The sequence below is a fragment of the Sciurus vulgaris genome (assembly GCF_902686455.1).
Source record: "Sciurus vulgaris genome assembly, chromosome: 9".
NCBI lineage: Eukaryota > Metazoa > Chordata > Mammalia > Rodentia > Sciuridae > Sciurus > Sciurus vulgaris.
In genome coordinates this window covers 85,532,679-85,593,626 of record NC_136469.1, presented here as the reverse complement: position 1 = coordinate 85,593,626, position 60,948 = coordinate 85,532,679, and the positions used below count along the sequence as shown (strand labels likewise).

At 36.4% G+C, this 60,948-nt stretch overlaps 1 protein-coding gene and 1 long non-coding RNA gene across 3 annotated transcripts; one reads left to right on the top strand and one right to left on the bottom strand.

Annotated features, from left to right (window-relative positions):
* Positions 1-827: 827 nt before the first annotated feature.
* LOC306669855 lies at positions 828-25,763 on the bottom strand. 2 transcript variants are annotated; one of them, XR_013766226.1, is made up of 3 exons: positions 25,634-25,763; positions 2,306-2,521; positions 828-1,347 (listed from the first exon to the last, which is right to left on the bottom strand). It is a non-coding gene; the product is annotated as an uncharacterized lncRNA (long non-coding RNA). The 2 variants fall into 2 exon arrangements; XR_013766227.1 differs by having other exon boundaries at positions 828-1,336.
* EREG (epiregulin) lies at positions 25,636-44,010 on the top strand. The gene is made up of 5 exons (XM_079153990.1): positions 25,636-25,868; positions 37,805-37,891; positions 39,467-39,590; positions 40,173-40,322; positions 41,502-44,010. The coding sequence occupies exons 1-5, from the start codon at positions 25,820-25,822 to the stop codon at positions 41,581-41,583; spliced, it is 492 nt and encodes a 163-aa protein (XP_079010116.1). The 5' UTR covers positions 25,636-25,819; the 3' UTR covers positions 41,584-44,010.
* The last annotated feature ends 16,938 nt before the right edge of the window (positions 44,011-60,948 follow it).

The following is a 60,948-nucleotide window of genomic DNA, read 5'->3' as shown; positions in this document are numbered from 1 at the left end:
ACGCTAAACCCTCAAGCCTTCCCCCACCGATTCCGTACTATAAAGGCCCCGGCAGCTGGAGCCCAGCGGCGATTGCCCCAAACCCCAATAAAGCCTTGTTCAGCCGCTTTTGGTCTGACCCCTTTCTGGTCACCCGCATCTATCCTTACACCAATCTTTGTAAATTTTTCGATCTCTGCTCAGCTCCGCCCTCCCTCATCCCGTACTTTCCCTGCTTTGAATCACCTAAAGGGCAAGAGCAACTCCAGGGCCGGGCTTACCACCCGCTCTCACAGATGCAGCTCCTCAGTTCCCCACTGCCTTTCTGTCTAATGCCTTTGGATAAATGCTTTGTTTAGTTTTGCTTTTCTAGTTATTCTCAGTGGAAAGTTTACTACAAAACACATCTTCCCACACTTTATCATTACAGTAAAATTTAGCTTTCTACAAAAGTTATTTTAAATTTGCTTGCCTATTTTGCTTGCTTTTCTCTGAGTCTACCCGCACGACCCTATTGTGTTTTTAGCAGTGACTGTCTTCTTTATCTCTAAAAGGTGTTCATTTCTAAGAATTTGGACCTGTCTTCCGTGTTTTTCTTGACCTCTGACAACCTTTGCCCTAGTTTTCTGCTGTCCCATCACAGGTTCTGAGGTCTTCTGTGTTATCTTTGAGAACTCTGTCTTGCAAGCTGTGGCAGTGTGTTAACTCATGATTTTTACGGGCTCAGTGTAAATATTTTTGAAACCTGCTATTCTTTCTGTTTTCTCTCCTTTTTTGTAGTCATAACTTAAAAGATTGTTTTAACTAACAATATACTCAATTGGACAATAACAGAAATACAATAATGTAAACATGGCTTTAATAGCCTTGTATGTAATATGCAGTATGGGGAACAAGAGAGCTCGAAGGTCAAGGGTAAGGCTTTGATTCCTGAGTCCTGATACCCGTGGAAGCCAAGACTAGGGTTGGGGTTTTGCAAAAAGAAAAAGCTTTATTGTGCAGTGACCCAGCAAGGAGGTCGGGAAGTGGAAACAAAACAAAAGAAACAAACAAAACCCCTCAAATCTTCCACCCCATCCTTTGAAAGCAGGGGAATTTAGAGAAAGAGAGGAGAGAGAAATTGCTTGATGATTGGATGGTGAGAAGGGAAAGTTTCGGGTCCTTTTCAAAGTGAGGTCGGTCATCAAGCCTCTTCACAGGTCTCAAGTTTCTTCTTAGGAGTGTTCTGCTCAGGGATTTTGAATGTGTGATGTCAAACACATTCAGTTCGTCAGTGACTAGACGAGCTGCTTCTGCGCATGTCCATTCTTGAAAAGCCGGTTTCAAACCATCCTGGAGTGGATTCTGGAGGCTTTTCCTGAAAGACAACTTAAGCACTTTGTTATTTAAGGAATTTATCTTTGGTGTGTTCAAGCCCTTGAGGATTTCACTCGAGGTTTCAAACTGTAGTTCCTTGTGCTTTAGTTTTCTTCTTTCCTTTCAAATCATTATAAATAAAAAGGAATAATACTCGTGCCTTCCTCATAGGGGTTTGTAAGGAGGAAACCTATATTAGTTTGCTAGAGCTGCTATAAGAAAACACCACAGATTGGGTGATTTAACCAAGTTTTGAAGGCTAGGTGTGGGATATCAGGTGTTGCTGAGTTGGTTTCTTCTGGGGCCTCTCTTTGACTTGGAGTCACCTTCTCTAAGTGCTCTTTGCTTGGTAGATTCTAAGGTTGCTGATATCTCTACATATGTCCGACTTTCTTCTTCCTATGACACCAGATTCCGCTCAGGCCCACCCCAACAGCCTCGTTTTAACTTGTTCTCTTTAAAGAACTTATCTCCAAATACAGTCAAGCTCTAAGGCACTGAGGGTCAGGAAGTGAATACATGAATTTTGGAGGAGAGGACACAATTCACCCCATAACACAAATCATTGTGTATTCTGTTAGAAATGATATTTTATTTTTGTTTTGATTCTGCAAAATTATCCTCACTCGAACCTCACTGGTACCAGTGGAATCAACACAATTAAGTTTTACCAGTAGGGACAGTAAAAGAATGAAAAAAGTAGTGACTACACAGTAGTCTCCCTTTATCCAAGACCCCCAGTGTATGCCTGACACTATGGAATGTAACCCCTATATGTGCTACATTTTTTCTATAGTTCTATAGTTTTTTCTATAGTTCATACTTATGATAAAGTTTAATGTGTAAATGAGGAATAAGAGATCAACAATAATAACTAATGATAAAATAGAACAATTACAACAATATACTGTAATGAAATTATGTGAATATGATTTCTCCCTCTCAAAATATCTTTTTGTACTTTACTCACCCTTCTTGCGATGATGTGAAATGATGCAATGCCTTTGTGATGAGATAAAGTGAGATGAATGATGGAGGCAATGTGATGGAGTATTAGATAAGGACGTAAAGGTTACTTAAACACAGGCACTACCATACTGCGTCAGAAGATCTGTTAACCCAGATGGCCAAGTGACTAATGGTGGTAGTGTACACAGCATGGACCACTGGAAAAAGTTATGATTCACTTCCTGAGAAGGATAGAACGAGATGGTGAGAGATTTCATTGTGCCATTCAGAATGGCACGCAAATTAAAATATACAAATTGCTTATTTCTGGAAATTTCCATTTACTATTTTTGGACTACATTAACCATGGATAACAGAAGCTGTAGAAAGTGAAACCATAGGTTATGAAGGACTGCAATACAGACAATTGTTTGCAAAATGTGTAATATTGTAATGCTGTCAATAAAATCACGATGTGACTAAAATTTATGTGATGAAATTTAATTTGTAAGTGATAATTTGAAGCAAATTCTCATTCATAAGTTTATGCATGTAAAGACCACAGAATTTACAGATTACTGAATCTTTCAGATTGTCTATATTGTTATTATTGTTATATGTGCTTTCAAGAATCTTCTAAGTGGGCCATGCATGGTGGCCCAAGACTATAATTCAGCAACTCCTCAAGATGAGGTAGGAGGATTGCAAGTTCAAGGTCAATCTGGAAGATTAGCAAAACCTTGTTTAAAAATTAAAAAGGGCTGTAAACTGTAGCTTTGTGGCAAAGTGGCCCTGGGTTCAACCTCCAGTACTGGGGGTAAAAATAAATAAAGGAAAAAAAGTCTTCTACTTGGGTCTTTAATCTTGTTTAATAATTTGGCTGTGTCATTAAACAAAATAAGAATTAAAAGATGCAGCTGTTCCAAGAATGTAATGTTTATGCTTTCTGAAAAAATTCTAAGGAAAAACTTTAACTCAGGCTGATGAAGTTTATCTTATACAAGAATTTATAATATACAGTCAACATCAATTCAGGAAACAAACTGAAGACAGATGTCATGCTTAATAAGCAAACATTGGAATCAATGAATTATTTATTTTCCTCCCTCATGCTTGTAAATGTAGCATGATATAAATAGTTTAAAGTAAAATTCATTCCCTCATGGCATTTTACACCTTTAAATACACTCCTGTTTTCTGTATTACTTAGCCCCCCAAAGAAATGTACACATTTAAAAAATACCACACACACTGACCTTCCCTCTGTTTTTTTGAGATCCACCCCTTGCCCCTTTGCCCTTACTTTGTTCTAGTTTTCAGCTATGAGAATCAGTGGAGCAGAGGAAGGAAGGAGATTGAGGGGGAGGAGGAGAAGGAGGAGAGATGGGAAAAGGGAGGAAATGCGGAATTAATTTGACAAAATTATAAGTATACCACAGTGGATTCTACCTTAATGTGTATCTATAAAGCACCAAATAAATAAATAAATAAATAAATAGAAAAATGACTAATAGAGTAGAGGAAAGGGAATAGAGGGAAGGAGGAGGGGAAGAAAAGACAAAGCTCTGGGGGCTGAAATGGAGCAAATGAAATTGCTTGCATGTATGAGTATGCCAAAATGAACCCCACTATTATGTACAACTCTATGTGTTAATAAAAGCATATGAAAATTCTATGACCTATTACTCAACCCTGTTTTGTAAAAGACAAAGATAGTGTCTTCTCTAAATTTTGACGAGTTGATGTTTATGATTAAATGTACTACTAATCTAGCAACTGTACTACCGGAAAACATTATTTAAACCGTCATGACATTGCAACATTCCCCACAAGTGAGGAAATTTATATCTGGTACACTTTTATTTATTTGTAATAAAAAAAAGGGCCCTTGCTGACATTTAGTCATATTCTATTTATCTGTAATCTTCGTCATGAACAAGGACTGTTTCTTAGTTGGTAAGTGAATAAGTGTGCGTGTGCACACATGTGGGGGTGGGTGTGCGCACACTTGGGGGAGAACTGATATATCATTTCTTGAGCACCTTCTGTGTTCAGGCATTCTGTTCAAGACTGACTATGTGGGATTATGTCAATGTCAGAGGTATCCCATGGTGCGCGTTCTGTTAGCAGCATTCTACAGATAAAACCATGATTGAAACTATAAAATAGATCTAAGTTATTAATTATGGGAGCTGGAATTCAAGAACGATGTTTACAAATAGAATCATCATTAGCAGAGTCAAGACCCCATGAAATTAAAGTGTCTTTAGACAAACTTATACTGAAAGCAGTGTGTGTGTGTGTGTGTGTGTGTGTGTGTGTGTGTGTGCGCCCGCGCGCCCGCGTACATTTTCATCCATGGTTTCTAGCTCACTACACCTCCCCAAGGCAGGCCATAGAAACTAGAATTTCTTGTCCCCAAGGCGGGTCAGAGAAACTCTAATCTTCCCACACCTTTCTGTTTTGGAGATGACCATAAAGAAATTCTCTGACCTCTCCTTGCCAAGAGTAGATCATAAGATTCTTCCTATTTCAGAGGGAACCTGCCCCATGCCCTGGAGAGAGATATGTCCCATGCAGACAGACAAATGAATCCGAAGGACAGGACTTCCTGTGTTTCCTCACTAGTCTATTAGCGTTAGGTATGCAAAGGAGTCTCCCTAAAAACCCCGAGAGGGCAGGGTTTGGAGAGCTTTCAGATTCCTGAACACACATGGAAGTTCCCAGAGGGTGGCAGACTCAGGGAGGGCATTAAAGTTCCACACCCTTCCTCTCATACCTTAAGCTATGCATCTCTGTGTCCTTTGAAATATTCTTCATAATAAATTGGTAAATGTAAGTAAGCATTTCTCTGAGGTCTCTGAGCTCTTCAAGCAAATTAATTAAACCTGAGGTGGAGGTGTGGGATTACTGATTTATACCCAGTGGATCAAAATGCCCCTGAAAACTTGGGACTTGCTACTGGCATCTGAAATGGAGGAGCAGTCTTGGGGCCTGACCCCTCAGCCTGTGGGATCTGATCTGACACTATCTCTAGGTAGATAAGATCAGAACACATTGAATTAGCAGAGCTGGCATCTACTACAAAATTAATTGTTTGCTTCCTGGTGGGGAGAAATTCCCACACTTTCGAGGTCACAGTAATCTTCTGTGATGATTGTGGAAGGAGAGCAGAGGAAATCGCTTTGTTTTCCCCAATACAGTAGTCTACCCTTTTCCCTGCAAAATCTTCAAGGATGAGACTACCAGTCCTTTGTCATCGATTTCAGTCTTTATCTTTAATTGCTAGTGCACCTATAGAGGAGGCCTTCTGCCTTTTAGGAGCATCCTGTTTGCTCCTGTCTCAGCCGAAAGAGTCTGTTCACCAGTACTCATAACTGAGAGATTTTTCTCTCTACTCAACACACCCCATTCCTGTGGCTATTCTTGGTTACCTGCTCCACCCAGTGATCCCAGTACAGACACTAATTTGAAGTCTGTTCTTAAGTTTCACCATGAGTTCCTAGAGCAATCCTGCCACTAAATCAGAAGTTCAAGTAAACCCTTGGGGTCTGTTTGATAGCAACATGGATCAGACTCATTGCCAACATTAATCTGACACTTCCATGCTTTCATTTCAAATGGGAATAACTTCGAGTTGGACTAGAATTCTCACGTTTTTCAGGCTATCTTACATACCTGCATGACTGAATTCAACAAAGAGATGAAAAGGAACAATGGGGTAAGTTTCAATGCCACCAGATTTCCAAAAAGAAATCCAATGAGCATTTTTTTTTTACCAGTATATATATGGTTAAAACAAATATAGTAAATGTATTTTTACTAGTACATTGCTATGACCACATCTATGACATAATTAATGTTCACAATTCAATGCATAAGGAATAATAATAATAATAATAATTATGTAGGTTCTTTGCACAGCCAATGCTGTCTTTGTTTTCAATTACAAACGTTAGATCCATAGACACTTATTCTCTGGATGTTTTCTTTCTCATATGTGAATATTCTACCAGCCAGTTATATTCTGAGATACCTGTTTGTTGAGTATGGAAGAGGCTCCATGCAGAAAATAAGTTCACAGAAGATGAATAACTAAAGACTTCTGATTTTCAATGACAAATCTGCTTTACCTCATAATGATTTTTAATGAACTTTTTATGAATTGGAGATTATATAATTTGAACTCATTTAGCAAATGGTACTGACGCAGGAGTACAGGGTAAGTTTAGGCTGGTGACTGTTGAAGGAAAGGACTGCATGCTCCATGCTTAAGATAACTGGAGTGGGATCATCCCAAGGATATCTATTGTTGAAGACATAAAACGAGAAAGCATCAGACTCATGCTAGCAGAACCACCACAGCTGTCTAAAAGTAACCCGAGACCATCAAATAAATATAATTACATGTTAAAAGACATGCCCAGGTGGGGTGAGGTGATCTAACAAAATTTTAAGTACATTTTAGACCATGTGCAAAGTGGCACAGGTGCAATGAGAGATTGCAACATAGCTTAGGGAAATTTTAATTTCTAGCCCCCCAAATATAAGTAAGCTGTTCTCCCTTGACTTCCTTACCTGTGGGTAGCGGCCTTAATTTCTTTTCTACTCTTCCTCTAGGGTTACCACCTTCCTGTGTGAATCAATGAAATGCATCTTACTAACTCTTCTTTTGGTAGCTGTCTTTGCCTCAAAGGACCGACCGAGCTGGTGACACTGTTAATAATGAGCTTCATCAAACACAAGGGAGAATGTCATAGGCGACTATTATCTTTCTACTTAAAAGTGATTTCAGCTCCAATATGTAAAGAGCTAAAATGGAGCAAATTAAATTCCATGATGAATATATCAAAACGAACCCTACTACTATGTATAACTATAATATACTAAAAGCATAAAAGTTCTTCATCCTATTACTCAACTCTCTTTTGTAAAATACAAATATCCTGTCCACTCTAAGTTTTGAAAATCACCCCTGTAAAATTTGAAGATTTAATCATGAGATTATAGAACACTTTCCTTTTCACACACCATATCACCACAACAATGTGTTATCACTCCCCTCCTTACAATAAGAAAAACGGAACAAGCTAAAAAAATCTTTTCTTGGGCCTGTCAGAGAACTTAGGCCACAGAGCAAACCAACACCCCAAATCTAGACAAACAGGTAAATTCAGAAAGTCACTGCTAAAATATGTGTTCATGGAGCAGCAGCTTCTGGAGTCACAAACTGGTAGAAACACAGGGTTAATTTTAGTGAATTGTTAGAGACTTTTAAGTGTGGAGAAATAAGAGAATGAGGGACTCCTGGGGGCTGGGGTCTTAGAGCCCCCACACTTTAACTGGCTTTACCTCTAGAAAACCACAAGTTCTCATGCTGAGTAACTGCGAAAAGGGGTAGGGGAAGCATGAACCTTTGAATCATGCACAGAACTTACACCACAGCAAAGGCCTAGTCTCCACAGGAAAGACTTCACCAGAGCCTCATTCCACCTGAAGGAAGGGCATTTACACCACTCCAACCTAGGCTAGACCTCTTGACTTACCTGAGGGAGAAAAACAAAAAACCTCTTATGAAATTTATAGCCTAGGAACTGAAACTCTGAAAGATTTAATTATGAGAGTATAGAACACTCGCCTTTCCTTATATTGTATCACCACATCAATGCAACTCCAGTATAACAGTAGATGATAGCTAAAAGTGCTATAAGATGTACAAACTTTCTCTGAGGAGGAGAACTTACAGGAGTCCAAAGTAATGAGAGACCAAAAAGAAAACAAAAAAGGAAGAAAAAAAGAAAAAAGACTATAGAGGAATTTTAAGCCACTGACACTTAAAATTACTGAAAACATTAGATACGGTCCAATTAATCATCAGATTTATATGAAACTTTATACTAAGGGCCTATTTACATCAGTTTCTGTTACCTGATAACATCATGCTCGGCTTTTAATAAAAATCTTAAAATGCTTAAAGGCAAGGAAAAACACCATATGAACACATAAAATAAGCATCAGACATCAGTTATGATAAGGAATTTAATATAATTGGGATTAAAATGTTAAGGATTCTAATAGAAATAGTAGACAACATGCTAGAATAGTTAATATGGAAATTCTAAGAACTTAAAAGGAAATACTACAAATTATAATATTGTAACAGATGTGAAGAATGTTTTTGATGGGATCAGCAGAAGACTGGACACAGCTGAGGAATGAATAAATGGATTTGAAAACAAATCAATAGAAACAATTCAAAACAGAAATGCAATGAGAAAAAACAAATACAAATCAGCCAACCAACCCAGAACAGAACATTCAAAAATATGAAAAAATTTCAAAAGGTCTAATATATATACACTTAACTGGATTAATAATTAATAATGGTTGAAAATTTTCTGAAACTAGATCTGGATCTGATACCAGATCCAGGAATCTCAGATAACACCAAGCAAGATAAATAACAAAACAAACAGTTTAGGCATATCATATTTAAAAAAATAAAAGACAAAGAAAAGTTCTTAAAAGAAGCCAGAGAAGTATATATTCCTGTAGGTGAATTAAGAAATATAGTGAATTTCTTACCACATACCATTTAAGCAATATCAAAGTAGAATAAGATAAAGTCACATGTGAAAGAAAGACAACCAATCACCTAGAATCCTATATCTGATGATACTATCTCTCAAAAGTTAAGAAGTAATTTCTCAGACAAAAACTGAGTGAAATCAATGTCAGCAGATTTTCACTGTGAGAAGTATTAAAGCTAGTTTTTTCAGTGAGAAGGATACAGGTCAGAAACTAGGATTTATATAAAGAAAGAAAGAATGTTGAAGAAGGGATAAATGGTGAGACTGTTACTAGAGTCCTCAGAAGTTAGAGATTCAACTCTATGGTCTTTTTTTTGTTTTTGTTTTTGAACCCAGGGCACTTAACCACTGAGTCATATCCCCAGCTCTTTTTTGTATTTCCTTTAGAGACAGGGTCTCACTAAGTTGCTGAGGGTCTCGCTAAATTGCTGAGACTAGCCTTGAAATCATGATCCTCCTGCCTCAGCCTCCCAAGCTGCTGGGCTTACAATCATGTGCCACTGTGATCAGCTTGACTCTGTGTTCTTAAAAGATCAAGTCTGGCCACCTGCCACCTTCAGAATGGGATTAGCAAAGAGAGAGAAGTAGCAGTGAAGTAGAAAGGGAGTTCATTTCCAGCAGATCTAGAAAACTGTCTTCTCAGATTTGATAAGAGCTTCAGGATTATATAAGGGAAAGACTGAAGCAGAAGCGGAGAGATATGCATAATCATAGCACTCTTGGTCAAGCTGCCATCTGGTTTGTGGAATCCTGCTGGGGTCCTGCTGGTGCCAGGGTTTGGGGTTCTCACTCTCAGCATGAGATAATGACTTTCAGGAAGCTGGGAGGGAGAAAAAACTTAGAGACAAAAGTTAAAGGGACAAAATGGAGTCAGTCAGGACAATGATTGACTCCTCTTTTAAGTCTTCAATTTTAAAGGAGCATAAATAAAATATTTTATTTTTCTTGTTAATTAATCTAAAATACAACTTTTTAAAAAATTAATAACAGAAACAATGTATTGAATGATTATAAAATGAGGATAAATGAATATTGACAGATATATTCCTATGAGCCCAGTTACTCAGAAGGCTGAGGCAGGAGGATCATAAATTCAAGGCCAGCCTAGGCAATCAAGTGAGGCTTATCTCAAAATATAATATAAAAAGGGCTGGGGATGTAGCTCAGAGGTATAGCACCCCTGAGCATAATGGTTCAATCCCTGGTACCAGATACACACACACACACACACACACACACACGCACACACACAAATGCGCGCGCACACACACACACACACACACACACACACACAACCAAAAAAAGAAAAGACAGAAAAACCACATGACACCAGTGCCATAGGAATAAGAGGGAGAAATTGGAAATATTCTGATGTAAGGTATTTGCCCTACAAGTGAGCATTAAGCTATTTGAAGATTGACTTAGATTAGTTAAAAATGTATCTTACAAACTCGAGAGCAATTACTAATTTTTAAAACTATCATAATTGATACACAAAGGAGATGAAATTAAATCATATAAAAAGCTCAATTAAAACCAGAGAAGGCAGAAAAAGAGATGACAAGAAAGGGAAACAAGGAGAAATAAGATAGATAGACAACAGTTATAATCAAAATATCATGGCAGAAGGGTGTGGAGGATGAAAGCTTCTCACCTCATGGTAGCCAGGAAGTGGAGAGAGAGGAAAGGGCTGGGGAAAAGAATTAGCCTTCAAAGGCACACCCCCAGTGACCTACTTCCTTTAACTAAACCCCACCTCCTACAGTTTCCACCACCTCCCAATAGTGCCATCAAATTATTAATCCCTCAGTGGATTAATCCACCAATGAGGTCAGAGCTCTTATGTTCCAATTGTTTCCACAAAGCTCCACCTCTGAGCATTGCTGCACTGGAGATTAAACCTTCAACACAATGCTTGGGGGGACACTCCAGATCCAAACCATAACCCGTGATAAATGTTAATCCAACTATGTAAAAAAAAAAAACACTATCTAAATATAGCAATTAAAAGACAAGAGATGGGCAGAGTAATAGAAAGTAAAAAACACACCTTATGCGTAAAAGCTCAGAAAAATTAGGAGTAAAAACATTTAGAAAGACATAGCAAGCTAACACTAATGAAAAGAAACCTGGAGAAACTATTGATTTCAAACAGCATACTTCAGAACAAGGAAAGTTGCTAAGAACAAATAGGGACATTGTTTAATGATAAAGAGCTCCATTCTCCTAGAAGACATAACAACTCTAAGTATGCATGTATTTAGTAATATAGAGACAAAATATATTAGGCAAAACTGATAGAAGAGTTGGTGACTTCAGCACACTCTTTCAGTAAATGATAGATCAAGTAAATGGAAAATCTGTAAGGATATAGTTGACTCAAAGGGCAGTATTAATCAACATGACCTAATGGGCATTGATAAATTCAAATAATTGCCCCAAACACATTCTTTTGAAACTCATATGGAACATTCAGCAAGATAGACCACATTCTGGGTCATATTCCATATCTTGACAAATGTAATTGTGTAGAGACATACCAACTATAAGTTCAGAGTACTTGAAAATCATAATTGGAATTAAACTTTGCAATCAACAACAGAAAGACAGCAGGAAAAATATCCAAATATTCTTAAATTAAACCAAACCCTTCAAATAAAATGCTGAGTCAAGGAAGTCTTAAGTGAAATTTTAAAAATACCTTGAAGAAAGTGAAAATAAAAATAAACTTGAAATTTGTAGGATGCAAACCAACATGTCTAGAGGGAACAGGGAAGTTCTGCTGATTTTGCATGGGCTTACTCTTGAATCTGGAATTCGGCTGAAGGTGGGCTCATCTAAACTGGTTTGGGGGCTTAGTTCAGCTTCACGTTTCCCAACCCTTCCCTGGGACCAGGTGCTAGCCCAGGCATGACTCTCATGGTGATGGCAGAGGTTCGTGATAGCAAGCACATCCACACAAATGCTCCTCAAGGGCTTACATCTAACCTGTGTGCATCCAATGGCCCAGGCAAGTCAGATGGACCAGACCAGAATCAAGAGGCAGCAACGTACCTTTCAAACATGGAAGTGAGGATAAAAACATGAACATTTTTGGACAATAATCTATTCAATACGAAGCAGAGTGAATTTGGCGCTCCCCTTCACCACCAAGTTAGAACAACTTCCTGTCAATGAGAAGGACGGCTGAAGGGCTGCAACCCTCCACCCTGACTGTTGCCAAGAAAGCTGAGTTTGGAGATGGTCCCCTGCCCTGGCCTGTCCATCACAACTAACTAAATTTACATACATGTATTTCTTACCTTTTGTCCTATTTTGCCCTCTTCTCAGAACAATTAAATATACATATGCATATCATCTGCTTTTGTTTCTATAAATTGTAACTGCTTCTGTGAGATCTGTGGGTAGAAGCAATCAAACTGCTTCTCCCCAATTTGATTAAACTACTTGAAGTTCATTGTTCCTTCTTCCAACTTTTGCCCACTTCTTATGCAGGTTTGTGGACAAATCCAGTCAGCTGGGGCAGGGTCCCTGGGCTGGTCTGCCAGTAACAATGATGCCATCTTCAAAGTATATCAAATGAGATATTAATTTATGTTAACTTTGTAAGTTTTTAACATAATAGCACAGAGTAAATGCACCATGACTTTAGCTATTTCGGTTATTGTGTTGGGATCTAGAAGTTAAATAGTGATAATTCTTGTACTCATTTTTTTGCTTTTAGAAAAACAAATATTGAATACATAACTACAAGAAGTACAACATGTTATGGATAATATTTGGGACACACTCTCCACATAAAATAACTTATTTTACTTGTCTTGCACACAAACCTAATAGTACTGCTAATTCAAATTCCTGCACAAATAAAATAATAAAATACTATAACTTACAACCTTTATTATTGAAAATGAACAGATAAATTTCAATATTAAACCCTTGAATACAGTGAGTTTACTGTACTGCAGTAACCTTTAAACAATCTTGATCTTTTTTTTTTTTTGTGGTGCTGGGGATCGAACCCAGGGCTTTGTGCTTGCAAGGCAAGCACTCTACCGACTGAGCTATCTCCCCAACCCTTGAACATTTTTTAAAACAACAAAAGTCTTGGATGGTTTATAGTTTCCAATTTGTTAAGTTCAAAGTGGCTAAACTTTATTGAACTCTAGCATGGGCCAAGCACAATTCTAAATAGTTTGGGCTCATTTAAGACCCTCAACATTTTTAAAGGATATTGATCTTTTGTTGTCATTGCTGCTAAGGATAGAATCTTTGGCCCCATACATACTGACACTTGCTCTACCACCAAGCTACGTCCCAGCCCCACAGTGATACTATCACCTGCTTTATAAGTGAGGAAAAACTGAGGCACAGAAAAGTTAAGTGGCTTGCCCAAAGTCTCAGTGAATAAGGCAGTCAGAATTTGAACCCAGCTGAACTAACTCCATGTTTTAACTCCCCATTCAATGCTTTCCTAAATATTATCCCTTTTAACATCCATCATCCATTCACCTAAAGAACATTAATGGAGCACAGTAATGTTCAGGTACAGAGTCAGTCACTGGAGGATTGCAGAAGAGTGTAAGACATGGAGCCGTGTTTACCATTCAGAAAAGGAAAGACACTTAAAGTGTGTACCACTTTCCCAAGTCCATGTTTGATCTACAAAACAAGAGTCTCTTTGGAAACCACACATCAGAGTTGTCCAGGTGGTTCATAGGATTTCAAATGCAACAAACCTCCATTCCTCAGGCTATGTACTTCATTGAAAAAAATCTTGATTGTGTTTTCTCTTACTCAGGCTTAAAAGCAGAAAGAACTTCCTTTTTTCTCAACAGAATTACTTTCTGCTATTATCCACAGAAACTGCTTCCATATCCTCAGTGTTCTACCAAACCAGATATTTCAACTTTGTGTTGCCTTATTCATCATTCTGGTATTTTCTGTTTAGCCTCACTCTGTTCCCATTCTCGAAAAACTGATAAAGCCTAGAGAAGTGTCTCGTTTTCCTGTTGACTAATTTGAAATGCTCTTTATCTGAAAAAAAAAAAAAAAAAAATGAAGAATAAAGCAATAAGCAAACTATCTTGAGCATAAAGAAATCAAATTTATTTACTTATCAGAAACAAAAAGTGACCACTCAAAATGTGGCATTGAATTCTAAGCAAAACTTAGCATTGAATTCATAGTTGAAATTCATGGAAATTAACCAAATTCACACAATCCCAAAATATTCATTCTAAAATTACAATGCTGCATTCAAAAGATGTAAGGAAAATTGTATTATACAAGTACTTTAATTTTACTGTAACTTTGTGCCTATAGTATTGTTTGAGTGAAAAGATCATATGAGAAATGTTTTATGTAGTTATTTCTGAAGATGTGGTTTTCGTCATAACAGGATTTGACTTAATAGGTAAGGAAATTATACAGACAATTGTCAAACTTTTTGAACCTATATGTTTCTTTAAATGAAACTTATATATACAACAAAAAATAGTAAAAGGTGGGAGAACCTGGAACCCATCTGCTCCATGATTCTCCCTCCCTTCTGAGTTTCCTGCCCACACACATAGCAACTAGGGCTCCAGGGGCCTCAGGAAAAGCATCATTGACCTTCATTACTGTTTTCCAAATTGCACAACGGAACCAATTAGTGTGTCATCAAAAGAATTTTAATAATTCTCAGATTTTTATGAAATAAAAGAGGTTGCAGAGCATCTCAACAACTGAATTTAAAGCATTTATTTCAGATTTACATGAATATATATTCCTGAGTATGTTTCATTGTAATGTAAAATGATTGTAGGTTTCAGTCAAGAAAAGTCTGGAAGATTTACACTACTTCATCCATTCCAGGAAACCTCATGATTATATTTTAGTAAAATAAATTTGAAATAACAAACTTCCAAGTCTAATAAAATAAAATTAATTTATTCAAAATATAATTAAATTATTTATATTATGAAAAGCTATATACATAGATCAATCAATGAAGAAGTTGGAAGCAAGAAATTTGATGACAATAAAAAGAAGTAACAGGCTATTTTTAGCAGTTTATTTTTACTTATTTTATAACATTAATTTTAAGTTTTATGCATTTTTCCTGTCTCTATTAAAAAAAAAAACTTTTAGTTTCAAATCTATGATTGCTGAATAATTTGGCCTGTATTATGCCTTCTATCACAGTTACTAAATCCTTCATAAATAAAAGATGCACATGTGAAAGTGTTTTAAATAATGCAAATGTTAAAACATGTAAATAGTCAAATTTAGTTAATCCATTGAATTGGGAGATATTTAATCTTAATATGCAAATATATTTGTTAATCTGTCAGGTTTCAATATCGTGCCTGTATTAATTCTCACAGTAATAAACCTATAATCAGATTTTTACAGAGCACAGTGGTATTGTGTTCTTTGGGTGCCTAGTTGTTGGGATGCTGATACAAGAAGTCCTTTGGCTTCTTCTGCTGCACTGTGTTTTCTTAAAATGATTTGTCTTATCTCTGACAGTTTTTCTAAGTATGATTCAAGATGTTACAGAGTCTTGAACAAACAGCATATTCTGTTTAAAGCATATTCTGCTTAAAGTATTTATTTTGTTCAACAATCTTTTGGTTTTCTGGACCTAACTCAGCATATGACACTGTGACTTGTGAGCAGTACTGACCAATGCTGTGAAGTGATGTTAAGTGCATGGTTAATGGGCCATTCTTCTGTATCAGTGGCCTTAAACTTGAATCATAGGTGTGTAAAAACTGGTCTAGGATCTAGTTGAGATAATATGCACATCATTAATGAAATAGGAATCACAGTTGCAATAATTACTAACATCATAATGTCTGAACACTATGAGATGTAGTACAACCCAGCCTGATGTAATTTCCTTCTGTTCCTATAATTTATAATATGGATTTCAGCTTTTGTAATCAACCAATTCATTCAACAACTGTTCAGTTAGTGTCTACTATATGCCAGCACTCAACAGAGAAATCACAAGTAATATATTATTTTGACTTAAAGAATCTGGCATTGAGAAGGAAATTTTTTTTTTTCTTTTGCAGAGCTTGGGATCAAATTCTGGGCCTTGTGAATGCTAAGCAATTACTCTAACACTGAGCTACACCCCCAGCTTCAGAAAATGACTTTTAAATCACCATTAACAAGAGCAATAACTAATATTTACTGAACTACTTATTTGTGTCATACAAAGATCTAAAATCCACCCCCCACCCCAACACATACACTAATACTGGGGATTGAAGCCAGGGTCTCATACATGCTAGGGAATGCTCTACCACTGAGCTACATACCCAGTTCTTTTTATTTTATTTTGAGACAGGGTCTCCCTAAGTTGTACAGGCCAGCCTCAAACTTGTGATCCTCCTGCCTCAGTCTCCTGAGTTACTGGGATTACAGGCCTGCACCATAGTGCCTGGCATAAAGATATGGGACAATGAAGGAAGGGGAGGTTGTTTGTGAAGGGTCTTTATAAAATGGAGGACTTCGTGGTCATGGGGTATAGGAGATGTAAGTTTGGAGGAGAGGAAAGTAGGGCAATGAGAGACTCAGTGAAGATTCAAGGGAGAGTATAACTGACTGGGTAAGAATCGACCAACAGAAAAAGGGCAAAGAAGGAGGAGTCATTTCTAAGAATAGCATTGAAGAACAATGTGGTAGATTGCAAGGTATAGAAAAAATGTAAATCTTATGATTGAAGAACCTTGTGTTAATATGTTCTCATTTAAGAACAAAAACCACTCACAAAAGATGTTCTTCTTCGGTTTCCCATTTTTACATGTTAACAGTGCCTTCGAAATTATCATTTTAATTTACATTTTTAGTATATGCCACAGAATCCTTAGGAATTTGGGGGGGCTCCCAGGCTTCCAGGCGAATAGTTAACAATTAATTTACCCACTAAACATTTATTAAGCATCTATTGTGTGCCAGACAGATGTTAAGTACCAGGAATATAGATTGCTAAAGAGAGAAATGATTCCTTCTTCCTAGAGCTTACTTTTCAATAGCTGAAGCAAATAAGAAAATGCATGAAGAGGTACTAAATTTTATGATAGGAAAAGTTTTGTTTATGATATAAGGGCAGCACAGGGTACCTGACAGGTTTGGGAGGATCGGGGAAGGCTTCCAGAGGAATTAATATTTTAGGTGAGACTCTTTTGAGAGTTTAACTCAAAAGTCATGAAAGTAGAAATGATTTATAATGACTACTTCAATCCTCAAATTTACTTTCTAACATCAAAAGTTGTCCCTGTCTTGTTATTTCATTGTTGAATTAGATTCTGTTGTCCTTTTTAAATATTTGTTACTGACCTGTGATTTTGGAGGTCAGAGATTTCTCAGAGTTCAGGAAACCGGTTTAACGGATATCTAACAAAAATCAGAAGGTCTCATCTTTGGGTACCAGCATGTCCACAATGAAACTGGCATAAGAGGTAGCTTTAAAGAGATGGGCAATTTATACCCATTTCTTTTGGCACCCAACAGCTATATGGGCAATGTGTTTTTCAAGTCCAAAGATACACTCTGTCATGTAATTAGGGCACAGAATATCTTCAGGAAATTGGCTCCAGTGTCTAGAAGGCTCAGGTTTTTCTTGAGAGAGAGTTTGGGTTTCATTGGACTCCACTGTTTCATATACTCTTGGGCACATTGTTGCACCGAAGCAGGATGAGTTGCACTGAGCACATTTCCTATGACGCAAAGTAACATATAGGTCTGTCTTGGGAGTTGTCCTTAGAGGAAAAAAAGGTGTTCCAGGGAGCCTGTGTGGTTAATTGGTTAGATGATAAGAGTTTTGAAGGGTCCTGAGACTGGATCTGCAGTTTAAGAGAGCCAAGTAACTTAAAAGGTACTGGGGAGTGAGACTGATCAAATTATATACATATACATAAACTATATATATATATATATATGTATCAAATATATGCACATATATGAATAGGGCATAATGAATAATTGTGTATAATTATAATGCACCAATATAAACATTTTTAAAAGTAGAGTCTAAAAGCCATGAGAATAACATTTCTTTCATGTTATCATTTTTCTGATCTTATGTCATTCTGAAGTCCAAATCAGTTTAAATTTCATGTGAGCACACAAAGACTGAGCATATTAGCCAAGTCTGTTTCTCTAAAGTCAGATATTAGCCCTCACTGGAGACATAATGGATTATACATTATATAATATAATTTATGTAATATATGTATATGTATATGCATATACATATATTTTCTTCCTGACACAAATAGTGAAATAGGGGTAGATGGAAAAGGAGTAAGACCAATAAACTTAATGACTCAGTGAGATAATAAATAGAGAATCTTAGAGAATCCGTTTGGAATCTATTACAATGTGCAAGGACACCTTCTTAAAAAAGTAGAAATAATTTCAGAAGAGTTAGATATTCCTCCAAATTAAATAATATATGCTATAGTAAAACCCACCATCAGCAGCTTCTCTGTCTCATTAATTTGCATATATTATGAGGTACACAGAAGCCTAACTGGAAAAGTAACCCATTTATCTCATATGGGTTTTACACTGTCTTTTGACAACTTGTGAAGGAAGAGGAGTCTGTGTCACAAAAGTCCCATTCTGAGGTTGCAGGTGACCCATCATCACAGATAGTATTATTTGGAATTAGAAGAAACACAGCTATCATACACCTTGTAATTTGACTTCTGCTCTCTCCATTCTACTGAACTTTCTCCTGAAAAGACACCACTGATCTCCCTATTGCCACATCTCTTCCTTCAGTCCTAATGTCTGGACCTCATTGTCCCACCTGCTGCGGGTACCTGTGTCTCCTCTTGGGAACACCCACCTCCTTTGGCTTTGAAAATCTAGCACTGTGATGCTTACTTTCTTAACTTTTTTGACTCTCTTCTATCTCCTGGCACTAAATAAATAGTTGATGTTTATTCACTATATCTTCCAGTTCTCACTATTCTATTAAACATTATCTCATTTGAGCTTCATGAAAGACAAGGGCAATTTTCTTCAAGTTTTACAGATGAGACTACTGCAGTTTAAATAAGTTCATAAAGTAAAAATGCTCACTTTGATGGGAACCTTGGCCTTCTGGATTCAGTATTGTTTTTGATTAACTGACTTTCCCTCTTATTTTGAGAAACATAAAAAAAAGAGGAACTTTTTTTCCTCATTAGAAAAAGGGAAACGCTTCATAAATGTAGTTTGGAGCATATACAAGAGAGCCCTCTTTATCTGCAAAAGGACCTGGATTTTCTAGTTTCTAAAATCCTGTATTGTTTTTTGTGGTGTTCATGATTCATAAGTTGTAAGCAAAAGGAAGAAAATGATAAAAGGAATAAAAGTGAGTAAGCAAAGATCCTAGGAGAGATGAAGTCGAGAGTTTAAAAAACTGGAGAAGCCTGTTTATAAGATAGACTGCTTTTGCATATCCTGAGGACATTATCTGTGCTATCACTCAGGGTATTTTAGACAGTGCCTTTGCACACTTGCCTAGTCTTGCTCAATGCTTACAGGCACATACGGCAGTTCCATCTTCTTAACATGGTTCTAAGAAAGCCATGACATTAGAGACTGAGTAGCTCAAACATTTAAGAATGAGAAGAGTTTAGCCTAGAGAAATTAAATGGCCTACACAAGATCATGACACAATTTATTTTCAGAGTCAGGACTACATCTTGGATTTAAAATGTACAGAGTTCAATATTCTTTCTCTGTTTTAGTTAAAACATTAAACTCTCAGTTTGTAAAAAATGCATTTATTTGGGACCCTCCTTAGATCAAGCGGAGTCACAATCTCTAGAAGGTAAGGTCCAGGCATCAGTAATTTTTCTGAAGTTAACCAAATGACCTTGAATGCAGCCTGAGTGAGAAGCAGTATGATGCAGTCATCCAATAAAATAGTAACCATTTGGCACAAAATGGTTACAGAGTACAAAATCTTATAATGCAAAATTTTATTATGAGATATTTTCTAAGTCAAATACAGAGTAGGTGTAATAAAAACTTAAATAGCTCTTGTTTTATTACCTTGATTACCAATGTTCTACTTGTCTGTTAGTGGTAGAGCTAACAAGTGAAAAACTATCAATCATTAAAAAATTCATGGTATTTTAGTGACTTTCCACTTGTTTTCTAGATCTTTTGTCTCCAGGGTATTCATACATTAGGTAATCCTCTGAACTGTTTGTTGATATTTAGATATAGAACGTAATTTTTATATCTTTGAGGAGATTAAAACAAGAAAGTATCTATCACCTGTTTTTTTCCTTTTCCACAACTGAGAAGATTAACATTAAATACTTGTAAAAGTACATAAATCTACATGTAATCATAAAATAACTACACAAATGATTTAGCAATATAATGCAAAGTTCATCCAATTAAATACATTTGTTTAAATGGCTGCTTTGTGGTTGCAGGAGACATAAAATATTTATTGAATGAACAAGCATAATATATTTATGGAATGAAAGAGTTTGCGAAAGTTAGCATTTTAACTGTAAAATGCTGCTTAAGGAGTAGCAACATCAATATAGGCAATGGGATTAGGTGTTAGCTAAACATGAAACAGCAGTCCTTTAAATAGGCAAAGCTGCATTCCTAATTCATCATCACTACGTGTGTAATTAACACTGTGTGGGTTTGCACAGGAGGGGAGTTTCTTCTATTATTAGGGCATAACTCATGGCAAGAATAGGAAGTAGTAGCTTTAGAATTGGTCAGGTTCCTAATAGCAAATTCTATCTGGCTCATTTTTTAATTTTTGTGATTGCTAAATGATTCTTCAGAAGCTTCTGTTGATGAAATTCATGGATGTTATTCCTGATGTGGCATTTTCAGAGTAAAATTTTTCTAAGTACAATGAACAATGACAAATGAAGATTAGTGAATGCTTTGGAGATGGAAGCTGAAAGTTTGGTCCACACAATTTTCTGGTTAGCAGGAAAACAACATAGAAAGTCCTTCTTAAGGAAGGAAAATTAAAACTGTCAGCAAAAGAGTATGAAAGTTCTTTGAAAATAATCTGAGACTAGAAAACTCTGGAAATGTGGAATTTAATAAAAAAATTATGAAAGCACCTTAGGTACAATGAACTCTGAACTGTAGGCGCATTAAGTGTTGCAGGGAAAAGCAAAACTCGGCACCACGTTGAAGGCTGGAGGTTTCTAGTCAGGTTGCCTGGTTTGCTCCCCTCCTGACCATTTCTGAGCTAAGGATCTTGGACAAATATCTGAATCTTTTTGTCTTTAATCTCATCTATAAAATGGGAGCAAAAAAGTACTTATCAAGTTATTTTGAGGAAAAAGTAAACTATTTCCTAAAACTACCTAGTGAATTAAGAATACTAGATATGACTGTTAGCTGCTATTGTTATTCTTTGGCATATCTCATTTATAAAGTGCTAATATTAACTACTTTCATGTTCTTTTCTATTTACAGTTCTGAATGTAAATGAAATAAAAAATAGGAGAAATTTTTTCGTTGAATCCACTCCTTAAATTGTTTAGTCATCCACACAGCATTCAAATGATAAGCAAATTTTAAGATACATTACAGTCCTTTTTAATTTAAGAAAATCCCTCAAATTATCAGGTTAATCAATTAGAAAATAAAATTTACTCTTTAGTAGACTTTAAAATTTTTCTCAGTTTTTATTTTCTTCTACTTTTTAAATTATATATTGAAAGATAAATAAGATAATTTTTCTTTTTGAATTCTTAAACCAATTAAAAATGGATTAGTCCACAGGAAAAAGATTTTTTCCACCCCAAATCCATGACAGAGAATAGTATCATTACAATATGTACTTCTTTATTGTCTTTATTTTACCTCTAATTTGATTAAAAGTTCTTTGGGTTTAGGGTTTCACATATAGATCTAGACAACAAGGCCATTATAGTGAAATTCAATAAGTAGTTGCTGAATTAATAAGTAAATGAGACATTTACCTGAAAAACATTGTAGTCTGTTGACTTTGGATAGAAATACAAAAGTCACTGTCCTACAGAAATGATGGGGAAATATGGTACATGAAGTTTGCTTGGAAATTTGTCCTTTATTACTTTATAAGACATTATTTAATTTATGACATATTTAAAAATTATCTTAGAAGGTATAAATTTTTCATTCAAATGAAACTTGCTAAAAAAGCCCCTTATGGTAAATATGTGGCTTAACGTACAATAAATACAATTTTTTTTTTCAAAAAGCAGTGTCTGACAGAAAAGGATCCATATTCAAAGTTTCATATTTTGGATATTAAATTTAATAGTCTGTATTATGGAACACTTCTGTTTTCTTCAATTTTTTTTGGGGGGGGAGGGGTGCTGCGGTTATGCCTCTAGCTATTAAAGGCTCCCTTCGCCACTGAGCTATACCTCTAGTCCTCAATACCTTAATTATAAAAAAACAAAATCCAATATTGTTTTATCTCAGTGGTTCTTCCTAAGGACTAACAAATGACTTTAAATGCTTTCTGTTATATAAAAACTAATTCACTAAAATAGAATTATGCAACTAGCACTCAGTTTTTCAGTTAGAAATGCAATAATTTCATAGTAAATAAGAATAAAGAAATGACAGCTGCAGTCAGATGAAATGCTAACTTAAGGGGAAAAGCAAGGTATGGAAGAATTGTGAAGTTCTATAGATTCTAGTCTGGCTGTTTCGACAAGGTGCAGGCTAGATCTGACTGCAGTCTGCAATGGAGTCAGTGCAGGGCCTATACACATATACTTCCAGGCCAGTATTTCTAAATTTTCTTCCTTATAAAATACATTATTACCTCACGTACATGTATGACTGCATGAGGGATGTGATCCTACAATATGTGTAATAAGAAAAATAAGAGATTATACTCTATTTATGTATGATCTATCAAAATGTATAAATGCATTGTACTGTCATGTACAACTAATTAGAACAAATAAAATTTAAAAAAGAACATCTTTTAATATAAGACATTATTTTACAGCCTATCCCAATAGTGCTTATGTTTCTTATGTATTAATAAAAAGCACATGCCAGAAAGCCACCATGAATTTAGTATCTATTTTTAAATGAATACATTTTGCTTATCACAATAGATTTAATATATTTTAAGAATAATATTATGTATGAATATTTAGTCTGTAGATTATATTATGTATGAATATTTAGTTGTTAGATTTGCTAACAACTTAGAAAGAATTTCAATCTCTTAGGGAACTGCTGATTTGGCTGATTTTTTAAAGTCTTTTGTTAGTTGTAAAATTTTATATGGTTGATTTATTTTTTTTCTGAACTGTTCTATCTTCAAATATGTTTTGTGCCTTTAAGAGGGTACATGATTGTGCTTCATAGTATGTATATGTATTTAAAAGGACGATTAATGAAAATTGTCCAATTATTAAAAAAAAAAAAAAGGAGAATACCATTTTGCGGAGGCAGCGGCAAACCCCTGATGTGTCATGGTGGAGTCATTCTCGAAAAATAATGGCTAGAAAATTGAGTAAACATAGAACCAATAAAGAAAAGATTTCTTCACATCATGTAAAATCAGCCGGTAGGAGAGTATGTTGCTGTGGAAAATTTTGAGACAAGCACAAAGATTTTTTTCACGATGATGATATCTCATGCTGGCAGGCATTGGCTACAAAGTGAAGAAGTTCCTCCCCACACATCAATACCATAGAGTTGACTGTTGCCAACTCTTGTCACCATGACCCCATTCTCTTCATCATACTCCCACCCCATCCTTCTGAACATAAGGCACAACACTATATTTGGTGAAAGAAGGCATTAATCAAGACCCAAGAAGTCTTTTGCCTATCACTCCTTACAAGTACCTGCTGGCATCACTGTGCAGAATAAGGAAATGATCCCAGGTGACACCCAATTCTTTGGAATTCTGTTTTCATTCCTCAGACACTAGAGTTTTTTATTTATTTTTCATTTTATTTTTCCAGATTCAATATACAGGGAAAAAACACATTTTGTAACCAGCAGTCCCTTTTCCTAATTCTAATGTACCAAACTTATGATTCCGATCAATGCTCCATAAAACTGTACCCCATTGCCAATATAATCTTTCTTGGCTCCATTTGTTCTTATACAAAAGAGTAATTAAGTGAGAAGTCATTTATGCCTAGTCAGGAGACTTAGGAACCCAATTCACTTTGATGTTCTTTGGTTTACTTACCTCACAAATATTGACCACTCACCAAGAACCACCATCCTAAGAATCAGTGTTGAGGTACAATAGTATATACTGTTAAGGAGCACTTTTTGCTAGACACTGTGCTAAGCACTTTCATTATCTTCCTATGAGTTAGATACTGTTATTATCCCTAGTTTACATGTAAGCAACCTGAGAGAGATCAAATAACTTATTCAAGGGTTCACAGATACCCTAAATCTTAACCACTGAAAGACAGGTGAAGTATTTGTTTCCAAAAAGGGAGATTCTGAACATTAAAGGGCCTTGGAGTCAGGGACAGAGATGTATAATAATAATAATACAATTAAAAGTGGAAATAGGTAAGGAGTTAATCATCCATTGGATTCTATTTTCTCGTCAAATATGCTTGTATACTGCTAAACTGACGAACTATCCTTGGTCAACCTAAAAAGCAAGACTAGGTATATGTATTCACATATCTGAACATAGGACTTACACACAATAGAAGTTCAAGTATACAAAATTGTTTTTACCACAGTGTAGGATCAGATCTAGAAATCTGTGAACCTAGGGAGAAGTTAAACAATAAAAGCTGTTGATGAATGGAGATCCCTGTACACTAATAAATCCAGGCCATTGAGGAGAACCATGAAATTTTGACTAGATTTGACTAGTTTCCATAAAGGGAACCAGATTTGACTAGTTCCCCAAAGTGTGACTCCCTCAGCAAAAGCAGGAAAGTGGGAATAAGCAAAGGCTTAGTGAGTCTTCCAGCCTGGTTGGGGTGGGACAATTTGGCAAAACTAGGGAGAGCTGAGGGTTGAGGCTTGGGGTTCACATTGTGTCAGGCCTTGTCCAAAAGGTAATGGGAGTGACAGGATTGAGGTGATGTTTGGGGAAGTGAGCTCCAAAATAGCAAGCTGATAGAAGGCAAGTAGGACAGAAGAAAAAATAACTTGGGGTTTTCTTTATAATTACTAGATGTTGAGGTGACGAATGCCTGAATCATGCTTGAAGCAGAGGGGATGAGAAGGAAGGGTAGATGTGAAAGGCATTTCTGGGTGGTGGTGTGTTTGCATAGGAGGAGAGTGTTAAGCTACTGACAAACTTCAAGTATGTTCATAAACACGACCTCTGCTGAAGTTAGTGAGTTACACACAGAGAGAGCTCTCCAAAAGCATGCACTGGAAACATCAGCCCTGACTTTGATTCAAGTTATGTCTGTCACCTACAGCAACTAAAGCCACCCACTACCCGACAGATGACCCCACGAAGCAATCCAACTCATCTGGTCCGGGATCCCCACCTTCTCCTGCGTAAGTCGGATCTCGAGGATGGAAAAGTTTGGGGAGTAGTCCCTGGCTAACCAGAGGACATTTTTTCATTCCTCAACCACTACTCTCAAGTGCTCCAGGGAGGGAGGATGACATCCGGACAGTCCGCCGGTCACCACTCCTCCCCCGGGGGCCGAGATTATGAAACTCTGGGCACTTTGTACCTCACCCCGCTAGTAAGTGCTCTCGTCCGGAAGCACCTCCCCAGACTTATAAAGGTCGCAGCGCGGGGCAGTTGAGCTCACTTGCCTGACAAGCCGGTGTCACAGGGACACAGTGGACGCGTAGACCCTTCAGGCTTCCCACAGCACTCCAGCCACAGCCCGGCAGCCGGTCTCTTGGGCCCGGCCTGAGCGTCCCCGACAGCCGCCCACCCCAGCTCCCGCAGCCCGGGCGCCCGCGCTCCGCCGAGGATAGCCGCAGGGAAGAGGATGGAGACGCGTCCCGCGGGCCTGGTCCAGGCGCTGAGGCTCTGCCTAGGTAAGCCTCGCCTCTTCCACCCCCCGCCCCCGAAGAGGAGACCGATATTGTCTCTGTGCATTTGTCACAGGACAAGTACGGAGTTGTCCACAAGGCTAAAGTGAGCTCTATTTAAATTGATGCAAGTCTGCCTTTTCCTCTGGCAAGCTGGAGGTGGGGTGAGAGATGAATATTAAAAATGCTTTTCATTGACGAATTAATTACTAGTATATATGTTGTGCATAAACTAACATACTTTCTATTAGGCAAAATAAAAAGTGGAAAAACTTTGTTTTTTCTTTTTGAAAATTTGTCAGGTCTAGAAATCTAAAAGCCTGAAAACCACTGTTGATATTTCGTGTTTTGTTCTTTCTTCTTGGAGGGGGGCCATTTGAGACTACACCTGAGCAATAAGAGATCATTTGAAAAGAAATGCTTTTCCTTCTCGATCTTGCACCCAGTTTTCTAAAATCTAGCCCGGTCTAGCTTCCTGAGGGCGCTGGTGTGTGCCAACGGGAGCTAGACTGGTGCTCCAGACGCGACAGAATTAAAACGCTGTCCTTGGGTACCTGGAATTGAAGGCACTTGGGCAGGTCCTGCCGCTCCCCACCGCCCTTTGCCTCCTTACACCTGCTGAGTTCGGTTTCCCCAGCAGCCGCCGCCTCCAGAGCCTCGTCAGGCACTTTGCTCTTGGGGCTGATTGCACCTTGTAGCCTGTAATCGCCGAAGGTATTTTTCTTCCTATTTGAGATTCCCCACCCCCTACCCCGGGGAAGGGAAAGAAAAAAAAAAAAAAATCTGAATGTTGCATTTTGGTTTGAAACAAAAATCACTTTTCCCTGATTCTTTAAATTTCAAGGGGAGTTTGGAGTTGCACATGATTATTTCAATAAGGAAATAAAAGTTGACAGTCTCATATTCTTCCTGGAATGGCAATGAGGTGAATTTCCCTCACACACTAACTCTACCTTTGCAGAATGTGACAGTTAAATGATTATTTCAACAGTCTTACCTCAGGGATTAAGGGACGGAATGAAATGCATACTTTGCATAGTTAGAACTCACACATCCAAGTGCAGGAACTTAAGTGGAAACTGGATCTGTAGTTTCTGCCAAAACTGAGATAAGAACAAGTTGCTAGAAGATTCCCAATAAATAATAAGGCTTTGCTGTCTTTGCTTGGAATCTGTGAAAAGAATAAAATTAGAAAGATAATAAGTTTTCCTAGAGTTAGAAATTAACCTAGAGGTCAGAATGGCACTGTACTTTTTCTCCCCTCCACCTGTAAGTTGCATCTGAACAATGCAAGTGTCTGTTGAGGCATCTCATTGAATATTCTAATTTGAGACAGCAAGAGCCTATGAATAACCTGGGTACTACCCAACTAGTGTGTGTGTTGTGTATGTTTTTGTTGTCATGAAAGTGCTTAACTCCTTTATTGCATTACTTAATTATAGTTCACCTATTTCGTCAGCTGCCAAGCCCATTTCCAAATGAGCTAGGTCAGTTTCTGTTTTCCCAGTTTGTTTAGATATTTCTCTGCCACTAGGAAAGTTCCTGTTTGAAGTTTTATATCAAATCTTTATAACTCTATTCAGGTATGCAGGTCCTACAGTTTTAGTACTTTTTTAGATGGAAAAAAGGCAAAGGCAATTCTAAAATTGCTTTTCCCCAAACAAAAGGGTCCCCCAAACTTTGTCCTTCAAAAGGAAGAGACATGTATTGTCATGTCATTTTACTCATACATTTTATTATTTCTTGCGTTTTAAGTATTTATGATTATGGAAAAAATTCTACTCTCCATCCTCAATATGTGGACTTAAATTGTTACAGACACAATCATTTGATTACTTGTAAATTTTCAAAATGTTTCCCATTGATATTCTTGTTTTACGGATTGGGAAGCTGATCCCAATTTTCGGTATAAAAGATGCCTTGGTTTACTAGCAATTTTAGTCTACTGAGCATTAAGAAAAAGTGTGGAGATACCTCAAAATGAATAATATTTTTTCTGAATAATCTGTAGTTTTCCAGCTGTATTATTCTTCCAAATTTTGTGATTATTACAAAAAGAAGAGGAAAAATTTTTATCTTGAATTCTGCAATTATGTTTAGGGCTCTTCATCTAAAATTCAAACGTTTTCGTTCATATTCAAACAGGTTTTTGAGCATGTTCCCGAATGGTATCTCCTAGACAATTTAGTCCAACTTCATACAACAAGAAAGCATTAAGCAGAGCAAACAAGCAGGAATCTTGGTGAGACATTTGGCTTGCTTTCAGTCCTCTCTGTTGACCCTGAGAATTTATGAGCTGCCTGAGTCTTGGCATCACCTGAGATGACACATCTGGGCAGAAAACACAATGACAAGCCTCCCCTGTCTGGATTTTGACCTGGGTACCACATTTGCCCTCTGCATGGTCTTGCCACATGAGCAGCTAGGGTAATGCAGATGTCTGGTTCCCCACTGGAATGCAAATTCAGGAATGGGGAAGGGGATGAAAGTTACCAAATGCTTACTATGTACCACACATGAGTGTTAGATGCTTTACACATATCACTTCATTAATTCTTTAAAATAGCAATACACAGGGGTGCAGTTAGTTCACTTTTAACAAATACAGAAACAAAGACTCAGTGAAGTCAAATACCTTACAAAGATTTAGAGGAAACTGCAAGGTCAATCTTTAACAATGTGTAAGGAACCAGTGGGTTAGTGGGAGCATAATCAAAATAAGAGCTTATGATAGAGAAGTTCCAGAGGTGTCTGGGGCCACCCTAAGTCTTGGAACCTGTTCTAGGTGCAACGTATATACAAATTGGGCTTCCTGACTCTAAGCTAATTCAGGTACAGGAAACATATGAGCATTCTCTCAACTTGTGCTCAAAAATGTTGAATTTTTATTGTTCATAATTTTTGTCAACATGTCTCTTGGGTATGACTTTTATTAAAAGCAGTAATTGCATTGTTAACGAAGGCCTTTATTTCTGTATTTTCCAAGGTATGTTATATAAAGCAATCAAGGAGAAGGATATCTTACATATTTTGTATACCTTGTCTGTTTTATATAATTATGAATTAAATAAGCATCCATAAAGGACCATTTCTATTAATCATGAGAAAACAGACATATTTCCTTTATTAAAAATTCAATACTCACATAGTCATTTTGGAAAAATTTAAATGTTTTTAGCCTTCCCCCTCTCTTTTTTTGGGTAAGAATCTCCCATTTCCTAACAAGAGATGCAAATGTCAAGTAAGAAATTCTTTTCAGAGAGACTGTAAATTAAGGTGTTTCCTCATCCTTCCTCTCAACTCTGAATATAGGCCTATGCAAATAACCTATTGATATAGCCATAACTGCTGTTGGGAATATTCCATTGGGAGACAATAGGAAGGTTCCCCAAAGCTGCAATAAAGGAGATCCTCAGGGAGGAGCAGCCTGACAGCCATCACTTTGGTATGCTAATTCTGGAACCTTTGAAAAAATGAGGTAATGCAACAGACTCAGTATCCTCTGGCAATGCAGTTTATGTAAGACGGGGTGTCTAGTTGCAAGAAAGATAAAGGTTCAATGGCATTCTAGGTTAAAGTAATGATTTAATTAACTACCATACTATTTAAATTAGTTATTCATAACGATTTGATTCTTGCCCAGGAAAAAGAAAAAATACGTTAGCCCTTAATCTCTTAGATCAAAATCCTTCAATGTTAAATTTGAGGCAGGGAAATTATACATACATACACACACGTTAATGTATGTCAAAACTTTATAGTTTTGAATTAAGAGGCTTAGTTCATCAAACACAGATTTCATGCATGAGTTCTTTCATTTCATACTTTCAGAAAGATTTATTCCTCTCTGGGCCTCAGTTTTCTCATCTGTAAAATGGAGATTATTATATATATATTTATATACACATGCATATGAATATATATAAATGAGTTTATTGTATCTGATTTAATGGACAGGATGATATTAGAAAATAATAAAAAACTTTTTAAAAATAAGAACTCTCATCATCATCATCAAAGTGCTTTCTTACAAAAGCCTCGTTTGATTTCTACAATAATATCTCTATGGCTAGAAAAAGTATTATTGTTCCCGTTTTGCCAGTGGAGACATAGGTTTAGAGAGGAACCACACAGGACTGACGCAGCATGGAGGCGCTACATTCGGATTTGCTGTACCCTCTAGTGCAGAGGTTCCCAAATCACTCTTCAATGTCAGTGAAAATTCTCCTCATTCTTTAAGACTCATTTCCTTAGGGAGTCTCCTCTGATTAACCCGACCCCCCCCCCCCCCCCCAGTGTACTCACGCATTCCTCTGGTCCTGCCCTTGTCCCATCACACTGAGTCTGTATCTAAACAAACTTAGTGGGAGCATGAAATACAAAACAATAACAAAAACAGAAAAACACAGGCTCTATTAAACATCAATATGACCTGTTTGTGAGATGGATGATTAGATTTGTCCTGTGTTCAGAGTTCTTACCACTACGTTTTGACTGAACCAGCTGTTCTTTAAAAATGTATTTGAGAAGGAAAATATTTCAAGATTAAGCGGTAGTTTTGAAAACTCAATTCCTTTATTTCTTAGTCTAATGATTTTTCTTTGCTCTTCACATTTGTATCTCTTCTTATAGTCTCTATTCAGTGATGTTCTGTCTACCAAAATTCAAGTGTATTCATATTGATTGTGTGTGTGTGTGTGTGTGTGTGTGTGTGTGTGAGTGAGAGAGAGAGAGAGAGAGAGAGAGAGAGAGAGAGAGAAAGAAAGAGAGACAATGAGAGATTACTGAACAGTGATATGATTGAATGATGTATATATACAGTAAGAGAAAGGAAATTTAGAGTAATCTAATTCAAATTCCATCTCCCTCTCCACCCCATCTCACTTTAGTCTGTTTTCAGAGGTAAAAGAAACTCAAATCAAAGAAAATAAATAAGTATCTGAGCTAGAACTGGATTCCACGTCTCTTGAGACTAATCAAGGAGTTTCGAACTTTGATTCTATTAACATGACCTGGATGAAACTTCCTTGTGGGGGTCTGTCCTGTTCCTGTCAGGGCGTTCAGTAGCAAGCCTGGTTTTTACCCACTAGATGTCAGTAGCTCCCCCTAGTTGTGACAACCACAATCACCTCCAGAGGTGGTCAAGCACTCCTGGTTGAGAACTGCTAACCCAATGCATTTTCTTAATAATCATAACTCATTGCCACCCGTAATTCACAGTTTTGAATAATTAGCGCTTAAATAACCAAGACAAATAAAATTAATATTAATAGTAAGTTGGATCCAAATACAAATCAAATTCTAGTTTTTTTAAAAATTCTGCTTTGGTGTCTGGGGATGTAGCTTAGTGGTACAGCACTTGCCTTGCAAGTGAAGTCCTGGGTTCAATCACCAATTCCGAGAAAACAAACAAGCAAGAAAATCTGTTTAGCAATTTTTATTGCTGATTTTAGAACTATTTGCATCTAATAAGGATGACTCTTCTTTATGATGGAGTCATTAATGCAGTCATTGCCTTGCTGACCTCCTTACATTTCCTGTTACAACTCTACTCCCTTGGTTCTCACAACACTGAAATTTCTTTTTTCAGAGATTTTCTCTTCCCTTGACCTTTTTCTGTCTGCTCTTTACCACCTATTTCCCCAAGCTGTGTTAGTTTGCATTCCAAACTATTACCCTTGGACCTTCTGAGTGACTCCCTTGACTTAAGGTAATATATCTTCATATGACTTTCACATAGTTATAATAAATTCCATTCTTATTCTTTTACTCCATATCTGTATTCCCAACTACCTCATATATTTAAATAGCAGATGAGCTTCAAACTCCAATTCATTTACTCATGTTCTCTCTCCATACTCAAATGCCTCCACAAACCTGCTGTGCTGCTTGCTTTCTACTCATTTAATGGCACTGTCCTCCTTTGTATTTTCTGGACAGATACTTGACATCATCTGCAAATTCTCTTCTTTCTTCACCTTCTCCAGGTGTCTAGTTTCATTAAGTGTACTCAGGTCAGGAACCATGTCTTTTACAATGATTTTTCAGACAGCATCTTGCTTGATATCTTGCTCATAGAAAAATGCTCAACAGATATTTATAAATTCATAGATATCATTTGACACACGTAGTTAATTAAAAACAAGTAGAGGCTAAGCTGCTTTCCTCCTTCTTTTCCGTTTGTGAGGTTGTAATGAAGCCCTCCTCACCCTGCTATCATACTGTGGATGCAGATGTGTGTCTAACTGAAATCAAGGTCCCCAGTGTTAACCAAATGCATTTTCATAAACTATATAAAGGAAGTTTCCATAATACAATGTGTGATTCGTATTATGTTGGTTTTCTGAATGAAAAATAATCAACCTCAATATTTTTAAATGTTCTTTTAAAAAATTTTTTTGTAGTTGTGATAGAATGCCTGTATTTTATTTATTTTTATGCAGTGCTAAGGATCAAACCCATGCCTCACACATGGTAGGCAAGGGTTCTGCCACTGAGATACAGCCCCAGCCCCTTAAATGTTCTTTTGTGTACTAACTCTCATTTTTGAAGGGAGGGTTCACTGATGAATGTCTTATCCTTCCGAAAAATTCATGTTTGGCATAGACATCTATACAGAAAGCAAAATGGTCAATATACTTCTAAAAATGTCATTGAATATTATAAATTCAGGCCACAATATAACCATAATGACAAAAAGGCAAATGGCAAACACTCGTAACCCAAACTGCTGCCCCTTTATGAGACTACTCCTTTGGGAAAACAATGTAAAAGTAGTTTAAATCTCTGAATTGGACTTATACGGGTAGAAGTGGGAAGCAAGACAGGTTATAAAAAATCCCCTCCCCTGTCAGATTATTTTGAGGATAAAACCTTTTCCCTAGAATTGAAATTGTATGGTAAAAATATATCATTGGCTTTCAGGAGGATTTGGTCTCATGTTTACGACTCTTAGCCACAAAATTCCAGAACACCTAGATGAACATAAATTATACCCTTTACCTGAGAGTTGGTCTTAGTTCTCTTGCATTATGGCAGTACTTCTATGATGACTGAGATATTCATGTTTACACCCATGTTTACGGCAAAGTAGTCAATTTTTCATTATTTTGACCTACTGATTTTTTTGTTTGAATATTGTTAAGTACTGCATTGTAAGATGAATAAAATATTTGAGATATGATTTAGAAATTACTGTCAAAATTGTAGAATATAATGCACTGCATATAAATTACATATTAAATCTTCTCTTGTCACCTGTCGGAAGATCCTATGCCTGTCTTTTAAAGCTCAAAATTTTAAAAAAATACTTATTTATAACATTATTATATTGACCTCTGATTTCCTGCTATTTAGGTGAAATAGTTATAGTTTTTACACTTAGCTTTTAATGAAACTTAGTTTTAAGAAGTATAATAAATAAATAGACTGATTGCTGTTGAAGGCAAGGTTAGTTCTCCATACATTTGTATGTATACATGTGGGTTTAGTTTACAGTTTAAAGGTCAGTTTTCTATACATTTATACACGTATATATGTTATTCTGAAAAAGTAGACTGTTACTAGAAAGTACTGAGAGTAGTTCTGTTCACTATGACTTGATCAAGTTTATAGTTATTTTATCCAAGGAAATGCAAGATCTTGTCTAATAGTGAAATCTTATTTAAAATAACAAGGCACCCCCAAATGGTGAAGGCATGTTCATTCTTTAAAAGTGCACAAGACCTAACAAGCTTACTATGTTATAGACAAATCCTAAAATTATACGCTGCTGTGGAAGAAGGTAGGAAACTAACAGTACGGGGTAGGTTGGCATGTGACCACAGCAAAAGTGTGAACGAAGCAGATTTTGCTACCTGTTTGGGCCAGGCACATACTATGATTCATCATGAGTTTGCTGTTCTGAACTTAATATTTTAAAAGATTTGATTGAGAAAATAAGGCATATACCTTTCATTCTATTACATCGTATTTTTGGATCATTTATATTTGCTTCATTGCTTTCCAGAGAAATCATTTTACCCCTGAGATTTGCAAGCAATGTTACTGACTTGGCTTGGTCAGTCAGTCACTGAATCCCAGCATCCCCTGTATTGTCCTTCTAGATGCGCCCCTTAGTGGGATCCTTAGGAAGCAAGGTGAAAAGAAACCAAGTATAATGACAAGGACAAATTTTTTCTACTTCCGGCATTCCAATGGACTATTGGGTAACCATTTCTTAGGGCTCCAGGGCCCACGACATTTAGTGCTATCCCCATTCCGGTGATGGTACTCAACCTCTCCCACGCACCACGCACGGTCCCCAATATTGTGTAAGGGTGTAGGCTCAGCCTGACTCATGGGGAAGAGACAATTTGTATCCTCTGAGTCAGTGGTTCCACTTCCTGTTGGCACATTAGAGATTTCGCTGAAACAAAATCTCCAAAAGGTGAAGGTGGAGAGATGAATAGGTGAGCTTCATATTTCTAGACCCATTTTGAAATTTGACAGAATAACCTTTAAAAGGATTTTGATCTTTGTATTTGTACTGAAGTAGAAATTCTAACTGCCAGTGGAAATTTATAGATCATCTTCCAGTATCACCTTGCAGATTCCTCTCTTAGTTACCAATGTAAAACTGGTTACATCTTGATTTTGACACAGACACTAGCCAAACTCTTTAGGATCATAGTGAATTATTTTCTTGCAGGGAATATTGGAATGGATCAAAAACTCAAATATAATATTTGTAATTGAATCGTAGAGTAATTGTGTGCAATGAACACTAAAATCATGAAAAAAGTGACTATTAAGGAAATATATGGATATAACTTAGAACTTAGTTCTTTCCTTATGACTATAAAATAATAGTGATGTTTTACACCTGAGAACCACTGTTTTGAAGCACTAGAACTGTATATTTGGTCAAATGATTCAAAACCAATTTTCTTATTTCATTGGCCACATCCATCTATGCTAGAGCTGCAGTTGCACACTTTAATTTGAGAGGAGAATTTACAATTATTTACAATTTCCTCTGTAAAATATCGTGTTGTTGGATTAATGCAGCAAGTCTCACAGAAACTGTCCTGAGCAATGGACTGTGTCCAAGGAAGCGTCACAGGTAGAGGAAGCCTTGTTTTCATGGAGGCACACCCTGGGCTGAACAATCTTTAATTGATGAAGACAAATATTTCACCGGTGGCCTAAACAGCTAGAATAAAGTTTCCAACAGTGGAAAAACTAACCACTACCCAAAACCTAAACAAACAAACAAACAAAACCTTCAGCACCTCAATGCAATTCGCTGAATTCTATAGTTGTGCCAAGTTGCAACTGTAAGCAATTCTAAGCAGGAAAGGCCACTCTTGGTTTCTGTAAAGGAATGAGAAACTGGATTGAAATGTGCACTTTCAACATGGCTGGCAACTTCCTAAGAGAGAATTGGTAATAAAAACATTTGCAACCAGAAGTTCAGTTCGTATTGAAGAGGCTAAGGTAAGGGGTTTAATTCTTCAGTAAAGTGCATGGCAAAATTATAATGAGAAGTATCACAAAATTGACATGGATGAGAATCTAACTCATCTTCCATAAAAAAAAAAAAAAAAAAAAAAAACATGAAAAGAAAATTTTATCTCAGTTTAACTGACAAGGAAATCCACACTTACCCACTGTCTTTGTCATTTTAGAAAGATGATTTTTTAAAAATATGTGAGAGCAATTGAAGTAACATTTATATTGTAGGAGAAACATGGAGTGGGGAAGAAATAATACTAAAACTGTCAAGAAAACAGTATTTTTAAATTATCGAAAGAATATACGACTTGATGTCAGATTGTTGACTCTAACCTTCTGTCACTAGACAAATAATCTTGCATAAGGCATTTAATTTACATGCACTGAGACTGTTTGGGGCTAATAACAGCTTCACGGAATTGTTAAGTCAAGTTCGAAACATGAAAATATAAACTATGAAGCTGATATGTAACTTGGTTTTTAGAACCCAAAGAATTCGCAGTTTTCTTAATAAATACAAGCTTTTTCTGATTAAGAAAAAGTAAAAAAAAGAACTCATGTTTTACATGATTTAATTCATTCTTTTGAGATCAAAATAATAAACAGATTTATAATCTTGTTACAAGCCAGTAGAGGGCACCACCCACATATACTGCTAAAACTAGAGGCTAGAAGTGGCGTATCAAGGAACATTTATGGGAATCTCTGGTAGGTAAGATATCTGAGAAGACTATCATTTCATTTCGATCTCCCCAAAACTCTGTGAGGTAGGAAAAATGGAGACTTGGAGAAGTTCATTAATGCACCAAAAATTCCATCACTCAAGTTTGCTCATATGATTCCTTTTCACCATACTTTGTTATCTCCCAATGGGGTAAATACTTTGCTTCAATTAAAGGTACCCTAGTTTGATCTGTAAGATGTTCATTATACTCAGGTATTATTGCCCATTTTCACATTTTATGATGTGGCTCATTTAGCAATGTGTTTCCTTAAACTCCTTATACTCAATTTTCTTGTATGTCTGATGGGGCTAATCACAGTGTCTTCCTCAGAGAGTCACTGAGAGGATTAAATGAGATAATAGGGATAAGAGAAATAGAACCATGCCTGGCACACAGTACATTTTCATGAAATCTCAGTTGCTGTTAACGATTGCTACTACCCCCACTATTAATATTTATTATCTAACAATTACTCATCTAGACAGGAAAGAAGAGTTGAAGTGCAAATACCTGAAGCTTAAAAAGAAGAAGCTAAATGCTCTTAAATAAACATATGTGCAATTAAAATTATCATGCCTTCTATGCAATTCAGAAACCACTTAAGTCATTCCAATGCCTATTTTCCAACATTTTCGCTGGAGACATAATGAAACAGCTGATTCAGACACTGTCTGTATTGGTAGAAACTCAGTGCTTGGGTTTGGTGTGGTTCATGTGACATACCTGCTCCTTCCTGAATTGGATAAGCCATTTAGCTGACCCTCTGTATCCACAGGTTCAAGAATATTTAAAAAGTGTGACTGTACTGAACACGTACAGACCTTTTCTCTACATTCCTTAAACAGTGCAGTATAACAGGTATTTATACAGCATCCACATTGTATTTGGTGTTATAATCTAGAGATAACTTAAAGCACATGGAGAGATGTACATAGGTTATATACAAATACTATGCCATTTTTTATATGGGATTTGAGTATCTGAAGATTTGGGTACCTTCTGGAAACCCTTTCCTATGAATAAGGTGGGAAGCCATATTCTGACTTTACCTAGATTATATTTTATTAATTAAAGTCTATTTTCATGTGTAATACAATGTAAAGAGTAACAGACACTTAAATAAACAATAAATACATGTTAGGTTTTTTCCTGTTGTTACCATAAATGGAGCCTGGTTTTTACTTGAAATCTTTTGTGATGGGGTCTATATCAGAGCATTACTTTATTTTTTAATTAGTTTTTTAATTTTACAGATTGTTTAAATTCATTGTACACAGTGGGGGACATCTTTTTGTTCCTATGGTTGTGCACGATGTAGATTCATACCATTCGTGTAATCATACATGTACATAGGGTAATGATGTCTGTCTCATTCAAAGCATTACTTTAAATACATAGTGGAGTAAAACTGGAAATTCTCTAACTGCTAAGCTTAGGAAAACTCAAACTTCACAATCAGGTCTTTGAAAATGTTATTGCAAAATGTTTATAGCAGTAAATTTATAACTAAATACAATGCTTGGACCCTGAGCGAGAAGAGCTGGGGGCTCATTTATTTTCAATTCTAGGTCTGTTCCCATGAACTATTTTTTTATGGTTTTGATGGATGAAATCCTTAAAACAATCAAAATTACTTTGTAAATGCTGCAGTTATTTACAAATCTGATCGAGGTTTCTTTCCTGGAAACATTAACTATATGTTTGATTTTCCTTCATCAATAGGTTTGCATCTTCTACAAACAGTTCTCAGCACAACTGTGATTCCATCATGTATCCCAGGGGAAGCTGATGACAACTGCACAGCTTTGGGTAAGCCCAGTTTCATCAATTCTGCATCAAGGGATTACACAGTTTTCAACAAAAATGTAAATACACATGTGCAACAATAAAAAAGGGAGAGAGTAGATGCTGTATTAATTTTTAACCCACTAATTAATTACAGTTCTGGAAAAATACACAAAGGGGTAACTAGTGGGAGAGGGATCAACATCTATTTATATGTAAAGATTTGATCTTAAAAACTCAGGGAATAAGGAAAATCCCATTTTTCTACAGAATCATCATTAAAGGACACACTGTAAGACTGGATCCCAGGCAAACAAAACACAGGAAAATGTTGCTTTTATACACAGTAGTTTAAAAAGTGCATGTGCATACACACATATATATTAAAGAGGAACAAATGATGTCCTTTCTCAGTTAATGTGTGTTAAACATTTTACTAAGGCATAGAACTACAAAGGTAGGTAGTACATAGTCTTTCCCATCAAAAACTGCAGTCTCTGTGGTCCAAGGTCTATATTCAGTCTGAGCTATTGAGTCAAGGGTTAGTTTGAGAAAACAAGATATTTTCCCAAAAAATATTACCTTCTCTCTTGTCCCTCACCATCATGCTATTCGGAAGTTTAGTGGCTTTCCTCCACCACTTTTTCCTCCTTTTTTGGTTATATGGGCAAGAGTATTATAATCAAGATTTTTTAAAATGATAATTTCATAAACATCCCTCACATTTTAATAACTAAAACATTGTAATGGGAATTTTATTTGTAAGTTGCAACACTCTTTCCAACAGGATTCCTATTTGGGGACATGGTACTGGTGATTGAACTCAGGCACACTGGACCAGTGAGCCACATCCCCAGCCCTGTTTTGTATTTTTTAAATTAAAGACAAGGTCTCACTGAGTTGCTTAGCACCTCGCAGTTGCTAAGGCTGGCTTTGAACTTGAGATCCTCCTGACTCAGCCTCCCAAGCAGGGATTACAAGATTCCTATTTTTATTGTTGTATTTACATAACAGGAATTTCTAACTCAGAGTTAGTCTAGTTTATACTCAGGTCTCAATGCAAGAGATGTCAGGAGACTTTGATTTCTTTGATGATAACCTCAACAATTCCACACACCAAAACAAAGTTTACTGACTTAAAAACCTATGATAGAATTAAGCTTTCTTGAATTAATTGATGATTTTAGCTTGAAATTGCTATTGAGAGTAATGAATTTTCAGAATTGCCTTGAGACCTGAAAGAATGAGATGTTTTATTTGGAGAAGTGAATAATGCCTACTATGGAGAGTAAAGGTGTGTGTGTGTGTGTAACTACCTTTTCTATCCATGAAGTGTGTCTTTTGAGAATTAAATCCTCAAGTGCTTTTTTATTTTGTTTAGTCCGTTGGATATATTCCTTTGGATTCAGGGGTTGTTTATTGGTCTAGGGAGTGTGATACCTACAGTGGAATGGTTTTCTCTTCCTGAAAATTCTCCCGGACTGATGGCATCTAACCTGTTTTGTGAAGTTGCTCAGCGATTACTGTTGTGAAAGGATGATTAATGCCCTGAGTCCAAGAGGGCAACATAATGCTTTCAACTTTCCATTTCCTTTACAGTTCAGATGGAAGACAATCCACGTGTGGCTCAGGTGTCAATAACAAAGTGTGGCTCTGACATGAATGGCTACTGCTTGCATGGACAGTGCATCTACCTGGTGGACATGAGTGAAAATTACTGCAGGTAATATGCCAAAAATAAGCACAATGTTGAAGCTTACATTTCTCTCCTTTTGTTTTAAATTTTGAAATTACCCTATATTTCCATGGACTATCAAAATACAGTAGATATAGACTATTAGAAACTTTTTTGAGTTTTTTGAAATCGGGGAACAAACAGTTTTCAAATTGTACAGATACCTCATGGATGCACAGTCTGGAGGAACTCAAATGCCCTCCCACTTGCGATGATAGCAACTCCACTTTTAATCTTTTCATTGGACTTCTATGTCGGCCAGTGTTTTAAGAACTGATTCCACTGATTTAGACAAAAAGTATCAATTCTACAAAGCTTACAAAACACCATTCTAGTTAAATGGCAGCTAAATCAAACTGTCATTTTAATACCACTATTTAGCCCAAGAGCTCTGTGAACTCATTTTATCAATGTTGTACCAATGCTATATTCAATCTTTGAATCCATGTTTATAACTTCTAGCAAATATTGCTGATTTCTTGCATTACACTGTAACTCTAGTTCTTAAAAAAAGAATTCATAAACATGATGTCCTGAAATAATTGATTTTTGTCTTGTATTTTTCTTCAGGTGTGAAGTGGGTTACACTGGTGTCCGATGTGAGCACTTCTTTTTAACTGTCCATCAACCCTTGAGCAAAGAATATGTGGCTTTGACTGTGATTCTTATTATTTTGTTTCTTGTCATAGTCGCCGGTTCCATATACTACTTCTGCAGATGGTAAGCCAGTGCTTTCTTTATATTCTACTTTTATAAATTACACAGTGCAGACCTACAAACCGAGTAAAAATATGAACATACCATTAGAGGAATAAGTGTGCATTGATGATATATACAGAGATGTTCTAGCTGTAGAACATCTGGATTGCACTTCATTATTAGCTCTGTTACTTATTATTTAAGTGGTCGTCCAAAAGTCCAACAGGGCATATCAGTTCCTTCCTCTATAAAATACAGACAGAAATTCTTATCCTATAATCACCAGGCTGCTTTTAGTACTGAGTATGATAATCTGATACATGCGAAAGTAAACCATGAAGCACAATGCTGCTATTATACTTAGATTCTTGTATTTATTTTATTAGGTCAGATTTTTATTTCATAAAACACAGCTTATAAATTAATAATCCCAGAGTTTTGGGATATTAAAATGAAAGATAGACCTGTAGAAATTAGTTTCCAGGAAATTATAAAACCTTACTGATAGAATTGGTTCCGGTCAGTTCCCTAAAGCAGTCATATCCCATTCTTATGTACAATGTTGTCATAGGATGATAACTGGCAGGTTTTATAGGTTAGGACCAGACTGTGGGACTGGTGTGAATTAGTTAATAACAGTTGCTTTGAAAATGTCACCTTTCAAAATCCTTCTTATTTTGAAACTGGTACAAATTGTTCAGTGAACTTTTCAGTTTCAATTTACAAATTGTTCATTAGTGAAGGTTAAGAGTGTGCTACTTTTATAAGGTTAAATTTATTTAAATCTTATAAATAATCCTTATAAGAATCCATCAAATAATAATGCCTTCCTAATTAGTTATCATCACAGCAGGAAGTGCTATTAAGAGAGAAGAAAAAAGAAAAAGAGAAGGGAAGAGTGTGGAAGGGGGAAGAGAGAAGTGGATTCTCTTCAGTAAATTTCACAGTATTCATGAGCATGTAGAGACCTTTGAGAAGTCCTCCTGCCATTTTCCTTCCAAACTTGTTTGACTAAAGAACACTACTCCCTTCCTCCCTCATAATGTCACCTTGTTCAAACTAAACCTAGGCACTTCCATCATTTTGGACATGCTCTTCTAATGTGCTTTTGGATTCCATACATTTGTTTCTTTTGTTAACATACTGTTTCTTATAACTATTAAATAGAGTGCTAATGGTTTCTTTTCTGAATATTTCCAGGTACAAAAATCAAAAAAGCAAAAACTCAAAGAAGGAATATGAGAGAGTGACCTCAGGGGAACCAGCATTGTCTCAAGTCTGAGCAGCTCAGGGATGCACAGCATGCCTGGTTAATGTTAATATTCCTATTTTATTAATAATATTTATGTTGGGTCATGTGCTAGGTCAACAACAGCATATTTTTAATATGCTTAGAAAAATGTTTTTATTTTGTTTTATTTTTTGACAGACTATTTGCTAATATATTATGTGTAAAAATATTTAATATCAAAAGAAAAGAGATATTTTTATAAGAAATAATTTCCTGAGCTAAATGCTTTATTGAAAGCTTCAAAGTTTATATGCCTGCTACACAGTGCTTAGGAATGAGCAATGCCCAGTTCACTGTTCAGGAAGTGTCAGCATGTGACAGATTTTTGTAAACCAAAATATATGGTCAAATCAATGTTTTAAGTAGATTCTTTTCTACTCTTTAAATCAGTGATAATTTACTTGACTATGTTATGGTTTGATGCATTAGTTTGGCACTACTGTTTCAGGTATTAAAATAGTAATAAAATTGGGATTTGGGAGAAACAAACAGATCATATGCTAAACACCTCATATTTGAAATAAACTAAGTTCAGGAAGAATGGCCTCTTCATTCCTGTATGGGCTAATTTGATACATATCTGCTTGGAGGGTCAGTGGACCATCCCCAGTGCCAACTCACAGCTACAGAAAACTCAGCCACCTACCAGATTCTCTTCAAGTCAAGTGAATGGAACGCTTCATCATCTTTCATGTCAATAGAGGGTATTCCATAGCTTCACAATATTCTACTTTTGTACAACACATTGTTTATGTGAGGTAATTGTTGCTCATGAGGCCATTAGGAAAAAATACATAAATTTGTGCTTCTCTTTAGGGTATTTGTTTTCATAGGAGACTTGTTGAAGAATTATAAGAGTAAAGCAGAGTCCAAAATGTGATCAGCTAATTGTCATTTTAAAATAGAACAGTCATTCTACATGTTGTCTAAAAATGGAAATACAAGTATTTCATTTTCTATCCAAGAAGTTTTACTTACAAATAGTTTAGTAAGTAGCTTCTTCTAAAACTTAAAGTTATATATTTTAAAATATCCTGATACAGGAAGTGGAAAATAATAGGAAAAATAAATTGTATTTTTCCAAATGAAAAACTCTATTTGGAAGTTTTTTTAAAATGTAGAGACTTAATCATACCTTCCCATGGAGGCTGAGATAAAAGTACCCCCCTACACACTTTCCCCCCCATGTCATTTATTTATTTTCTGGAAGAGATTGAGATTTCTTCTGCACTCTGAGCCTATAGGTCTCAGTGAGTTAAGGGTATTTTGGGCAATTGCATAGGAGACAGGGCAGTCATCACCTTCGGCGTTCAGGGGAGGCTACCTCCCTGAATGCTAAATCTTTTGGTAGCATCTCTGTATCACATACCAGGTCAGGAAGGATCGTCTTCCTCCACCTTTTTCTTGGCATGTACTAGGGCAACAAAGAAATCATAAGCCGAGTTACCTCTGGAGAACCAGGTGCCAGGACTTGCCTCCAGATGGAGCCATGGATTATCTACCCTGGTATGTTCACATGGTTCTCATGTATAGTGCTGGCCTGGCTCTTGCCATTAGGGAAACAAGCAAGCAAAAGAAACAAAAATATATACTTAAACATATTCGTGCACAAACACTTAGGTATGCATGAGCTCAATGGACCATTGAATTACAGTCATTTGTTGTTCTATCAACTAATATGTGAAACTTAAAAACAAGATGAAAGGAAAATAAAACTCAGTGCTACTTAAAAGTATATTTATTTCATGTTAACTATAGCCAAAAATCAAATGTGTTATCTTAGGGCACATTTTAAATCCAATATATACTTATTGACACCTACTGAATGTAATGCAAGTCTGCCTATTTTCAGTGATTTTGTCTGTTTCAAAGAAAATTTATTGACTAAGAACTCAACTACAATCTATTTCATTAACAAAAGCCTTATTGACAGCATCGTGGTATTGGTATATTAGTCTATCTTCAGCATCTCAATTCATATAATATAACATGGTGCAAGTAGTTTTGGATATTTTTATCTTTACTCAAAATGCTTAAAAACTATCCCCATAGGGATGGGGAGGTAACTCAGTGACAGAGCACTTGCCTAGTAAGTGCAAGGCCCTGAGTTTCATCCCCAGTACTGCGAACAAACTAATGAACTAACCCCTGAAAGAGTTAAATTTTTATTTACAAATACATATTAAATAATGAAAAAGTATAACTTGGATTGCATTTTGTGGATGAAAATTAGTAAAAAGTGATTGTTTTAGTGAGGATCATACTGAGTAGACATAAAAAAAAAAAAAAAGATTGCTATCAGTTCATGTTTCCTGCAGAAAATGAAAAGTATTTGGCTCACTTTTAGTTATCTTCCTCATTTTATAGATTTCTAACTATGTCTCAAAGAAGCTACACACACACACACACACACACACACACACATACACACACACACACATTTAATGCACCGAGAACCAAAGCAATCTCAGAATCAAAAATGCGCAATTCATGATCTTCCACCAAGTCCACCCAATAACCCAGTAGACACACTCTATATAACCTGGACATTAAGTTCTGTGATTGGTGCTAAAATTAAGATTTATGTACTCTTTGAACCTCTGTAATCCAATACAGTTCTACTTTTCTCCTACACATTCTTTTGCCCTCATCTCTTTGTTAAAAGTCTAAACAATGGAAACAATGATAGACTGGTATGACTTTGAACACAAAGTTTTATTTTTGAGTCCTTGAATGGAGAGCTAACTGAATTTAACTGCCATTGGGAATCAAATGAATTTTTATTCAGCAAATACATGCGTCTAATTTATGTTTAGTAATAGATTTAAAATCTCTCTGACTCATGTTGGTAATATTTGCTCCAATTTTATTCTGTAGAATTTTGCAAACAAAATGTTTGATTTGCTGGTCAACATTTTCTGACTTTTTTGGTTCTTTTGGGAGAAATAGGAGCATAAACAGTTTCTGGAGTACGTTTTAAAGTTTTAACATAATAGTAATGATTTCTAAAATATATCTGCTATTTTAACCTGATGATGTTAATGTAACATACTGTATTTTTCTTTTTGCCCTTTTTTGCACTCTGTAATTGCACTTCTTAAGTTTGAAGAGCCATTTTGGCATACAGTTTCTATTAAAGATTTTTATGGAACATAAAGTTGCACTACATGCATTTTAAAGTAACTTATTTGATGTCTATGAATTTTATCAGAATACTGAATTGTATCAATTTGTTTGTGTTCAGTATCAGCTTTGATAATTGTGTACCTTAAGACATTGAAGGAGAATATAGATACTTACAAGACATTGTTAATTTTTATTTATTTGTGTTGGAAACTGGCAAAAAACACAATTGAGAAATAAAAGTGCATTAAGCACCATCCGTAAAAAGCTGTACTTTCAATATAGTCTCTTTCTTTTATTTTATTTTTTGTTTGCTAATTTTTTTCCACAATCTATTAAAGGGCTTAAAAGCAGTGACAGAATTATAATGTGTGTCCATATAAAGACATAATGCTCTGAATTTGTGAAAAAATGTGTCACATTAATTATAAAACTCTAAGTGTTTGTATCTTTTACAAGAATATTTTAAAGACTATATTAAAAGAGCACTTCCGAAAAGAATAATATTCTACTGAGAAGTAGCTTTTTAAGGTATACATTAGCCTTCAGCTTTTGCTAAGAAATTTGGCATATTCTTTCAGAGAAGAAAACATGGGTCCCCTGTGATGCATGAAGACATCACAGTAGTGATGGCTTCCTTGCTACCCTGCTTCAATAATTCTTGCAGAGTAGTGTTTGTGTGTGTGTGCGTGTGTGTGTGTGTGTGTTTGTGTTGCACAGAGCCTTATGCATGCTAAGAGTACACTCTACCATAGAGTTACATCCCCAGCCCTGCCCAGAGAGTACTTTATCCATTTCTTATCTCCTTGGGTCCTTCAGTAGGCTGCAGGGATGGGTGGGAGCCAAGACTGATCATTTTATAGAGAAGTTAAGTAACTAGGGGCAATGAGCTATTAGGAAAAATGAAGTCTTATGACTCCCAATTCCCCTGAAGTTCTGACCAGGTCACAGGCTGCGGAACACTGTGAAGAGTTAGTCTCAAATCTAGTTTAGAATTTCCTGGGGAAAAACAGGAATTCTTATAAATTAGAGTTAATGGGATCTTACAGAACCATCAAACTGACTCAGTGCAAAGTCTGAGAACCTGGAAGGTGAAGGAAAGGAACTAGAACCTTTTTTTTTTTTTTTTTCTTGGCTTCCAGTATACTACATTCACCTGGTTTTCTACTTACTTCTGAGTTTCTTGCTAGATCTTCCTCAATCTCTTTCATCCCCCACCACAGAACTGTAACATGCAATGCCCCAGAGCTCCATCCTGGACATTTTTCCCCCTGTATAGCCCTCTCCCTCCTGAATGCACACAGTCCCATGTCTTTAATTGCCATCTATACAACAATTACTTCCAGCCTAGGTATTTCCCCTGAGTTCCAGTTGTCCATACCTAACTACCTACACCATTTCTTCACTTGAATGGTCACGAGACAGTCAATGGTAACATGTTTAGAAGCTGATATTCCCCTAAAATATTTCCTTCTGTAATTTTCCCATCTCAGTCAAATTTGATTCCACCCTTCTTGTATCTTGGGTCCAAAATCTGTTACACTCTCTGGAAAGTGCTGAGTGATTCGTCTTCAAGTGACTTCAAAGAGGTGTCCCCTCAACTTTTACAGTGATAGTAGAAAAGACCATTTTGAAAAGATTGTGCAAAAAGGAAAAATTCTAAAATACCAGGGTTAGAATGACATGATTTTCCCAAAAGACAAAATTATAGGTACTGAATACAAATTGACCAATTCATGAATGTATTTCTCCTCAAATGGTCACAAAACATAAAACATAAATCCCATTCCTTACATTGCAAGGGAGATGCATTAAGGACAGATATGAAATATGGATTTGTTATAATTTTTCTTTGTTGCTACTAGCTTATGGTAATTATCCACCATACGAAGCTAAACACAGATCCTCCATGGTTGCACTGAGTTTACCTGAATTTCAGAGAAATATTTGGGAAAAGTATTCCACAAATTACATATGAGCCTGTAGTACAATATATCTGCTGAGAAAATAAGCACAACTTAGACCCATTTAACAGGGGTAGCATAAGTGGATTCATTATGTGTAACTGGATGATACATAACTTTCCCTCCCTCTTACCCATCTTTTCTTTTCTTTTTTTCTTTTCTTTTCTTTTCTACCCTTTCCTTTCCCTCCCTCCCTCCCTGTCTTTCTCTCTCTCTCTCTCTCTCTCTCTCTCTCTCTCTCTCTCTCCTGGGAATTGAACCTAGGGGTACTCTACTACTCTTCTGCATCCCTAGTCCATTTTTATTTTTATTTTGAGATAGAGTCTTTCTAAAGTCATGTAGGCTGGCCTCTAAATTTTTGATCCTCCTGCTTCAGCCTCCTAAGTAGTTGAGATTATGTGTACACAATCAGCAACACACTTTGAATAAAGAGTTTTGCTATGCTCCTGGAGAAAATATACTTAATTATACCATCAGTGGCCTTTCCAATCTATTTGAAAAGATGTTTCTATTATCTTTTTAGTTTTATCTCTTCCTCTAGGGATGGCAGGATTGAAACCAAGGAAATTAATATGTTATATTCTCTAACCTCCAAGTTACTTTCAGGAGCAGCTCACATTCTTAAAAGAATGATAAAATCAATGCTCTATTAATCAGTCAATTGATATTAGTTGAAAAACCTTTTTACATCTAGTGATTTACAAGAGATTGTGAAGTAATCAAAAAAGTGTAAAATATACTTAGAAGAGAAATTCAAAGTCATGGGGACATTTAAAAAACTGTAAAGTTTTGGTTGTTAGAGTTTCTTGATTTCTAAGGAAAAAAATCTACAGTTCTATCTTAACCAAGAACTTTGTAGGACAGATATGGGAGATTCCAAAGAATTAAAGTAAAAGTCAAAGAACAGGGCCATTCTAGTGAACTGCTTTACCACTTTTAGAAACCGTGAACTCCAATCATTTTTACTTTTTGTGTACTTGTGATCTAGTACAGCAAAATATCATTGCCTAGCTCTGCAATGTTACTCACCCTTTGGCTAAGGGAGGGCATTTTAATTGAGAAAAGTACCAACTTTTATCTAACAAAAGAAAAAAAAAGGTGCTATTACCAGAGAAGAATGAATGAATTCTGAACAGATGAACAACAGAAGTCCACCACACATAACAGATAGTCCCAGGCCAAATAATTTAGAGACAAGAGAAGGTTTTACTGAAAGGCAATACTTTAACTGGATCTTAGAAAGTTGATGGTACTTTGACAAGCAAAGAAGAGATTGTAGGATATCTCAAAAAATCAGCAAATATACTAACTGTAGAATTAATATCAGCAGACCATCCCGAAAATATCAGATCAAACCATCTCTACAGCAACAGAGGATATAAGTCTGAGAATAGTTAAGGATTTCACTTGAAGGACATTCAAAGTCATGTTGAGAAGATAAGCTTGACATTAATGGGCAATAGGGAATCATTCGAAAGTCATGATCAGGGAAACGACACTATAAATTAGTGTGGTAGGCAGAACCCCCAAGCCCCCAGCCTAAAGAGATTTGTGTCCAAATCCCTGAAACATGTAAATATTTACCTCCCATGGCAAAGGGATGTCACAGATGAGACAAGGTTATGACCTGGAGATTGGAGGTTTCTGGGTTAGCCAGGTAGGCAGATAGGCCCACTCTAAACATAGGAGTCGGGGGAAGTGGGGGTTGTTCCCAGCTTTGATCAGAGAGATATGACATGGGAAGCACTTGACCCCATTTTCTGATGAAGGAAAGGAGCCACAAATCAAGAAATACTGGTGACCTATGGAAGGAAGGTCAAAGAGGTGAGGGCAGAGATTCTCCTCTATGGCCACTAGAAAAAATGAAGCCCAGCTGATTCCTGGATTTTTATGCAGTAACAACACTGTGATTTTAGTCCAGTGAAGCTGATGTTGAACTTCTGATCTATAAGGTAATAAATACTGTTGTTTTAAGTCACTGAATAAATGGAAATTTATTGTAGCAATACTAGAAATCTACTACGGTTAGTGTTTTGGAAAGATTGCAAAGAGAATATTCAAGAAGACTGAGAGAAAAAGTCTGGAGACAGAGAAGCCAGCCAATAGAATGCTGCAAATAGCCAGGATGTCAACTGAGGAAGGCTTAGACTGGAATTTTGTCTGAGAGAACAAAGAGAAAGGAGGACAAATTCGATACATCACAGTGGGATAATTGAATATATACAGTGGTTGGATATGGAACAAAAACAAAGTTGAAAATAATTCAATTTAGGAAAGAAGAAAATTAATCTAGTTTAAACATGTTGAATCTAAGATAACAGCTGGGCATATCTATAGAAATAGCATATTTACTATACTTGGCAATACCTCAAAATAACATACTATTTTATAATTCACAAAACATGCATCTATTAACTTGTTGTTTATGTGCATATTTCCAGGAGATGGAAGGCAGAGATTAATAATTATTACCTTCAAGAACACACAGGGGTGGGGGTATAGCTCAGTGGTTGAGTGCATGCTTAGTATGTGCAAAGCCCTGGGTTTGATCCTTGGCATTGAACAAGCAAACAAACAAACAAACAAAAAAACATGAAAAAGAGAATATAGTCTCCATAAAGGTTGTGATTTGCAAAATCACAGAGCTCATAAAAGAGCCAGATGTCCTGAGTCCAAGGCACCTCCTTAGTGCCTTTCCAGTGCAGAGTTCAGGTATATGGTTGTGACTAAAGCTGTAATGGTGGGAACCCCCATCACAAAGACTGTGGATGAAGCCAGTAAAACACTTCAAGTTAAACACTTCTAAGGAGTGAGAGTACAGGGAAAATGCAAACGAGGTAACCAAACCAAACCAAACCAAAAACAATGATTGAGTCTACGAAATGTTTTTGTCTAAGGAATTGGTAAAAGAAAAGTAGTCTTTCAAGACAAAATAAATGGTGAAATATTTCATTCCTTCATTCAAACATTCAAATACTTATTGAGGGTCTTACTCTACTCCGTCTTGAGAATAAGTGATGTGTAAGATGGACAAAACCTGAAATTTATATTCTAGTAAGAAAAGAGAAAATAAATACTAATAGCAACAATAGTAGCAAACACTTGTATAGAGCTTACTCATATTAGAGTTTCATTGTTAAGCTTTTTGATCATAACTTGATATATCCTTACAACAATTCTATGACATATGTAACTATTTTCATAAGATGTGTGTGTGTGTGTGTGTGTGTGTGTGTGTGTGTTTCAGACCAGGAAATGGAAGCAAAGTAATTTGTCTAAGGTTTCATTGTTGGTGATAAAATAAGATAGTAAAATAACATACTAAGATTTTTAGGGTGGCTTTAGCTAGGGTGATCAAGGAAGTAATTCTATGGATGTGATAAATGAACAGAGATAGAGAAATGAGACAAAGCTGACCAAATGTGCGGAACAAAAGTATTCTTAGACTGGAGTAATAAAGGCCCTAATGTGCAAAAGATTGTAAGATCAGTGTAAGCCAGAGCATGCTCTAGGGACTGTGGTAAGAGAAGTCAGAAGGGCAATCAAGAGGAGGAAGTATAGGGCATGTAGGGCTTTGCTTTTAATAATTATTAAAAATTCAGTTAGAAATTATCAAAGGGTTAGAGATAGCATGGTAATGGAATTTGTATTTCAGAAAGACCAATCTATCTGTTCTGTGGAAAATAGACTGAAGACAGAAACCTGGAAAATAAGTGGGAGGCATTTAATTCACTCACTTCAGGTACAGCAAGACTAAGACAAAACTGGCAGTAGCGGAGGTCATGAATAGGGCTAAATTTGAGGTATTTCTAGTATATGTTTAAATTAACAGAACTTGCTGATAGTTGAAACCAGGAAGGCACTAGGAAAGCATGGCAAACTAGGAGAAAGAAAAAAAAATCCATGATGTACAGCAATAGTCACCACTGTCTAGTGCAAAAGAAATCTAGAAGGGAAACACACACACACACACACACACACACACACACACACAGAAAAGGGAAAATGCCTCCTCTGGCTTTGATTTCTTAATGTCATGAAGGTTGAATGTGTTTTTAGGGGTGTTTAAGGAGGAAGCCAAACTGCACTGGATTAAGGAGGAGGTGGTGGTGGCTGCTGGTGGAAAATACTCATACAGAATCTCGCCTGGCAAAGAGAAAGACAATGTCAAGTTCTCAAGTGTTCAGTTGTTGATTAAACAGTTTTCGAATTAGCCAGTCTTTCTGCTTTTCTCTTTGAACTTTTTTGCATTCATTAAAGTCTATAGAAAAATTGAGCTGACCCCAGGAAGGAATACCCCTTGGATTTCACTTCTAGTCATCTCTGGCATTCATATCACAGATAACTGAGAGCTGGCTCTCACCTCAAGTTTCAGGAAAGGGACCCATGCATGTGAGTCATATGCTTACATAAGATGCAGTCTAGATTACAGTGGGAGAATCTGGTTGTGAGAATATAAATAAGCCCCTTATCAGTGGGCAGGGCCTCTTTATACATGGGTTGGGCTGTGGAACAGAAAGCAAAATTGAAGAATACACACAGGAGCTATACTGAAAATTCATTCCCCCTCCAATGCACATGAAGGCTCCTGAGCCTGTTGGTGGTGTCATGTAATTTAAAAATCATGAGTAGGCGGTTTCAGGTTAATGGACATAAACGTTAGTTGACCTTTCAGAGGTAACAATTGGCTGTCCTTGAAATGAGACTGCAAAACCTAAAGATAAGGAGTTACATTATGACATTGTTTCTGCCTCTTTAATTTGTGTCTTCAAAGACTCTCCAAGTCTAGAGCCTCTGCTGCAGTATTCCTTAGGCAGGGGTCCAATCCCCAGTAGTTACGTGCTTGACATGTGTTTCTTTTCTGGTCATTTGTCATTAGTATTTCATAGAGGAGTTCAACGTTTATTATTACTAAGATGATAATGAATCATTCCTCATTGGGACCAACGTAGGTTATAATAAAGTCCCAAATGGAAATACGACAGAAATAGTTTCTGAATCTAAGCCCACACTGTCTGACATTTGGGTCCTGAAGTAACATGTAAGAAACTGACCTTGGGAATTAAATCACAAGAGAAATAACTGAGTTCCATTGAAAGTCCTTGACACAGAGAAAATGCAAATTAAATTTATAACATAAAGAAGAATGCTTTTGCCACAGATACTAATCAGTTTTACAGTATTTTCTTGTCATAATGTGCAGCATTTGGTTTGGGGTCTGAAGTATATAAGAAACAAATCCCACAGTCCATGAATCTTGATAACAGCCATACATCAGATCAGAGCAAAGGAAAAAGAGTTTCTTGGGCATGCATTCTCCCCAAGGGGAGTCCAGGGTCAGGCTCCAAGTGTCACTCATCAGCACCAGCAGCAAGATCCTGTGTCATTGGAAAGCAGTGTGTATGTATGTGTGTGTGTGTGTGTGTGTGTGTGTGTGTGTGTGTGTGTGCGTGCGCGCATGTGCATATGCATGTGTGTATGTGTGTGTGGTGTTTAACAAGAAACTGAGTCTTATAAAAATTTATGACGGATTCTGCCTTTTCTTTTAGCACTTTTCTAATTAGATTTTTTTATTTTTACGGACTGCATTTTGATTCATTGTACACAAATGGGGTACATCATTTCATTTCTATGGTTGTGCAGGATGTAGATTCATACCATTCGTGTAATCATACATGTACATAGGGTAATGATGTCTGTCTCATTCCATCATTTTTCATACCCCTGCGCCCTCCTCCCTCTCATTAAAAAGGTACAATCTAGACTCCAGAAAATTGTTTCTGTTTTAGTGTTTGATTTAATTAACTAAGTTTTAAAGTACTGCCAAATAAAAATGAGCTTGAAGGTTATCCTTTCCCCTTTAATATATTCTAGTTAGTTATACTTGACAATAGAATGCATTTTGTCACATCATACATAAATGGACTATAACTTCTCATTCATCCGGTTGTACATGATGTAGGATTACACCAGTCATAAAATCATATATGCAATTAATTCTATTATTCTTCCTACCCCTATACCCTCCTTTCCCTTTACTCCCCTCTGTCTAATCCAAAGTACCTCTATTCTTCCTTAGCCCCATCCCCTCTTATTGTGAATTAGCATCCACATGTCAGAGATAACATTCGGCCTTTGGCTCTTTGGGATTGCCTTATTTCGATTAGCATAATATTCTTCAGCACCATCCATTTACGTATATAGGAAACAAATGTGATATGTATATATCACATTTTCTTTGTCCATTCATCTGTTGAAGGACACCTAAGTTGGTTCCATAGTTTAACTATTGTGAATTGAGCTACTATAAACATTGATGTGACTGTGTCACTGTATTATGCTGATTTTAAGTCCTTTGGGTATAAACCGAGGAGTGGGATAGCTAAGCCAAATGATTCCATTCCAGGTTTTTCCTTTTTCCTTTATACCTTAATTAACATTTTGATTTCTAGTTTTGCAGTTTTTCCTGTGCACATGTTATGATTTGGAAGTGGGATGTCCCCTAGAAGTTCACATGTGAGACAATGCAAGAAGGTTCAGAGGAGAAAAGATAGGGTTGTAAGAGTCTTAAGCAAATCAGTGGTAGGGTGTGGCTGGAGGAGATTAGAATTGGGGCTTTGGAATATATATTTTGTATCTGGAGAGTGGAGACTCCCTCTCTCTGCTTCCTGATGATGTGAGCTGCTTCTCTGTGCCACACTCTTCCGGCTGGTAGGAAGCCAGCCTTCTATGGACTAAGACCTCTGAAACCATGAGTGAGACCTCCTCTACAATTGTGCTGGTCAGATTATTTAGTCACAGCAGGGAAATGGCTGAATAAAACAGTGTGTGATTATGGGTGTTTACATGCACATGTATACACAGAAATGAAGTCATTCTTGGTGCATTATTTTCTATCTTGTTTTTATCACTTAACAATAAAATATTATTGTTTAATAGCATTTTAATGACAATATGATCCTAAAACAATACTGTATTACTAGATGCAAAAGTTGTTTCCAATTTTTCATATTTGTACATAAGTTTGAATGAATACCTTTGTAGCAAAATCATGTACCTCTCCATGATTATTTCTTAGAATGAGTGTCCAAAAGTGAAATTACTGGATCAATGCTAAGAATATGTAAAATTTTGCTTTTGATATAATTCTCAGCAATTACTTTTTAAAAATACAGATGAAACAAATTTTAAATGTGTATTAATACTAACAGGAGACCTGGAAAGTTATTTAATCACCAGTTACCCTATTATGATAGGTAAACTAAAATAGGCCCCTGGGGAGAGACCCTCAGTAGATGGAGACCTCTGAAAATACCACGACAAGTTTGTGGAGCTTACTATAGTTCAAGATAATCAGAACATTCAATGTATGCTCATAGGAGATGAGCTATATTATTAATTAAAATATCTCCCACCTGAGGAACTTTTACAATGTGCCCTCCAGAATTATTGGCTAGATTGTTTGATCAAAGAAGAACATTATGACTTTCAATTATAGAGCGGTCTCCATGAGACTTGATCTCCAAGAAACTGTAAAATTTTCCAAATCAGCAAAATCCAGCAATGAGTCACCTGCTTAGAATCCTAACCCCTCACCCACAAAAATCATATGTACATATAACCAGAGAGCTCAAACCTGGGCACATCACTCATCTTCTTTTCTCTGAAAGGTGAGGTTCTCCTGCATCCTCTCTGAACGTGAATTTCATTGCTGTTGTTAAGTAAATCTTTGCCTGTGCCTTGCTTATTCTTTCTGTAATGAGTGGCAAGCACTTGGTTAGCTCCAAGTTGAGGTCCCCCTCTCTTTGGACATCCTTGAATCCCCTTTGGTGACAGTATGAGCTTTTAAACCTTCTTGCTTCATCATTCCTTCTGCCCTTAAACAATTTGAGAATATTTCCAGGTAGCATGTAGTTCTGCCTCTGAATACATCAGTGTTTATTTCCCAAGAAAAAGGGTATTCTCACATAACCATAGTCAAATTTCCAAAAGCAGGAAATTTAACAGTAACTGAATATGTTTTCTGATCTTCACTCCACTAAAGTGTTAACAATTTTGCTAATATTGTCCTTCAGAGTTCTTTCTTTTTTTTTTTTTTTTTTTTTTCTCATCTAGAATCCAATTCAGGACCATGGGTTGCATTTAACTATCAAGGCTCTTTAATTTCCTTTAATCAGAAACAATTCCTCAACATTTGTTGGTATTTCTTGATCTTGATCTTGACATTTGCAAAGATTACAGCACAACCCTTTTCTGAAAGGTCCCACATTTGATAGTGGTTTCTAATTAAATTCAGGTTATGCTGCTTTGCAAGGAACATGCTAGAAGGAATAGTGAATCTCTTGCAGTACATTACATTAGAAACCCTAAGATACTGATTTATCACAACAGTGTGATATTAACTTTGCTTACTTAGTTAAGTTGAAATATGTTAGATAGCTCCACTAGAAAGTTATTTTTTCTCATAATTAATAACTAATTTGTGGGAAGTATTTTTGAATTGTGTACATATGCTGTTTCCTGTCACTATTTAACCCAATGGTTTTAACATTCACTAATGAAATTTTGAATTTTATTATTTGGCACTCTATTGTGAGGAGGAAAGTTTTTCTAAAGTTTTATTTTTATCACTATGAACTTATGAATACTAGTTCTATGTCTAGTCACAAATTACACAAAAGATGACTTTCATGCTTACAATCCAGGTTAAGATGCAGCCAAGGCTCAGGAACCTAGAGCCTGCTGCTTAATCTAGAGCATGCTATGTTATTATCTGTGTCAATATTTCCTCATCTTGGTAGGGATTCTACCTCACAGGATTGCTGTAAGGATTCAATGAATTAATACATGCAAAATGCCTAGAAGAGTACCTGGCAGATACTGAATGTCAAATAAGTGCCAGCTGATATTAGTATTTCAAAAGAATATAGTTCCGTGCAATTGGTGCTTAATTGAGAGAAATTACAAATTTAAATCACTTGTTCAAATCACTTCTCGTTACTTCTAAATTACATCTGGGAAGACTGCACTTTCTCTCAAATAATTAAACCAGCTGTGCTTTCGTGTTTGCGATGTCTGATAAGTTTTAGCCATGAATTCTTAACTTTTGTCAGACTCACTGGGAAATAGAAAGCAGGGACATGCATAACTTCTCTGTAGCTTGTATGAATAGTGGAAGGTGACACTATGGAAAACTGGTGGTTGAAGTATTTCCCATTAATGGGACATATGGTCTCCTTGGCATCAGTATGAGGGCAGAAGGCATTGGAGAATACTCACCTCTTGCTGTGGCTTGCTGTCATGTGAATAGAGATAGTTTAGGGCCACCTTGGTGGGGAGTGGTTGTTGCTTCTGTTTTAGAGGCTGCAGTCCATGAGTGGGGAGAGGAAGCACAGTAGTCTCAAAGTCAGAAAAGACCCTAAGAAATTGAACTGGAGAGACTGGAATTCAGAAATACGAAAATGTCTGTAAAGACATTAATAAAAATGCTAATTTTAAGAGTACAAGTTTAGGCATCACAAACTTTCAATGAATAAGGAATAAATTGGCAGTTAGAACATAAGTCGATACTGTCTTTTTGAAAATCTGTCTCATAAAACAGCATGAATCTTTAACGGATAATTGTAGTTGGGAATCTATTGTGTACAAATATTCTGAAATTCATGTGAAGGATTTATTTGTTTTTGTTTGGGAGGGGGTTGGTAGTGGGGATTGAACCCAGGGGCACTTTACCAATGAGCTGCATCCCCAGTTCTTTTTATTTTTTTATTTTAAGACAAGGTCTCACTAAGTTGCTGAGGGCTTCACGGGTTTGCTGAGGCTGACCTTGAACTTGTGATCCTCTTGCCTCAGTCTCTCAAGTTGCTGGGTTTAGAGGCATGTACTGCTATGCATGGCCATGTAGAAAAAAATAAATATAAACATAATGAATAATTATGCTCATTATAATATCATTTATAATGGCGAAAGTTAGAAACATCTTGTATCTCCAAATAATGAATCTACAAAATGAAACTAATGTTCATGTAAATAGTTTAATGGCGATGGGGAATGCTCACCACTTAATGTCAAATGAAAAATTAAGACAAAACTGCATGAGGGGTCCTCTGGGAAGCAAATAATTTGGGGCATGATAATGTCTATGAAAGATCAAAGAGAGGGAATAAGAACAGCAGTGGTGAGGACAGATTTAGCTTGTAGGTCTGACCGCTGTAGGAGGAGAGAGGAGAGGAGGAGAGTTGAGTAAGAGGAGAGAGACTGAGAAGTCATGGCCTGTAAGAGTGGTGGCACAGGGATGTCTTGAAGAGGACCCTGCTTTGGGCATAAAGGGCCAGACCCAGTCTTTGCTGCGATGCTCAGTCATGTGCCAGGGGGCCCTTTGGAGAACCTGAATAACTAAGCACTCTCCAACACTGTGGCCGGTTTCAAATAGGCTGCAGCTGAAGATGGTGGCTCCCACGTGCCTCACGGTTGATTGACAGGTTTTTTTCTTGATGAGAGATCTGATGGTGTACCTCCATGCTACTACAAAAACTATTTCGTGTGATCCTTTTGTTGAGAAAAAAATGAAGGAGGGCGGATAAGAAAAAAATAAGGCTAACTGACTATCTCTGGATGGCAAAAATATGAATTTTGTGAAAAGTCATTTACTTGTTTTATGAATTTTTGTAATAAACATATTTTTTACAGTAAGAAATTTGACCAAAAAATAACTAATGTGAAAATTAGTATAAGAAGGAATAAAATATTTCTCCTCTTTCCACCTAAAATCAATCATTTTAAAAAGCTAATTTGCATCCATGGACCATAGATTCCCAGTTCCCTTTGCTAGGCCAAGAATAACGCAAGGCTCTCCCGTGATTAGCAGAGAAATTTGAGTTTCGGTGAAAGCCTTCCTAAGATCTCATGAGAACTTTTCTGTTATATTTTCAGAATATTAGGTTGGTATTTTCAGAATAAAGGTTGGTTTTTTAAAATAAAAATTAAAAACATTAAATCAAAATTTACCATAGCCAATTGCAAATCCCAACTTTCCTCTTTATTTTCCCAATAAGTAAAAGAACAACACATTACATTGTACCTGCCTGCAAAATCACTTTGAAAAGATTTGTTCGCTTTTATTTTGAAAGTAAGTATAAAATATGTAAAGTACAAAGAGAAGAAAAAATTCCTCTATAGTTATAAAGCAAGGTAGCCATATCATTCTCATATGTATTCATTCTTTCTCCTGGTAATTAATAACACTTTCTCAAAAAACAATATGACTAGGGACAGATTTTTTTTTTTTTAGGTCAGTCTCAAGATAAATTGGTTAAAAGGTGTCAAAGTTCACATGGTAAACTAAATCCATTAAAATCTCATTGAACTGGTCAGGATTAAGATAACTCTGTATAGCATACTTTAAATTTGACCAGCAAAAACTACGAATAAGAATATTAATGGCTAGAAGTCTGAGGTTAAATTCACTTAACCATAACTTTGTTAAAAATGCACTCATTTGCTGTATCAATGCCCAGCAGTGAAAGTCCACAGGGAGCCCACATAGAGTCAAATGAAGTGATGTTTATTAGCTCTGTTGCTATGGCAGCAAAAGGAAAACACCCATTGCAGGGTACTTTTAGTGAAAGGGAGTTAGAAAGAACTTGTTAAAGGGTTTCTGGGCTGGATGATTTGGGGAGAGTTTAAGGAAGTAAGCTTTTGCTCTGGATGGGTGCTGTCAGAAAGCATGGCCAATTCAATAATGACCTTGAAAAATTTTAGAGACAGGAGGAAGCTTAGAAGTTTAGAGTCCCAGATGTCTTTGGTAAAGAAATAGTAGTCACTCACATCAACTGGGAAAAGAGGACATTTGGTTGTTTTGTGTTGAATCCTTGTCTCTGTGTTCATACATGATTGGGAAGTACTTTTATTTTTGTCATGTTTCACCCTGGCCGTGGATGGCCCTCTCTGTCTCTTAGTTTCTGTGGGTATAGTTCATATTCAGTGAGAAATGCCATGACATAGTCGTCCGCTATCAGGGCCTTTTTATTTTATTTTTACTTTCTCATTTATTCATGCATTCAACAAACATATATGAGTTTTAAGATGCACCTGGCATTTTGTGAGGTATGAAGAACAGACAGGAAAATAAGATAGTCATGTGCAGTTCAAATAGCAACAACATGATCCAGGGTATGACTGTAGTCAAAGTGCCCAGGTTTAACTCCTAGATTTACTACTTACTGTCTCTCTGGCTAAGTTATTCAATTTCTTTAATTCTCAGTAAAACCATCTTTAAAAGAGAATAACAGTAACTCCCTCAGGAAATTGTTACTGATATTAAGCAAATGTTAGTTATACTTACCATTATCACTAGGGAGATAGGTGTTAAATAAGAAATTCCAAAGCTATTAAATGCTACAAAAGAAGAATCACAGTACTAGGGTGGTGTAGACCAGAGGGACCAAAGGAAATCAAGGATGTGTCTCCAAGGACAAGATGTTTAAAGTGAGCCTTAGGGCATTTTATTTAGGTGAAATGCTTGCGAAGATAGGGGTTTCCTATCCAGGTAAAAGAGGGTTTGAGCAAAGATTCTGAGATGGAAGACAATAGGCCACACCGGAAGCCTTGGAGGTAACACTGTGTGGTCAATCTCCATTGGGAGGAGGGGAAGTGGGAGGTCAGACTGGTGAGGTGGGCAAGGCCAGCTCAGGCAGGACCTCACTGTCATATTAAAGGTTTTGGACTGTGTTCTGGGAGCAACAACACATCACCAACAACAGTATCCTCCCTCACCGGGCACCCTTTAGTGGAGCCGCTGCTCAGCATTAGGGGACTAGATTTTAATCCCTTTATTCCCCTCTGTGGCTCCTAGACAGGCTCTAGACGAAGATGAAAGGGTTTGGATTGCTAGTTCTGTCAGTTAGCAAGGCCTTGATTTGTACCCGGTGCTGGCAGTGTGAGGGTGTGTTGAGGGGCTAGGGAATGGGTGGGGGATGGAAGAGGAGGAAGCCAAAGAGGAATATCTATGGGCAAATCAGCTCTTCCAAGTTCCAGATAGTGGAATATGATACTTTTTGCTTTTATCCCTTTATCTAAGAATGTTTGATATTACATTTAGGGTTTGGATTTGAGTCTAGTATTCCATAAGTTTTCTTTCTTATATGTATGATTTTATTGTAGCTGCTGGTGTTGTTTTTGGCGATGCTTCTAATTCAGTTAGTTTCCAAGTAACTTAATAGGCAGGCATGGAATTACCAGAATACGGCTAAATAGTCTAAAATACAGATGCAGATTGTTTTCCAAATTGCATATTTACATCTAAAAAAATTAACTCATGAAAATATTGCATCATATAATTGTATTTATTATAATTTTTTTTATTTTTATGCTCTTCAAGATTAGTATAATTACCTTCCCTAACTTCTATGGTTGTGGTGAGAATTACATGGATAATATATCCAATGAGTATTTGATACATTCGAGTTACCTTTCCCTCTACCAAAATAAATAAATAAATAAATAAATAAATAAAAGAGAGGGGTTATTAAGGGAAATCAGAGCTAACCAGGTGGAGCAGATCCCTGTGTCTTAAATTTTCCTCAGTTTGTATTTATTTATTTAATGCTGGGTATGGCATTGAATCCAAGGCCTTATCCTTTGTAAGCCCATGTTCTACCACTGAACAACACCCTGTCCTCCATTTTCCTCAGTCTGATTTGGAATATGTCACAGAGAGGATAACAGTGGGGTTCATATTTGAAGCTGTGGTCAACTAATATGTAAGGAAGTTGAACGAAAGCATCAGTGAATGAAAAGTTATCTTGGATCCCAGTCTTCATGAAAAATGATTTCTCCCAATGCAGATCTTTTACAGTCACAAGTCCACAAGAACTTGTCAGACTTTGTCTAGGTGGAGCTGAGCTTAAAAAATAAATTCTAGCAAAATTAACTGGCCTAGGATACCATTCATGTGATTCATTTAAATGGAAACATGACATTATTTGAAAGCTTAGGAAATTTTTATATGAAGTGATATAAATAAAATGAACTAGATGTCTGGAGAGGGAATGAGTCTTCTCTTCGCCAAAAGCACCAGAATTCCTGCCTACGTCATTCAGAATCACTAGTCTTCCTGGAACATTCTTTAACCTTTGTTTAATCTCTTCATCTAAGCTTTTGTCCTGAGGTCATAATTCTAGCCTACCATTATTTAGAGTTTTAAAACAACTTGAAATTGATAATTTTGCCTTTGATGGGAGGCAGCTGAATTTTTCAATAAAATGTCAAT

Bases quoted from the DNA above. Each gene is read 5' to 3' on its own strand.
- EREG (XM_079153990.1), top strand. From the start codon at position 25,820: ATGGAGACGCGTCCCGCGGGCCTGGTCCAGGCGCTGAGGCTCTGCCTA. The intron at 25,869-37,804 runs GTAAGCCTCGCC...CTTCATCAATAG, and splicing joins GGCGCTGAGGCTCTGCCTAG to GTTTGCATCTTCTACAAACA. The intron at 37,892-39,466 runs GTAAGCCCAGTT...TTTCCTTTACAG, and splicing joins TGACAACTGCACAGCTTTGG to TTCAGATGGAAGACAATCCA.